Consider the following 72,089-nt stretch of genomic DNA (forward strand, 5'->3'; position numbering starts at 1 on the left):
CTGTCTGTCTCTTTCATCCACCACATCTCACAGTTGGTACAATCACTTTCTCATACAGAACTTTTAACATTCACTCCTAACCCTCAATTCTTTTACCATTCTCTCACTCCCCATAACACTACATTCACTCTGACGTACATCTGCTTCCACTCCACCATTTTCAGCAACAACGCACCCCAAGTATTTAAACTGATCTACTTCAAGTAGGGTGTATGGGGCAAAAAGCAGGCGTAGTACGTTGGACTTGTTAGCAGCCGTACCCAGCAATGGGTGGCTACAAAAAACTGGTTTGCCACTGACTACCCAGCTCTCAGATGTGGCTCCAAGTAGATATAAGTACTATATCAATAAACAATCCAAATAGAATATTTTAAGAACAGGAACATCAATAAATTAGACCTCCCACCTATAACAATTTAAAAAAAAGGAATAAGAGAAATAAGGTAACCAGCATGCCTGAGTGTACCCTCAAGCAAGAGAACTCAATTCCAAGACAGTTGAAGGCCATGGTATAGAGGATATGGCACTACCGAAGACTTAGAGAACAAAGGTTTAATTTTGGAGTGCCCTTCTAGGAGAGCTACTTATCATAGCTAAAGTCTCTGTTCTACCCATACCAAGGGGAAAGTAGCCACTGAACAATCACATTGCAGTATCTAATCCCTTGAGTGAAGAATTGTTTAGTTTTTTCAATGTTGTCAGGTGGAAAGAATAGGCCAGACTATTCAGTGTATGTTGTCAGGTGGAAAGAATAGGCCAGACTATTCAGTGTATGTTGTCAGGTGGAAAGAATAGGCCAGACTATTCAGTGTGTGTTGTCAGGTGGAAAGAATAGGCCAGACTATTCAGTGTATGTGTAGGCAGACAAAATGAGCCGTAACCAGAGAGAAGGATGCAATGTACTACTGTCATGCCAGTCAGAGGACCCAATAACTCTCTAACGGTAGTATCTAAACAGGTACCTAGTGCCCTGGCCAACCTACTACTTATGTATAAACTCTTCACTGCTTGAAAGGCAAGGTCTCTATCAATCCTGTCACCAGACGCTCGTGTACAAAAAGTTAAAATGCAAAGGTAAACAAATGATAAAGTAATTTACAACTTAAAAACTCCGACATGGTCACAACAACGTAGGCAGTGTATACGCTGACAACTGTAAAAGTTTAGTTTAAAACTTTACCAGAGATCAAGACTCAGGTTGTCTAATAATAACAATGTGATAGCACTTGTGAAAAATGAGGAGGAGATAGTGTGATAATCTAAAAACTTGTCAAACAGACGTGAGAAAAAAAACCCAAAAATTTAAACAATTCTTGGCTAAGCAAGACAAAAACCAAGACCTGTGACTTAGCATTGGTAAACAACACCTAAAACAAATTAAACTAACGTAACTCGAAAGTTAAGAAAAATTATATTTTAATTATAAAATAAATTTTTGAATATACTTACCCGGTGAATATATAATAGCTGCTGCTCCAGCGGCTCGACAGAAAACACACACAAAAACTCGCGAGCGATCGCTATGAAGGTTGCGGGTGTGCCCACCAGCGCCAACTATCGGCCAGATACCGCATATACATGTAAACAGACCCAATTTTTCTCATCCCGCTAAGTCTCTTTCGGGGAGGAAGGGGGGGCCTTTAATTTATATATTCACCGGGTAAGTATATTCAAAAATTTATTTTATAATTAAAATATCATTTTTAAATATTTAACTTAGCCGGTGAATATATAATAACTGATTCACACCCATGGTGGTGGGTAGAGACCAGAGTTAATTAAGTTTACAGCGTATATGCTTAGAGTTTTTGACAGTTATATCATAACAATACCCAAATATATAAAGGTACCTGGTAAGGAAGTTGACTTAGACGATTACTCTGCCTTATTAGTCTGTCTTCCTCACGAAGCCCAGCGATCCTCTTAGGATGCTGAAAGATTCCCAGGAGCTGAAGTATTAAGGGCTGCAACCCATACAACAGGACCTCATCAAACCCCTAATCTGGGCGCTCTCAAGAAATGACTTTGACCACCCGCCAAATCAACCAGGATGCGAAAGGCTTCTTAGCCTTCCGTACAACCCAAAAAACAATATTAAAAACATTTCAAGAGACAGATTAAAAAGGATATTGGAATTAGGGTAATGTAGTGGTAGAACCCTCACCCACTACTGCACTCGCTGCAACGAATGGACCCAGTGTGTAGCAGTCCTCGTAAAGAGTCTGGACATCTTTTAAGTAAAATGACGCGAACACTGACTTGCTTCTCCAAAAAGTCGCGTCCATAATACTTTGCAGAGATTTATTTTGCTTGAAGGCCACGGAGGTTGCTATAGCTCTAACTTCGTGCGTCTTAACCTTAAGCAAACATCGGTCTTTCTCATTCAAGTGAGAATGAGCTTCTCGTATTAAAAATCTGATGAAATATGACAAAGCATTCTTTGACATAGGCAATGATGGTTTCTTAACTGAGCACCATAATGCCTCAGATTTACCTCGTAATGACTTAGTACGAGCTAAAAAGAACTTAAGAGCTCTAACAGGACATAATACTCTTTCCAGTTCGTTGCCCACGATCTCTGATAAGCAAGAAATATCAAAAGATTTAGGCCAAGGACGAGAAGGCAGTTCATTTTTGGCCAGGAAACCAAGTTGAAGTGAACAAGTGGCTTTTTCTGTAGAAAAGCCGATGTTCTTACTGAAGGCATGAAGTTCACTGACCCTTTTAGCCGAAGCCAAGCACACTAGGAAAAGTGTCTTGAGGGTGAGATCCTTCAGGGAGGCTGAATGTAATGGCTCAAACCTCTCTGACATGAGGAACCTTAGGACCACGTCTAAGTTCCATCCAGGAGTTGCCAAACGACGTTCCTTAGAGGTCTCGAAAGACTTAAGGAGATCTTGGAGATCTTTATTGTTGGAAAGATCTAAGCCTCTATGTCGAAAGACCGAAGCCAACATGCTCCTGTAGCCCTTAATCGTGGGAGCTGAAAGGGAGCGAACCTTTCTCAGATGTAAAAGAAAATCTGCGATTTGGGCTACAGAGGTACTGGACGAGGACACAGATGCTGACTTGCACCAGTCTCGAAAGACTTCCCACTTCGACTGGTATACTCTAATGGTAGAAGCTCTCCTCGCTCTTGCAATCGCACTGGCTGCCTTCTTCGAAAAGCCTCGAGCTCTTGAGTCTTTCGATAGTCTGAAGGAAGTCAAACGAAGAGCGGGGAGGCTTTGATGGACATTCTTTACGTGGGGCTGACGTAACAGATCTACCCTTAGAGGAAGACTTCTTGGAAAGTCTACCAGCCATATAAGTACCTCGGTGAACCACTCTCTCGTGGGCCAGAGGGTAGCAACCACCAACGTCAACCTTGTCCCTTCGTGAGAGGCGAACTTCTGCAGTACCTTGTTGACTATCTTGAATGGTGGGAATGCATATAAGTCCAGAAGAGACCAATCCAGTAGAAACGCGTCTATGTGGATTGCTTCTGTATCTAGGACTGGAGAGCAATAGATTGGTAACCTTTTGGTCAACGAGGAGGCAAAGAGGTCTATGGTGGGTTGACCCCAAGTAGCCCAAAGACTCTTGCCCACGTCCTTGTGGAGGGTCCATTCCGTGGGTATCACCTGACCCCTCCGACTGAGACAGTCTGCCAAGACGTTCAAGTCCCCCTGGATGAATCTCGTCAACAGGGAGATGCCTCGATTTCTTGACCATAAGAGAAGGTCCCTTGCGATCTCGAGCAGCGTGAAGGAGTGTGTGCCTCCTTGCTTGGAGATGTACGCCAAAGCTGTGGTGTTGTCTGAGTTGACCTCTACCACTTAGTTTCGAAGAAGCTTTCGAATATCATCAAGGCCAAGTGGACTGCTAATAGCTCCTTGCTGTTGATGTGCATGCTCTTCTGACTTGAGGTCCACAGACCCGAGCATTCCCGACCGTCAAGGGTCGCACCCCAACCCAAATCCGACGCGTCTGAGAACAACACGTGGTTTGGGTTCTTGACTGCTAGGGATAGTCCCTCTCTCAGACTGATATTGCTGTCCCACCATTTCAGGCATGCCTTTACTGGTTCGGAGACTGGGAATGATACCCTCTCTAACGTCTTGTCCTAGTTCCAGTGAGAGGCTAGATGGAACCGGAGAGGCAGAGGGTGTAGTCTCTCTAGTGAGACAAACTGCTCCAGGGATGAGAGAGTCCCTACGAGACTGTTCCAACTCCTGACTGAACAAACGTTTTCTTTTCAGCATTAGTTGGACTTCGAGCAGGGCTTGTTCTATTCGGTGGCAGACGGAAAAGCCCGAAAAAACTGGACTGCGAATCTCCATCCCCAAATATAGAATAATCTGGGATGGGATCAGTTGGGACTTTTAGGTTGACCAAAAGTCCCAACTCCCTGGCCAGACTCAACGTCCAATGTAGATCCTGCAGACAGCGAAGACTGGACGATGCTCTGAGAAGCCAGTCGTCCAAGTACAGGGAGGCTCGGATCCCCGATAGATGGAGGGATTTTGCCACATTCCTCATGAGCCTCGTAAACACGAGAGGAGCAGGACTGAGGCCAAAGCACAGGGCTCGAAACTGGTACCCCACATTCCTGTAAACAAACCTCAGAAACGGTTGGGAATCCGGGTGTATAGGAATGTGGAAGTATGCCTCCTGAAGGTCGAGAGAGACCATCCAGTCGCCTTCCATTACTGCTGTCAAGACAGCCTGGTAGACTTCATCGTGAAGTTTGTCTTGACAATGAACACATTGAGCGCACTTGCCTCTTACGTACTCCTGCAGTGAACATGGCTGCCAGATCATTGGAGCCATCCCTGAGGGACTTGTTCCTGCAGAGAACGTGGCTGTCAGATCATTGGAGCCATCCCTGAAAGCCTTGTTTATGCATGACAAAATTGTACAGCAAAACTTCAAACGCTCGAAAAAACTCCTAACAGGAGATGGTCTAGCTCTGAAGTCGACCATAAAATCTTAGAGCGTCTCATGGCCAGGCGCCAGGGAGAGTCTATGAGGTTTGAGAAGTCTATCTGGGCATAGGCAGGAACTCCCAAGCCGAGAACTTCTCCCGTGTCATATCAGACTCTCGCTCTATAAGCCAGCTTAAAAGTAGGGAAAGCAAAGGCTGTCTCCCCCAAACTCCTTCTGGTGATAAACCAGTCGCCTAGCAAACGTAAAGCTCTCTTAGAAGAGCGAGAGAGCACTAGCTTAGAAAACAACGGCTTCGAAGTAGCTAGGCCTAGTGTAAACTCTGACGTTTAGGCGAACGAGGAGCAGCAGTTACAAAAAGATCCGGACAAAGATCCTTAAAAATCAGCATGATTTATTTAAAGTCCATAGAGGGCTGAGCAGCTTTAGGCTCCTCTCCGTCTGACAGAGTCCTCAAGGGAATATCAGTAGGAGGGGGAACAGCAACTTCCTCATCTGAAGGAACCTTGTCCGACAATAGCCGAGTCTCAAGCAAGGGAGAGACCTGCCGTGGTGGCAATGCTTGACAAACAGAGTCCACACGCAAAGGAGCAACAGTAGCAGTCAAGGACGCTATGTCATGTAACTGCTTAAAGAACTGACCAGCAACAACCAACAGGTGCGGGAGGACGCTCGACGTCAACTCGAGACTGCCTTGACTGCCTAGACTGAGCAGTCAAAACAACTCTTGACTGCGGTGCTTGACGCTCAACGTCAAAACAAGTCAACTTCGCTGGTTGGCGAACGTCCTGAACGTCAACAAGAGCATGCGGCAGCGGCTGAACGTCCACAAGCGGCTGAAAGTCAACACTGGACTGCATCGAGTGAGGCTCTACAAAACGTGACTGACGTGACTTTGTAACGTCAACGTCAACAGGACGAGCAAAGGTTCGTTTGGGCGGCTGATGGCCAGGATCTGGATCAGCTAAGCGGCGAGGATCATCGTGAACCTGCTCAGCAGAATAGTCCTTCATAAGAGAGGCAAGCTTATTCTGCATGTCTTGCCGTACAACCCATTTAGGATCAACGGGAATGGTTGCGGTAAGAGACGAGGGTAACGTCTGTGACTGCAAAACCTTGCCTACAAAAAGACTCTCGGAGCCTGTGTTACGCTTTTGTTTAGGCGGCGAGCAGTCTTCCGATGACTGCATAGGGTCAGAGCTGTCCTAATAGTTAAAACCAGGACGCTGGACCTGTCCTGAAAGGACTGACTTTCGCTTAAAGGGCCTCGAAACCTTGTTCCACGGTTTCTTATGCGAAAAGCCTTCGGATGACGAGGAGAAAATCGTCTCGCTCGTCTTATGGTAGGGGCGGTGTTGATGAGACACGCCTGAAACCATAGAGGGAACGTCTGTTCGCTGATCAAGTCCTCTCGAACCCATAAGTCGTACGACATTACTTCTCCCCTGGGCTTGGGAGCTTGCAAGAGGTCTCGGACTAGGCGAACGACAGGCACGAACAGACGAACCCTCGGTCGCAACACTGATAACACTTTGCGCAATTATCACTTTATCACTACGATTTTCTGTTTTGCACTTATTTCACTGAAATCGAATTTTTTAAACAATTCACATTAGGTATGAATAAAACCGATTTCTACCTGAAGCACGCAATTCTACCCTCATCAAAAGGTTATAATTGCGAAATCAGTCGTATAATGTAAGCACATTAATACAAGCAAAAAACAGTAAACATATTTTAAGATAAAAAGATCAGTGGCTGGGAAGGAGACTAAACACTAGTTCATTCAAAACTACGTTTTCAATCTCTCACCGTACAGTGCCTTGGGACGAGAATAAAAACTAAAAACGTTTTATCCTTTCTCCCCGTACAGAGACTAGGGACGAGAGTAAAACTCGAGAACGTTACTCGCTTGGGACGAGAATAAAGATCGGAACGTTCTCTCTCCTCTCTCTCTCTCGGTCTCTATCTCTCTCTCTCTTGATTTCGCACCGAAGAGAAGAACCCACTTACCTTTCGTCAATAAACAGGTTATCTGACCAAAGGAAAAAACTGAAAGGTTTTTCAATTAAAAAGTTCCTTTAAAATAGTATTTAAAACATTTAAGCTTTGAAAGAAGAATGAACAAAACGTCAGAATCGATTTACTCTTTCTGCAAAGTGAAACCGTGATACTCTCTCTCTCTATCGTAACGATAGAGCGCAAACTGCGTAGCATAATTAAACTAAACGTTAGTTCATCTTTGAAACAGTACGAAGACTATTCAAAGAAAATCTTTCATAAAATATCTACTAAAAAAAATTCATTTAATAAGTTTTAAATCATTTGCTCTGTAAAAGTTATTTACGATTGAAAGGGCTCAACGTTGTTTAACTTCGGTTTCCAAGTTAGGACCGCCTACTCTCAGGAAAGGTCGCATATAAACAAATCATTAAAATTTATCTTGATGTTTATTATAAATGGAAAGCTAATCGAAGAGGCCTAATAAAGGCGGTCGAGATATAAAATATATAGAGGAAAATCTATAATTAATTTATAACGTGATAAGATAATTGCTAAAAGCCTAAAACACACTTCCGTACTAAGGGAAGGGTCGGCCATTTAAAAGTCAAAGAAAGTCCAAAAAACAATCCAAAGTCATCAAAAATTAAATCTATTCAAAAACGAGTTCAAGATTTAAGTTGAAGATAAAATACCTGCACTGCAAAAGCTCAAACCAAAAGGAAGTACTTCACCAAATATGTTGAGAAAACTCCAGGTTATACAGCGAGTATTGATACGTCTTGTCGTTAAGGCCGACAGAGAAAAAATTGGGTCTGTTTACATGTATATGCGGTATCTGGCCGATAGTTGGCGCTGGTGGGCACACCCGCAACCTTCATAGCGATCGCTCGCGAGTTTTTGTGTGTGTTTTCTGTCGAGCCGCTGGAGCAGCAGCTATTATATATTCACCGGCTAAGTTAAATATTTAAAAAAGAAGTCTTATGGGTAAACCTATTTCCATGTGGTCTAAAACAACCGCTAAGTGACTTAGTAGGGAGTGACCAAAACTAAAAAGTAAACAGAACACACACATGAACAAATTTGGTAATTTACATTAACTCTACTGCTAAAAATAACAAATAACATTGGAAGTTAACCTACTGTACTTGAAGGTCAACTGTACAGTACAGTACTTGACTCGAAAGTGAGGATACTTAACCGTCTGGTTCTGAGTCTGTGCAGAAAATGAATGTCTTTGTGCATTCACCAATTCAAGAGATAGAGTGCACACTAGCAATCAGGCTTCTTCGGGTCCGTTACCAATGTTGGTTCTCGGCAATGTGTCAAAACATAATTCAGCCTACAAGGTGATGTGATGGATTCGATAGGGCCTCAATCAGATCTTCCTTTTACTTAAGTCTGTGCTGTGCACATTGATACACTGGTCCTACAGCAGGGAGGACAAATATTCCTTTGGTACCTTATTGTCTCAATGGATTTCCTATTCTATCATTCGTACGAAAGTTCTTGGAGACCACAAAGCACATTAACTGTAAATGAATGAATGAATGATTCGAAATTCTCTGGCAACCCAACATCGAAGGTCATTGACGCTGATACCGGCTATAGACTAAAAGAATATTCAATTAAAACCAGAAAAGTAAATATGATCTAAGAGTTAAAAAGCATTCAGAAGACCTGCTTCTGAATTAAATTTAAAAATGCCACTAGCATTGTATGACAAATCATGTCCAAGAATCTTGGCAAGGATGAACCTGCCATCTTCACCGCGAGCCTCAAACAGATACTGTATCTATTTCTTTCTGTGCTATAAGTGGGGCATTCAATCAACAAATGCCTCAATGTTATGGGTATCAAGCAATATGGTTGGTGTTGGCCAGCCAGCAGAAACTCATGTGTCAACAGTGTGTGACCAATGCGGAGACGACAAAGAGTAGTCTCCCATTTTAAGGGCATCATGTTATATATCCAAGGGGATATAACATTTGCAATTTCTCTCATCTTATTTTCAGTTAAACTATCTCAATGATTTTGCCAAAAACTATAAATAAAATTCTTAATTGCTGGTGAAGAATCATTACAGAGAATGGGATACCTTCTTAGTAGCAACTCGTCTACTGCATTCTTTGCCAGTTCATCTGCCTCTTCATTTCCAGACACACCTACGTGTGCCGGAACTCGAATGGTTATACCTTCCAGGCCAATAATTAAATACAACTCTAAAATCTTTCAAACTAAAGTGTTACTGGAATTAAAAGCTTCTAAATCTTGAAGGAAACTTCTTGCATCACTAAAAAAGGTAAAATTGCCCTATTTTCTCAATAGCGTATAGTATGCCACATAGTTTGGCAGGAAATATGGAAAATATTGGAGGAAGCACACCTCTACAGTTAAAATAACTACTATATACTTCAAATCCTACGCCAGCTTCAGATTTGGAGCCATCGGTATATATAAAAGTAGATTCCCTATGTTCTTCAACATGTTCCATAAAAAGAGACCTAGCTTCTAACTGTCATGTTCTTTACAACAATGAAATATTTACAAAAAGATATCTCTGGTAATTTCCACGGAGGGGTTGATGCATTAACTAAAAATGTGGCCAAAATTTTCTTTCTGGGTCTTAGTTTGATACATCTTTCAATTTACAACGAAATTTCAGACAATATTTAATTTCATTATAACAGGCTCCAGTGGAGTTCCCTGCATACAAGTTTCTCAGCAGGTTAGGTTCACCGTGTCTACCCTGATCTGTTCCTAGCTAGTGTAAAAATTTCTTTGGATCAACAGCTTTGTTAAAATATCTTTGGTCACTGCAACCTCACCATCCTTGTGAGCTAAGGATGGGGGGTTTGGGGGACCCTTAGGTCTCCCTGCAGTCATTACCTGGCCCTCTTTAGTCCTAGCTTGGGTGGAGAGGGGGCCTGGGTGCTGATCATATGTAATTCAGTCTCTAGGCCATTGTCCTGCTTTATAAGGCAATATCACTGTCCCTTGCCTCTGCCATTCATGAGCAGGCTTTAAACCTTTAAACTATTCAGTAAGGAATATAAAACTGCTACAATGTATTTGTTAACATTATTTTCTAATGTATGAAATAGTCTTACTTTGAAAGCAATAATGTAAATATGAGTAATTTTGCTTTGCTTCTTTTGAAGTATTCCGTTAAAGATATATATATCTTAATGTACAACTAACTAGTGTGTAATATTTTCCTACCATTTTCTTAATCCCTCTCATCTTACTAATAGTGTACTCTACACAGTAGAGAAATCCCATGATCCTACCAAAATTGACAGGTCCAATGCTGGTGCAGATACATTCAAAATTTGACCAGGTAACAATGAATGCCAATCCTACGTTATGATAACCCAGAAAATCCATGCCTGTGCACTCAAATCAAATCAATACAAATCACCAGTCATGCACTGACTGTAATACACTTAAAAGTCTTAAACTTGACTACAATTACCTACATCTTGACCAGCCAGTTAAGAATCTCCAATTTTGACAGAAACAACACACCCGTCTCTCAGGAGCCAGTGATTGATGCTACAAAAATCATATGAAACTCCAAAACTAATGCTTCCATCACCAGAATGAAGTGCCATACCAGTTTAGAGAACTAGTCACATGGCTGAAGACTAATTCATCGTTCAGCTTTTCTCCACCTACAATATTATGCCCACCCTAGTAATCAGGAAGAAAACACACCCAAAACCTTCCAAGCCAATCACAGCATGTTAAGTACCTTGACTGGACAGGTTGCCTTATTTTTTCAATTTGTACACAATACCGTATGGTCTTTGCTCATTACACCCTTCTGGGGAGAAAAAATTGCACTTATGGGTATATTGAGGAAAAGTACAACATATTTCAAGACTAACTATCTAATTTGTGGAGTCTTCTTCAAAAGGTGAAAATTTCATAATCTAACATTAGGTTTGCTATTCTACATAACTAGCCATTTACTAAACATAGAAGTTTGGAGATGGTACAGGATCAATTGCAGCACATTCCTTATGTCTACATGTGCAGGATCTAACATTTTTTAGGCTTCATGCAATTGGTTTAACAGTACTGGATAAAAATATTAGGAACTAAATGTTTCTAATACACTGCAATAGAGAAAATTACACATTTGCAGTGAAGGTTTCCAATACGTATATGCACAAAGCACTAAAGCATAAATGGATAAATCGAGGTTTGTTTTGTTAAAATGGAAAATTCTACTCTAAGTGAAGATTTAAAATTATCACTATGTGAAATCATATCCCTGGCAAACAATGTTCCTCCCAGTTAGTCCCAACAACAAAAACAACAATAGCCTCTTAGAACTTTAAAGAATAAGGAAAAACTAACTTGGGGATTTTAAATACTTCGTAAAAATTATCCTTCCATCCCTTCTAATTGTGATTTCCTTGAACCTTCCTGTAAAAGGATAGAACAAGGAATCCAAAGTGACATAAAAACCAAAAAAATATTCTCCCCTGCTCTAGGGCGTGTATCAAAGTGCAATGCACGGCCTCAGTGTATATTAGAAGCCCTCGAATTTAGGCACTATAGAATTACACAGCATCTCCAATGCTGAAAGTCTGGCTATTGATAACACATCACAGCCACAAGAACTGGACACAGTGTCACATTCCCTTGCCTCTGCCATTCATAAGTGACCTTTTAAACCTGCATGTCAACTTGCACCCAGTCTCCACATTCTGTTCCGTCACCAACAAAGTAACGGACACCTTGTTTCTGTTAAGTAACAAGAATCATGTTGTGATTAGTTATTCACAATTTGTAATAATAGCATTATCATAAGGTCTGAATTTAAGCGCAAGTTTGCCAGCGATAGTTTTTTGTTTATTTAATTTGTATGGCATAATTGGCTTTCACTCACAGCTTTCTTGACAACAGAGCTGTTTACGTTATTTCATAGCACCTTCCCAGTGTTAAAATTTGATTACCACAACAATTCCTTGCCATAATATTTTTATCAGTCATAGCCTGGCAACTTCCCTTTTTCATAACTTTAGTCCAACTTATGAAGGTTTCATTTGCCGTAATTACCAGCACATTTCATCTTTTCATGCCGGTTATCATATCTAGCATGGAAATGTGTATATACAGTAATGACCATGAAAGTAAATGGGTTTTAGTCTAGCCTTATGGCTGACCTATAATTATGGGTAGGCTAGGATAGCATGCTGTGAATAATTTAGGAGAGATCGAGTCTCCATCAGAATTTTCTCACCATCTTCATGTACTATAGTTTTTAGATTGCTCTAATTCCTATGTAGATATCTTCAAGTTTTCCAATATTAGATTCATCTATTCCTGGTCTTTGAGGGGCTTTCTCAACTGCTGGAAGTTTTGACAAAATCAAAAGCTCTCTCATTGTCTATAAATGCCATAAATAGTGGTTTGTCACACACTGTTAATTTTTCCATATTATACAATACATACATACATACATACCCATAAATATATATATATATATATATATATATATATATATATATATATATATATATATTAATATAATCTCAGGATCGTTTGGTCGGCTTTCATTTGGCTGTACTATTGCAATGTACAATGTACACACAGGAAAGAAAGAAAATAATTGGAAAGTAAAAGATTAGAACATAAATACAGTAGATGTTAGAAAAAAATTATCGAATTGCATATATGGAAAATCTCAAAATATAGTACAATACAGGTACAGTATTTGAAATAATAATTTGTAAAACTATGAACTAAAACCACCATTTACTGTATCTGAATTTATTGTTTAAAAATTCAATCCTGTAAAACAAACCAAATTCAAATTTCCAAAGGGAAAAATTATAAAAAAGCACTTTAGATTAACATCCTGCCTCTCAGTTTAACTATAACTACGTACATGTTATATTAAATGAATATCTGAACTATCAACTAACACTAAATATTCTGACCGAAGTATTTTTTTCTGTAAAAAGCTAATTACTTTGTTTCTATTGAAGTCTTACAATTCCAAAAAATTTACCCAGTATTGGATTCCACAAGAAAAGATGAAATCTAAATCAAAACCCAATCTAATAAACTACAGGAAACCCAGCCTATTTCACATTCAAAATAAACCCAACATTGACTGTCTCCAACAAGTATGCTTCTACAGAAAAAAGTGACCATACTACATATTCAACTTCTCTAAAGACAAAAAATAAAAATTACATCAACAATTTCACGAATGTTCAAAGATATTTTAAAATACTTCAGTCAAAATCAGATTTTGTAGGAATATTTAATGACTATATTGTTCTACATCTTTTAAAGCACTGCATCTCACTTACAAAGAAACAACTGAAAGCAGGCTTATATAGGGACAATACAAAGCTCTCTTATGTAAGCACAAACCTTCAACAAATATCAAAATAACCTTCTAAATGAGTTAGTCCTTTTAATTGGTGACAACTGAGCTGTCCACAAAAATTTAAGAAAACTTGTGACTTTATAAAAGAAGATTCACAAATGTTCAACATTTGTGCTGAATAAACAAACAATCTTTGATAAAAGGTTACAGACTGGTGAAAGCTACCCAAAATAACATCATGCTGATACTTCACACAAGGTAACTAGCAAAACTGGTTACAGGTAATATGAGAAACATTGTGATATTCGCATTAGTGTAGATATCAACAGAAAATTTTATCAATAAACCAGAATCCTTTCATAAGACCAATGTGAAATAACATTGTATACTTCACATACAGAACATTACAGAGTACAGTACTGTCAAAATTCTAGCTGAAAGCCATTCAAAGTAATTTACCTCGAGTAGAAAAGAGCACACTCAAGACTTCCAACTAATTTCCTTTTTGAAAATAAAAGGTGAATTTTGCTTTAAATTCTATTTGTTACAGGTTTAACACCAGTTAATGTCTCTTCTAACTAAGGATTAATTAAATTCACTTGGAAGTAGGCAACTAAAAATATTTCAAGTGAAAATTTATCCATATTTTAAGTGAAAATCTATCAATTCCTCCTGAGACTAAGCAAGCCTATTGATTTTAGACTTTAGGCCATAAAAAAACTCAACTGTATAGTATAGCATAAAGGTCACTATATAATGCTCTCAAAAAAATTGGTTTCTCCAAACTACAAGAACATTAAAAAACCCTTGGCACATTAAAACAATCCTCTGTTTTACACTTTGAAGAAAACTACAAATGAGTTGAACCTCTTGAACAGAACAGAATGTGAAGGCCATTAAAGGTTGCAACTGAAGTTACTTGATCAGGGTATCTCGTGTCACCCATGAAGGTAAAATTTGTGGACCTATCAAAAATTGATTTTCATATGATAGAAACACAAAAGTATAAAAGGGCTTGTGAAAGTCAGCCTAAAAACACGACTTCTCTCATAGGCTTATAAAGTAACAAAATAGCTATTAAAATACCTGAACACTTCTGCATCATGAGGGAAAAAAAACCACAGAACGGAAGTGCTATTTAGAAACCTTGAATAATCTAATTAAATCTCTTACTGTAATAATGAAATCATACAACAAAAAATCTAGCACACAAATAATCACCATTTTCAGTAATGATGACAAAAGATATACATCAAATGGTAGTGCTACAAGAAATTCAGAGACAAATGATTTATTTACCAGAAAAACTTGTATTAAGGGAATGTACATAAAAGAACACCCTTCAGTTTTTCAGAAAATGGTGAAAGTTACATACAGTACATACCGAGTAAAATATGACAATCGTGCAAAGCCTTATTTACCCCATTAGAAAAAAATTTAAAACCCTTCTTGCAACTATAAGTACAAACCACAGTAAAGTAATAACTGTAAAACACAGTACGGTATTTGAAAATTATCTTTTCAAACATAATACAAGATTTAAATACTGTATTGTTGGATAACTATGTAAACAATGTCTAACTTATACTGTATTGTGTATAATTATGTAAACAATGTCTAACTTAACTACAAATACAATAAGGCACTGACATTAATAAAAAAAAAAAAAAAGCAGAAAAATACAAACCACATATGAAATGTTAAAAATCAAGAAAAATTTATAATTACAGATTTTCAGAGAAATTGAAAATCTAGCATTCCGTTCATTTATAATTAAGAATATAAGCTTTGCTGGAGAAAAAAAAAAAAGGTAAATTCCTTATAAGAAAATTGCACCTAACAATATGTAGCTAAGCCATTATATATATGACCACAGGAGAAAATTCCATTCCTTAAATCATACTACACTAAAACTTGCAAAATACTAAAAATTATTGACTGCAACCTTTTAACTCAAAATTACTAGTATTTAAAAAAAAGAAAGAAAAAAAAACTGTACAAGGACAGCAACTTGGCAGCATTCTGCCTTTCTGATACATTTGAAAACCTGCAGCACAGTATTTAGCATATTTGCCACTGCAATATAATATACATAAAAAGTAATTCTGATTCTTGCTTGTTGCAGACCCAAATGCAAAATGTCTAGCTACCCATATGAAGAACAAGAATTAAAGAGGAATTATAAGTTCTGTGCTTGCACACATTACAAAAAATCTCCATACTCTCAGCTCACATTAAAAATCACTGAATCCAATGCATCTACCAGGTATATTGAGAGGAATTGGGAAATGCCAAGGGGGAAAATTTATGATTCTCAAACATATTAGGAATGCCACTGTTACCTGGAATATTTTCATAATTATGAGCTTCTCCACTTCCTGTAACCCTGAACCCTTCAATTTCATAGACAGTAGCATTATGAAGTGGGATAGACACACTGTGTGAATTATCACTCAAGCTGCGACTTCCCCAATCTCCACTTCCATAAACCTTGAATTGGCTGGTTGCATTACAGGGATTTTCTAACACATTCGTAGACATAGCCGAGTACTGCTGTTGTGTGCTATGAGTGCTTATCATCATTTCCTGGGATGTGTCTGGCCTTGTATATTCAGGAGACTCAAAATGCAATGTATCATCTCCAATCATTTGTTTACCATTCTTGTCTAGAACATTTCTCCCTCTTTCTGCTGCCTGTCCTTGAAGCTGTGATGAGTAATTGTAATAGTGATAATTGATAAATTGAGAATAACAACCATGGCTATACTCATTGGTTAACTGAGGCATTGGCCACTCAATATCTGAAACCCTAGTTGTCTGTAAATTATCCTTAATTGTCATTGCATCAGGTTCAAAATTGCCAGTTTCATATACCCTACAACTTCTGCTGTTGCCACCTTGAAATATATCAGTTCCCATTTCAGAATCTGTGTAATTCACAATAAACTTCCCGCTTTCATCATCCAAGTAATCACTCTGACTGACATTATTATTCCTGGCAATTTCTTCTCCATCCTCAGCAGTTACAGGTAACATGTAATCATGGTTGCCTTCTGTAAAGCTAAGCTGAAACATTGATGGTATTGCTTTCATCAATGTATCATTAGCTTCCTCAGCTTCTTTATCACATGTAGTACTTGAATCATTTGCATCTTTGAGAATTATAGAATTACTATAAGGAATATCATTGTGGTGTAAAAGGCTATTTTCGTTAGGATCCTCATTCTTGCAACATGTCTGACAGTTGCCACTACCTGGGAGGCATCCACATTTCCCTAATGGAATTGCTGGCAACCCATTACATTCACTTGATTTTTCATGCAAATCAAGAAAGTATCCACAAAAGCACTCTAAATTGCACCGTGAACATGTGTTTCGCATTATATGCCTAGCAAGATCACCTGGTCTACAAAAGACTGTCATACATCCTGCACAAGAATAACTTTTATTCTGAATTACTGCTTTCTCCAATTTTACATGCTGTTCCCACATAGCTTTATCCGTGAACTTTTTCAGACAAAAGAGGCATTTATAGCTGGAAGAACAGGAATTTTTATTCATATGCTTTTTAAAAAAGACTAAACGTACATAGCTCTTTCCACATCGGTAACACTTGTATGGTTTTATAGGCAGGTTCTTTATCAAAGGTGATGTAGATGTAGTACCTAGATTTTCAACATTATACCTATTTGCATCCACTTTCCCCATCAACTTGAGAGCTTCATTATCATACTTTGGCAAAGTATTTTTTTTTGTTTCTGTAAGTAGATTGGAGTGAATTTTCTTTAACTGGTCCCTCATAAAAGATGCCTCATTACTCTTACTTCCAAGTTTAAGCAGATGGTCAGTGGCTGTTTTACATTGCTTTGTAGTAATCAAGGACTGATCAGTTTCTAACACTTTCTGTGGTATGTTTTTTTTAGAAGAAAGCGATTTTGAGCCAAATACTTTCTTGCCACCACCTGAACACAACTGCATCAAACTATGGCGCTTCAATGAATAAGCATGTTTAAACTTCCGGAGGCATTTCGCACATTGATGTTCAACAGAAGATACTTGAAATACACTACTTTCAGTCATCTGTTTCTGAGAACTGATTTGCATTTTGGATTTCACAGGAAATTCCATAGCACCATCTGGCCTACTATATTTTCTGGAAGTACAGTCCTCTTGAAGAAATGAGGGAGTTGTGTTATCAACTGGGTTTTTAAAATCTATTTTTTCAGAGTCATCCAGAGGAGGCATCAAATTATTACCATGTGCATTTTCTTCACTTTTATGATGTGCTTCCATTACTCTTTTGTCACAATTCCTCACATGCTCAACAGTAATATTCCTAGAACTTTTTATTACCTGCCTGGAAGGAACAGCTTCAATAGTTTCTTCAGGGTGTTTGATATGCAGTGAATCAATAAGAAAAGAAACATTTTTATATGCTTCTTTTGGTCTTTCATTCCCAACTTTTATGCAAGGTTTGACTTTGCCCAATAAATTCTTCCCAGGTAGGCCCGACTTCTTAGGACCCAAGTCAAGTGGTTTCCCAACTTTATCGGGAGTCTCGGAAACCTCCCCTACATTTGGAGCTACATTAAAAGCATTTTTTTCATATTGGTTTTGTAAATCTTGATTCAATTTCATATTTGGCATTATCTTGATGCATTTAGTCTTTAGTTGAGGTAAGCAATCTTGAGGTGTTACTTCATCCACACATCTTTTCTTCTTTGAATTCTCAACACCTTTGGTTTCTGAAATACTCATTTCCTCCAGCAAGTCTGCCTTTGAACACATACATGGAGCATGTGCAGATATCCTAAAATGTCTGTTTAAGGATGTTTTATGCTTATAAGTCTTATTGCATACCTTACATATAAACAATGACATAACCTTATCCAGTCTACAACTTTCTTTTGTGATGTTTATTTCGTTCATTTTCTTTGGTAAGCCATTTGTCGGTGTATTCTTCTCTTCTATGGATAATTTACTGCTTATAAAATCTTTTCTTACTTTTTTCTTGTTCATTTGCTCATGAGCATGCAATGGTATCTTTGAATCCTTCACATAATTTTCTTTGGTCAAAGTTAATTTCTCTAAATTTCTCCTAGGATGAGAAGTACTTTGAATTGGTAAAATTTCAATCTCTCTTTTCTGACAAGTATTTTTAACAGGTAAAATCTTATATTCTCTTTTAGGTTGAGAAATACTTGCCTTAGGTAATTTATCAGATTCAATAACACTGGATTCATTTTTAAAAATAAACTTAATGTTTTCAGTGGCAGCATTAAAATGGAAACGTTTCAATTTCTTTATGCGTGAACTTGCTTTAACAACTTTGTGTTTGGTTTTGGTAGAAACCAAGCTAGTAAAATGCATGGCACTCCTTTCAAATTCAAAATCCTCTCCATCTACACAACGACTTTTAGGGTCTTTGTTTGTTTTTGTATTTGCTCCATCAAACACTCCAGAGCTACTTGCTATAGAGAGGGAAGTTTTTTTACACACTTTTTTAGGTCTTGAAGCATTGGGCTTTAAATCTCTTTTAGTACCATCAGAAACCTGTGATTTCAAATGATCATGGCTTATGACTTTCTTTTTTGAAACTTTGCATATTTTCTTAGACTCTGTTATCATTTTAGATGAGATGGGTTTAAATATTCTATTAATAAGCACAGTCTTCTTAATCTTACATTTTCTGGATCCCTTAGAATCTGAGAACTTAACTTTGCTTATACTTTTACTTTGAACCATGAAAGATCTTGACCTATTTTCACTTCTCTGAAGAATTACACCTCCATGAACAGCTTTCTGATGTGTCCTGAGAAACACAATTAGTTTAAAGCTCTTTCCACACACTTGGCATTTATATGGCCTCTTGCTGGTGTGGAAGGCCATGTGGTATCGTAGTCTATATAATCGTCCAAATCCTCTTCCACAAACATTGCAGACATAAGGCTTTTCGTCAGTGTGAACCCATGCATGACTCCATAAATTTGTGTAACAGGTGAAGGCCTTCTTGCATATCTGACATTTATAAGAACCTACCTTTCCCTCATTATCTGTAGATTCACTAACATTGTATGGCAGTTGTATTGGCTTCTCATCACTAACTCCTAAAAGATGCTCAGAGTAATGGGTGTGATACTTTGCCCGAGTTAAAAAAACTTTACTACAGACTTTGCACTTCAGTGCTTCGTCTGGGTGACATAATACAATATGGTGACACAAGAGATCATTTCTTCCAAAAGTCTTCTGACAATGGGAACAACTTTTCTCACCCTCTAATTCGGTTTTAGGAAACACCTGAAAATCTGTGCTATTTTCCAGCACTTCCTGGTCTGAATAATCTTCCACTTTCAAGTACTCATCCAATTCTTCTTTGATAGGTTCAATATGACATCTTAGGTGGCTAGATAACTTGGATTTTCGTGAAAATGACTTCTTACAAATTTCACAACTGTATCCTTCTTCTGGCTTCATCTTTGCAGTATAGCATTAAAACCTACATTTCAAAACTTGAGCAAATATATATCCAGGTTACCTGTGAAAAAAATCAACATTTGTATATTAATTCTTAGCAAACCTTTGTGTAAGCCCCCTACAACATCATTTTTACAAATAGTACTGTACCCTTTAGTATTACAGAATATCCATACACTACACTACACTACTTTTGGCATTTGGGTTCTGAGAAGACACTATTTAGACTTGTACCATTAACCAAAATGCTAATACCCATTACTTGAAATATCACAGATCTAACGACAGACTGAAGTAGAACCAGCAACTACTGTATTTGTTCTTCCCCGAAGTAATCCCAGTACAATACAATTATGATTGAAAGATGAAGATTCCACGTGCCACTTGCCATTCCTCAGCCTTCCCACCTTACCTTCCTCAACTCCGATGCTTATGCGATCATGTCCCTGTCCTTAGCTTCTTTCAAATTTTGTCAAGATTTTTATTTTACAAAGTAAATTATAATAAAAATTCCCTCACTGCAACAAAAATGACAAATTTGGAAACAATATATGTTTTTCCTAATGATACAAACCTGTAGCTATTTATAGGTGATATTACTGAAAGACGAGCCATTAGATTTTTAGCGAGGGTTAATCACCCACCTGCTAGTTGGTCAGGGAGGGGGGGTTTAGTATCTAACCCACTTACTCGCACACCTAGGCTGCGATCCCACTTTGCCTGGAGGTACGACTTCAAGAGGGACAGGTGCTGGCGGGCCAATCTGTATAAAAACCTACAGGTTTCTATCATTAGGAAAAAAACAAATTACTTTTAAATGTAATTTTTCCTGTCACTAAACACAAACCAACACTATTTATAGGGGATGACATGACAAATTCGTAGATAATTTGTATTTTTCCTAACAATACAAACCTTAGCTATTTATTAAGGGTATTACTTTCGGCGTAGCTGAAATGACGAGCCATTAGTTTAGCGAGGGTTAACTACCCACACCGCTAGTTAGCGGGGGCAGGGGGGTAGCGTGCTACCGCTCCCACACCTGTGATTTACCTCTCTTTGCTTGGAGGAAGGACTTCAAGGGGGATAGGGCTGGCGGGCAGGTTTGTGTAAATAGCAAAATTTTGTATCGTTAGGAAAAATACATTATCTTCGAATTTGTCATGTGTTGCATAACTGTAATACAAACCACGCTATTTATTAAGGGTGACTCACCCATTAGGAAGGGTAGACATCCCTGCAAATCTGGCTTTTGGCTTTACCCGGGGGCTCCTTATCAGAGTTTGTCAGTACTCAAATATAAAGAGTCCCTGCACCTCACTAAAACCTTGCTACACAAGGTCAGCGGCCTACGCAAGCTGTGTGTTGAGATATATAGAAGTGTGACCGTCCCGGTAAAGTTATTCAGTCTTTAGAAGGAAAAACTGTTGTAACCAAGACTTTCCCAATACCACCTCGCTAGGGTATGGGGACGCAACAGTATTAGTTTTAATACTAGGTACACAAGGGTGCATGGTTTACCTGCAGTGGTTTGAGGTCAGCTTGTGCAGAGAACCAAGGATGCGGCTTTCTCCAAGAGAGGGGAGGATGAAGCAAAGAATACGAGCCAGTCAAACCTTTTCATTCATGCAGACTAAACCCAGGTAACAATGCTCTCAACCTTCTTCTACTTGTCCAACAGGGAGCTTGAGGTCTTAAACCAGCTGTTGCGCAGCCACCACAGGACAGATAGAAAATGTATAGTCTCTCCTGTGGGTCACCTCTTGCAGGTAGTGGGATGTGAAAGTAGTTTGACATTTCCACACCCCAACCTGAAGAACCTGCATCACAGAAGTTTTTCTAAACATCATGAGTTCTAGGGTCACGTCAAGGAAGAGGGTCTGGATTCAGTGCATGGTCTATGTCCTTGCAAATCTATGCTGATAGTGTGTTCTTGGTGACCCTCCTCTTGGTCCTTCCTGTGCTGACGAAGAGTGCAGGCACACAAGGACGGGTTGCGGCTGTTTTCTTAAGATACAGCCTCAAACTCCTCACTGGGCAGAGTAAAAGATGAAGAGGGTCATCTTTAACAGAACGAAGACTTGAAATCCAGAAGGAGTCGAATAGTGGATCCGCAACTCCCGGGTTCTGAGTCTTAGCAATAAACTCAGGGACAAATCTGAATGTTACCTCTCCCCATCCACTTGAATGGGCGATGTATCAGAGACCATGAAGTTCACCAACTCGTTTGGCCGAAGCCAAACCTAGCAGGAACACCGTCTTCCAAGTTAGGTAGCGATCTGTTGCCTGGCGTAATGGTTCATAGGGAGGTCTCTTAAGAGACCTGAGAACTCGAACCACGTTCCATGGGGGAGGTCTCACTTCAGACTGAGGACAGGCAAGTTCATAACTCCATATGAGTAAGGAAAGTTCTACCGATGAAGAAATGTCCATTCCTTTCAGTCTAAAGGCGAGGCTTAAGGCAGAGTGATAGCCTTTTACCGCCGAGACTGACAGGCACATTTCTTCACCCAAATATATGAGGAACTCCGCTATTGCTGGAATAGTGGCATCGAGGGGAGAGATACCCCTTCCACGACACCAACCACAGAAGACTTTCCACTTTGCCTGGTAGACTGCTGCTGATGACTTTTGTAGGTGTCCAGACATCCCGATCGCAACTAGTTGCAAAAATCCTTTCTGAGAGAGGAGATGCTGGATAGTCTCCAGGCATAAGTCGTAGCGAAGCTATGGCTTTGTGGAATATGTTGGCATGTGGTTGTTTGCGTAGATAGTGTCGTGGAGGGAGTTCTCTTGGGGGCTCCGTTAGGAGTTGCAGAATTGCAGGTCCAGAAACCACTCTGTGTGATGCCATAGCGGAGCTGTGAGTCATTGAAAGGTTGACCGATATTCTGGCCTTGTTGAGTACCCTCCTCATCAGACAGAACGGGGGAAAGGCATAAACGTCGATGTTGTCCCACCGTTGTTGGAATGCATCTTGCCAGAGAGCCTTGGGATCTGGGACTGGAGAACAATACAACGGGAGCCTGAAGTTCTGGGCCGTTGCGAAGAGGTCCACTGTCAGAGAACTCCATAAAGTTAGGACTTTGTTGGCTACTAGATGATCCAAAGACCACTCGGTACTCACTATCTGAGATGCTCTGCTCAAGTTGTCGGCGAGCACATTTCTTGTGTCCGGAACGAAGCGTGCCGATAGTAGTATCGAGTGGATCTCGGCCCACCTAAGTATCTCTACTGCTAGATGGGATAGGTGCTGTGAAAAAGTACCTCCTTGCTTGTTGATGTAAGCCACTACTGTGGTGTTGTCGCTCATCACCACCACTGGGTGGCCTGCCAGGAATTGTTGGAACTGTTGAAGGGCCAGAAACACAGCCTTCATCTCCAGGAGGTTTATGTGGAGGTACTCTTCTGACTTTGACCAGAAGCTCGAGGTTGTGTGGTGCAGCACGTGGGGCTCCCACCCTTTTTTTTTTTGAAGTCTGAGAACAGCATCAAATCCGGGGGGAGGACGAGAAGATCTACTCCCTTTCGTAGATTCTCTTCTGCCACCCACCACTCAAGGTCCGTCAGTTTCGCTGATCCCATGGGGATCCGGATGTCCGGGGAATCGAGATTCTGATCCCACCGGACTTGAGTCGCCACTGGAGGGATCTCATCCTGAGGCAACCATTGGGAACTAGACGGGCCAGTGATGAAAGGTGACCGAGGAGACGTAACCACGTTTGGGCTAGAAGATCTTCTCGTCTGAGAAAAGGTTTCGCGACCTTTCTCAGCCTTGTTATCCTATCGTCTGATGGGTAGGCTTTGTGGGGATTGGTGTCTATAATCATGCCTAGGTATACCAGTCTCTGTGTAGGAAGCAGGGATGACTTCTCGAGATTTACCATGATCGCCGGCAAAGTCTCAGAAGTTTGTCTTGGTATTGAAGAAGGGTTGACACAGAGTCTGCTAGGATTAGCCAGTCGTCCAGATAGCGGAGGAGACAGATGCCAATCCTGTGTGCCCAAGATGACATAGGGGAAACACACTGGTGAAAACTTGAGGTGCTGTGGAAAGACCGAGGCACAGCACCTTGAACTGGTACTTCCTGTTGTCTAGGCTGAATCTTAAGTAATTCCTTGAAGACTGATGGACTGGGATCTGGAAGTACGTGTCCTTTAAGTCCTGTGTACACATGAAGTCCTGAGGTCTTACCGCTAGTCTGACCGTGTCAGCCATCTCCATGCTGAATGGAGTTTGTTTGACAAACTTGTTCAGGGCTGAGAGGTTGATGACTGGTCTCCAGCCTCCAGACGCCTTTCTTACAAGAAAGAGTCGACTGAAGAAGCCTGGGGAGCCGACAAGGACCTCTTGGAGAGTGCCCTTCTTCAACAGGGTCTGGACTTCTGCCAGAAGGTCCTGCCCCTTTGCCAATCCCATGGCAAAGGAGTCTATTGACACTGGATTCCTGGTCAGGGGAGGGAGAGATGTTATGGATCACGGAGATTGTCCAGGAATCGGCCCCGAGTTGCTTCCACCTGTCTGAGCAACTTTGTAGGCATGCCCCACTGGTGGAAACACAGGGGGAGTGCCTATCCTAGCGTTTGCGGCCTCGGCTTCTCCTTCTAGGATCCTTCTGGGTGCCGAAGACACGGTCTAAGACAGTGTCTTTGCCCTTCCGAAGGGGTATCTCTGGGTCGGAAAACCCGTTGAGAACCCTAATAAGAGTCAGGACCTGCCAGAATACATGCTCTGACTCTTTTTGCTCTCCTGACATTGGACTTGCAGCGAAGTCTCCATCTTCAATCCCCGAGAGCTCTTCCCAGGGTGTGTCGCGGACATCGCTAGAGTGGCTGGCTGTCTCCGTCTTGGTAGTCATGGTAGAGGACTTTGGCAGGGTCTTGGAGTCTTTGGACTCCTTCCGAGGAAGGAGGTAAGACTCCAACATCGAAGGCCTGGATGTTGTGTCCTTCCTGATCTCTGATGGTGGGGAACTCTCAGCGTGAAGGGAAGTTTCCACCCACGGTGGATTGGAGGAGGGCCTTTCCTCACACGACTCCTTTGGTAAAGGAGAGGTGGGAGAGTATCCCTGGGGAGATACCGGAGGGACTAGCCTTGATGGCCTGATCTGAGTCGGTTTCACCCTCGAGGAAGTGACCACATCGGAAACTCCTCTTTTCCTCTTCAAAATGGTTCCGTGTCGAGAGTCTAGAGCATTAGGCTGCTCTGAAGAGCAGCCAGACAGGGCAAGATTGAATGCCTGTGCTACAGCTCTGACTAGGGCACTGAACCAAATATGCTGACTGACCGAAGCACTGTCAGACAGATCCCTTTAAGGGAAAGGAACCGAAGGTGCCCTATGAAGAGTTACCGTAATAGGCGAGTCCGCCTAGAAGGCGGCAATTTCACGATCCTGAACCCCTCTGCTGAAGCCTGTTCCCCTTTTCCCGAAGGGTGCGCTGAAATGCGTTTGCGAGGAGAGGAATGAGGCGATGATGACCTGGCCGGGTGTAGTTCCTGTGCACGCGCGTTTGCGTGCTGACCAAAGGCAAGGCAATCTACACAAACGTGCGCGGGAGAATATTGGCCGCGCACGGGAGCGTGTTGACGCGTGTACGCAGGCAGAACTTGGAGCGCAGGCGAGAGCAGGCGCATGGCTGAGCGTTGGCTTGCACGCGCAAACGAGTGGTGGCGCGCTAGCTAGTGTTGGCGCGCATGCGTGGGCACGTGTTGGGCACGGTGAGTGGCGGACACGCATGTCCTGGTGCATGCGCGCGAGAGACCTGGCGCGCAGAAGTGTGCTGGATTGCGCGTGATGGCGTATGCGTGCTGGAGCTCGCTGACATTCCAGAGAGCACTGGTACACAGGAGATCGTGGGCACATAAGTGTGTAAGAGAGCACTGGCGCGTAGGAGATCGTGGGTGCGCAGGAGAGCGCTGGCGCATAGGGGACCGTGGGCGAACGGCGCGCAGGAGAGAGCTGGCGTGTAGGCGCATGTTGCAGTTGCCGTCTATAAGGGCAAGCAGGTGAAGGGGAGCGCCGAAGCGTTGTAGAGCGCTGACAAGCAGGCTGGTGTTGATGAGCTGCTGGTGAGCGCTGATGTCCTGGAGGTTGGCGAGATGAAGGGTGATGGCGCGCAGCTGCGCACTTCGGTAGGGCCTCAAGAGGCTTTACCGGGAACAGGAACAGTGATGGAAGGTCGGCAGGTCTGATGGGTGGTAGGTCAGGAACTGGGATGTGCCTTTTGGGAGGGCAAGCATCCACCGATGGAGATCGCGAACGATCTGCAGAGAGGTCCAGGACCGAAGTCGGAGGACTAGTAGCAGGTCCAGTGACGGTCGAAGGTCGAGGGCCAGATGACTGCAGCGGAGGCTCCTCTGCAGGTGAAGGCTGCGACGACGAAGCAGAAGAGCTAAAGAGGCGCCTTCTCACCGATGGTGAAGGGAAACCTCTAAGGAAAAGTGGAGCGCAAGCTTTCCGACGAAGGCGCCCTCTAAGGGGCCGTTGGATCAGCAAGCTGACCGTATGCCGCAGAGTCCCCCGAAGAGGGGTCTACCCGAGGGAGATTGATTGATTTAAAGTTTTCAGGCATCCCGACATCTAGGGTCATTGACGCCAGTAACATTTAATTTATGTATACAAAAATAAAAAATAAAAACAAAATAAAACCGCGAGGGAGAGAAACACTCGCAGGAGACACAGACGTTGAACTTAAGTCTCCATCTCGAAAGATGATCAAGAAAGGGGGAAACTATGTCGGCAGCAACTGCTGGAGAGTCTGGAGGGGCAGAGGATGAGATCATAGATGACACCTCTGAAACCACAACATCCATAAGAGCTAGAGGATCTACCTCTGACAGCGACGATGACGGCTGCACAGTAGCACCCTTGCGGACAATCTGCAGCAATGCGTCCTTGGAGGGGGGGGAGGGGGGGACCCGACCCCAATGACGACCAAACCTGTAATAAAGGAGTTAGTGACAAGGCCTTCCCTGGGGGGAGAGGTGGGGTCACTTTGCTAGGGGAAGCAACACCATCTCTCGAGGACCGGGGTTGGCCAACATTAAATTGGTCTACGCTACTACTCGACGGTCTTTCGTAAGAGACCGGACGAGTAGGAGCTTCGGAGGAGGGTCGGGAGACGGAGGAGGGTCGGGAGACGGAAGAGGCCTTGGGTTTTCCTCCCTTCGAAGGAGCCTTCAAAGGAGAAATATCCCACTTAGATTTCTTCTGCCGTCACCTAAACTTCTCCCACTGGGAGGAAGACCACTCCCTACACTCATTACACTTATCACTATCACACCGTTGACCTCTGCAGGTGGGACAAAGGGTTTGGGGATCTGTCCACAGCCGACATAAATGTTCCACAGGGCCGACCGGTGAGTCCAGGGCAGGTGCGCATGGTTGCAGAAGTCAACTCACAAAACCACACTAGAAAAAGGAAAAGCAAAAACATTAATGGCTGTCAAATAAAGGAGAAGGATGAAGACCAGCAACGTCCGTTCACCATCAGAGCCAAAAGCAAAGTGAGCTAAATCACAGGTGTGTGAGTGGGAGCAGTAGCAAACTGCCCTCCCCTACCCCCCACTAACTAGCAGTGTGGGTAGTTAACCCTCGCTTTACTTTAATAGCTCGACATTTCAGCTATGCCGAAAGTAATACCCCTAATAAATAGCATGCTTTGCATTCCAGTTATGGAACAAATAAAGTTTTACCATTATTAATCAATTCGCAAGTAAATTTTTCCCACCCAATAACACCCGGTTCCCAATGGGTGGCCCCATTACTATAAGATATATCAGAGTACTGTATATCTTTTTATTTGCAACAGAAATAAAGATCATAGAAAACGTGAGTTTTTCTAATATAACCCCATTTCTTTATTAGTAAAGCTTTAACAGTGTTGTTCTAAAATAATACTGGTAAATATGTTACTTTAACTACTAGTAACAGGAAGTAGGTTGACAAAGGCACCAGCCACCCGTTGAGATAGCACCACTCTAGTATTATGGCGTCTTTTGACAGGCAAGACAGTACTACATTGGATCCTTCTCTCTGGTTACAGTTCATTTTCCCTTTGCCTACACATACACCGAATAGTCTGGCCTATTCTCAAAAGATTCTCCTCTGTCCTCATACACCTGACAACAATGAGATTACCAAACAATTCTTCTTCCACCAAGGGGTTAAATTCAACACTAATTGTTCAGAGGCCACTTTCCTCTCGGTAAGGGTAGAAGAAACTCTTTGGCTATGGTAAGCAGCTCTTCTAGGAGAAGGACACTCCAAAATCAAATTTGGGTAGTGACATAGCCTCTGTACTGGTCTTTCTATGTCTTGGGTTAGAGTTCTTTTGCTTGAGGGTACACTCGGGCACACTATTCTGTTTAATGTCTCTTCCTCTTGATTTGTTAAGTTTATATAGCTTACATAGGCGATATTTATTTTGATGTTGTCATTCTTAAAAGTATTTTATTTTTCCTTTTTTCCTTTCCTCATTGGTCTATTTTTCCCTGTCGGAGCCCTTTGGTTTATAGCATCCTGCTTTTCCAACTAGGGTTGCAGCTTAACAAGTAATAATATAATAGTGAAACTGAAATTCGCATAAAAAATGGACGAGTCCTGGCAAGTTTGGTATTTTTCTCTATATATGTTTAATAGGGGCTGGGGCATAATAACTTACGTACCGGTCAATTAAAATGTGAAGTATGTTTTTCACTATAACTCCACTGTTTACATGAGACTGAAGGGGACTTATTGCGCACGCTCAGTTTCTATTACTGTAGTTAGGGGAGATTTCTCTGCATTTACAAAGACAAATCTGTCAGGTCGTTTATAAACCAATTAGCAGCTTACAAATACTGTACTCCTTAATAAGTTCCCAGGTGTTGTTCTACAACAGCTATTTTTTCCACATTCTCCTTCAGTTTCAACTTGACCACCATCACATCATGTAAAGACGTCTCCAAGAGAGAACTTACGGGAAGTACATCTATCTAATTCAAAATTTAGGGTAATTTCATTTATGTCAGCAATTGATTATGATGGTAATGCTCTCCATATGTAAGGCTATCATTACTCATGTAAAATCTAAAAATAACAGAAATAATGCCTCTGGCTTAACTTTAAGGTAAGGAATTATTTGTGATTTAATTTTTCATAATGTAGGGATTTATTTGCAATTTACTTCATCATAATGTAAGGATTTATTTAAGATTATTTTCAGTTTGTGACCAGGGGGCATCTGCCACCCATTGAGATACTACCGCTAGAGTTATGGGGTCTTTTGACTGGCCAGACAGTACTACATTGGATCCTCTCTGGTTACAGTTCATTTTCCCTTTGCCAACACACATTGAATAGTCTAGCCTTTTCTTTACATATTCTCCTCTGTCCTCATACATGTGACAACACTGAAATTACCAAACAATTCTTCCTCACTAAATGGATCACTGCACTGTAATCGGTCAGTGGCCACTTTCCTCTTTAGCTATGGTAAGTAGCTCTCCTAGGAGAAGGACACTCCAAAATCAAACCTTTGTTCTATAGTCTTGGGTAGTGCTATAGCCTCTGTACTATGGTCTTCCACTGTCTTGGGTTAGAGCTCTGTTTGAGTGTACACTCGAGCACACTATTCTACCTTATTTCTCTTCCTCTTGTGTTGGTAAAGTTTTTACAGTTTATATAGGAAATATTTATTTTAATGTTACTCTTCTTGAAAAATTTCATTTTCTATTTATCCTTTCCTCACTGGGCTACTTACCGTTGGAGCCCTTGGGCTTAGCCTATAGCATCCTGCTTTTCTAACTAAGGTTGTAGCTTAGCAAATAATAATAATAATAATAATAATAATTATAATAATAATAATAATAGAGGTTGTGGCATGGGAACTACTAGGTTAGGTTAGGACAGACATTCCCTAGGGAAATAAGAGAGCATATGGATATGGAAGCACAAATAAAAAGAAAAATAACAGCAATGAATATTCCCAACTTAACAGAGGAAAAAGTTAAGAAAACTTTAAGAAAAAGGAAAAATAAAAAGGCAGCAGGTCCCGATGAAATAGAACCTGAATTGTATAAAACTTTAGCAAATGACAGCAAATGTTTGGAAATCATTACCAAGTGCCTACAAAATGAAACAAAGAGGAACATGCCTGAAAAGTGGCAAAAGTAAATAACAAAAATTATAAAAAAGGTTAAGAAACCCACAGTAAAAGATTTAAGATCGACTGCCCTTACAAATGGTTTATACAAAATATTTATGGATCATGAAAGATGAAATAGAAGAACACCTAGAGAAAAATATGGAGATGAAAGAAACACAAGCCGGGCTCACCAAAGGAGGAAGAGTAATAAATAACATTTATTTTACAATATTGTGTAGAAGAAGGTTACAAAAGGAAAGAAAATTTGGATGTAGTTTCAATACATTTCAAAAAAGCTCATGATTCCATAGAGGAAAAAAATAACAAATTATGAAAGAATATAGAATACATCCAAAAGTAATAGATGCATTGGAAGAAACCTACGTAGCAGACAAAACCTAAATAAACATAGGATATGAATTTGAAAAAGACATTGATGTAAAGAATGGGATAAAACATGGATGCACAGGGTCAATTACTCTATTTAAACTAGTTACATATAAAATAATAAATGAATTAGATATTAAAGGAAAAGGCTTTGAAAACGAAATAAAGATTTGGGAACAATTCTTTGCAGATGACGGCCTAATTGTAGCCATAAGTATAGTAGATGCTGAAACAAACATACTGTATTATTAGTAGAAGTATGTAAAGAATATGGGTTAGAAATAAAACAAAAGTCATATACTTATATATATGTAAGAAAAACCGAAAAAATAGAGGGTATTAAAATAACAGAAAGCATAAAATACTTAGGAATAGAGATAGAAGGGAAAAGACACATGTTTAAAAAAACAAAGAAAATGATGGAAAAGGCAGAAAAGCTAGCCAACTTGACCTACTCAATTATTGCAATAAGCTGCCACAAAAAATTAATTGGTAAAACTTATTGGAAGAATGTAGCCTTAACGGAACTACTATATGGCACAGTAGTAATCAACCTGACAGCCAGTGAAATAAAAAGATTACAACAAATTGAAAATGGATACGGCAAAAAAATTTTGGGAGCACCACCATATGCAGCAGTAGCAACTCTACAGGGACAATGTCCGAAATGAAGACTAGGATAGCAGGAGGAAGGCTAAGGCTTGTGAAAGGGATAGAAGGGAGAAATGATTTGTTGAAGAAAATTCTGGAAGAAATGAAAGAAAATGGAAATAAGATGGATGAAAGAGACTAGGAAATGGATGAGATATGGAAATGAACGATATGACAAATTCGGAGATAATTTGTATTTTTTCCTAACCATACAAACCTTAGCTATTTACATAGGGTTTACTTACGGAGTAGCTGAAAGGACGAGCCATTAGAATTTAACGAGGGTGTATTACCCCCGCGCTAGTTAGCAGGGGGGTAGGGGAGTGGTAGCTAGCTACCCCTCCCCCCCTCTCACACACCGATGAACTGCTTCACTTCACTTAGAGGTAGGACTTGCCTTGGGGGACAGGGCTGGCAGGCAAATATGTGTAAATAGCTAAGGTTTGTATAGTTAGGAAAAATACAAATTATCTCCGAATTTGTCATTTGTTCCGTAACCGAAATACAAACCACGCTATTTACATAGGGTGACTTACCCTTAGGTAGGGTGGAAAGTCCCCAGCCTTACTGGCTTTGGCTTACCCGGGGACTCAGAATCCGAGAGAGCAGCACTCGAGAAAAAGTCCCTGCACCTCACAAGTTCTTGCTACGCAAGAAACGTGCGGCCTACATAAGCTTGTGTGTGGAGGGAAGAAGTGTGACTTGTCCTAGGAAGTCGACCTGAAGTCCTTTAGCTGGAATTCTAGGCTAGGACGTTTCCAAAACCACCTCGTCAGGGTATGGGGGATGCGGCAGTATCAACTCAATACTAGGAACACAAGGAAGCATGGTTTACCTGCAGAGGTTTGAGGTCAACTATGCAGAGAACCCAGGATGCTGCTTTCCCCAAAAGAGGGGAGGATGAAGAAAGAAGTAAGGGCCAGACATACTTTTTTCATTCATGCAGTCTAAAACCAGATAACAATGCCCTCAACCTTCTGCTACCTGTCCAATAAGGAGCCTGAGGTTAGACCAGCTGTTGTGTAGCAACACAGGGCCGATAGACGTATCGAGGCTCCAGTGGGTCACGTCCTGCAGGTAGTGGGCTGTGAAGGTCGTTAGAAGCTTCCAGACTCCAGCTTGTAGCACCTGCGTCACAGTAGTTTTTCTTGAAGGCCAGGGACGTTGCGATGTCTCTGACATCATGTGCCCTAAGGCGACGTGACGGAGGATGATCTGGATTCAGGACGTGATGGATGACCCTTTGAGTCCAGGCTGAAAAGGCATTCTTGATGACCCTCCTCTCCATCCTCCCTGTGCTCCCAAACAGGGCTTGCACGCGAGGACGAACTGCAGCTGTTCTTCAAGATAACCCTTCCGACTCCTTACTTAGCCTAGAAGAAGGTCTGGGTCATCTGTTACAGAACAGTCTCTCAAAATCCTGAAGGAGTCGACCGAAGGTCGGGGACTCCCAGATTTTGAGTCTAGTAACCAACTCAGGGACGAACCTGAACGTTACCTCCACCTATCCTCTTGCGTGGGCGACGCCGTACGAGAGACAATGACGTTCGCTGACAAGCTTGGCCGAGGCCAGAGCGAGCAGGGGCACCGTCTTCCAAGACCGGTGACAATCAGAAGCCTGGCGTAATGGTTCGCAAGATCTCTTAAGAGCCCGAACTATGTTCCAGGAGAAGGTCTCACTTCCGACTGGGGCAGCTAAGTTCGTAGTTACGTATGAGCGAAGAAAGATCCAGCGAGGAGGAAATGTCTATTCCTTTCAGCCTGAAGGCCAGGCTAAAGGCTGAGCGATAGGCTTCCACCGCCGAGAGCGACAGGAGCATCTCCTCCCGCTGATAGACAATGACTCCGCTATTGCTGGAATAGTGGCATCAAGGGGGAGAGGTACCTCTCCCACAACACCAACCACAGAAGATTCTCCACTTCGCTTGGTAGACCCCTGCGGATGACTTTCGCAGGTGTCGAGACATCCACTCCGCAACTTGTTGCGGAACGCCTCTCTCTGTGAGGGGATGCTGGATGGTCTCCAGGCGTGAAGCCGAAGCGATGCTACGGCTTGTGGTAGATGTCGCAGTGTGGTTGTTTGAGTAGCTCGTGTCGTGAGGGTAGCTCTCTCAGGAGTTACTCCTCTATGTAAATGTGTTTGTGGTAGCTCAAGTCCCACTGATTACCGCCCAATTTCCATAACTCCCATATTATCTAAAGTTTTTGAACGTCTTCTGGCAAAACGTCTTAATAGGTTTGCTGAAGGTAATCATCTATTCCCTAGTTTGCAATTTGGTTTTCGGAAAGGCCTTGGAGCATGTGATGCCCTTCTTACAATCTCCAATGCAGTACAGAAATCCCTTGATTGTGGTCGGGAAGTTCGTATGATTGGCCTTGATTTTAGTGCTGCCTTTGACCGTGTTAATCATGAGGCCCTTGTTTTCAAACTGAAACAGTTGGGAGTGGGTGGGTCGTTTCTTAGCATTATTATTGATTTTTTAAGTAGTAGATCTCAAAGAGTTGTTGTTGATGGGCACCATAGTGAGTATAGGAATGTGATATCCGGTGTTCCACAGGGTAGTGTTCTTGGCCCATTACTTTTCATACTATATACACATGACATGTGGTTTGGCCTAGAAAATAAGCTTGTTGCATATGCAGATGATGCTACTCTCTTTGCATCAATTCCATCCCCTGAATGTAGATCTGGGGTTGGTGAATCCCTTAATAGAGATTTAGCTAAAATTAGTGCATGGTGCAAATTATGGGGTATGAAGTTGAATCCTAACAAAACTCAAAGTATGATTGTAAGTAGGTCAAGGACGGTGGCTCCTCAACATCCGGATCTCAGTATTGATAATGTTTCTTTAAATTTGTATGACTCTTTCAAAATTTTAGGCGTGATTCTTGACAGTAAATTTACTTTTGAGAAACATATAAGGTCTGTGTCTTCTTCAATTGCACAAAAAATTGGCTTATTGAGAAAGTCTTGTTAAGATATTCGGTGTTCAATCTATTCTGAAGAAATGTTTTAATTCTTTTATTCTACCTTGTTTTGAGTATTGTTCTCCTGTCTGGTCTTCAGCTGCTGATTCTCATCTTAATTTGTTGGACAGAAACTTACGGTCTATTAAATTTCTTATTCCTGATCTAGATATTAATCTCTGGCACCGTCGATCAATTAGTTCATTATGCATGTTGCATAAGATTTTTCATAACTCTGACCATCCTTTACATTCAGATCTCCCTGGACAATTCTATCCTGTTCGTAATACTAGGCAGGCAGTTAATTCTAATAGCCAGGCCTTCTCCATCATAAGACTCAATACTACGCAGTACTCTAGAAGTTTTATTCCAGCTGTTACCAAGTTGTGGAATGATCTTCCTAATCGGGTTGTTGAATCAGTAGAAGTTCAAAAGTTCAAAGTTGGAGCAAATGCTTTTTTGTTGACCAGGCGGACATGAGTCTTTTTATAGTTTATATATGACATATTTGTTGTTGACGTTGTTAATAGTTTATATATGATATATCTCTTTTGACATTACTTTTTTTTAGAATGATTTATTGTTAATTTGTTCTCTTCAGTTATTTATTTCCTTATTTCCTTTCCTCACTGGGCTATTTTCCCTGTTGGAGCCCCTGGGCTTATAGCATCTTGCTTTTCCAATTAGGGTTGTAGCTTGGATAGTAATAATAATAATAATAAAATGCAGAAGTTCCGGGAACCACTCTGCATGATGCCGCAGTAGAGCTATCAGTCATCGATAGGTTGACCGATAGTCTGGTCTTGTTGATCCCCCTTCTCAACAGACAGAACGGTGGGAAGATGTAGACGTCGATGTTGTCCCACCGTGTAGAAAGGCATCTTGCCTTGGGGTCTGGGAGTAGTACAGCGGCAGCTTGAAATTCAAGGCTGTCGCAAACAGGTCCACATGGTCCGGACCTGTTGACTACCAAGGGGGGCCGAAGACCACTCGGTACTCTCTATCTGTGAAGTCCTGCTCAGACTGTCATGAGCACATTCCTTGTCCGGAATGAAACGAGCCGATAGGGTATGAGTGGACTTCGGTTCATCTCAGTATCTCCACTGTAGGATGAGAAAGTCGACATGAAAAGGTACCTCCCTGCTTGCTGAAACAAAAGGCACTACCACGGAGTTGACGTCCACGGAGTGACTCGCCAGGGGCTGTTGGAAGTGTTGAGGGGCTAGACTACGGCCTTCATTCCTAGCAGATTGAAGTGGAGGTACCCTTCTGGTTCTGACCATAGGCCTGATTCAGAACATGGATCCCCCACCTTGTTTTGACGAGTCCGAGAACAGCATCAAATGAGGGGAAAGGGCGAGAAGATCCATTCCCCTGCAAAGGTTTCCATAGGTCAGCTATCACTGCAGGTCCATTCGTTCCGCAGGTCCCAAAGGGACCAGAATGTCCGGGGAATCCTAAGTTAAGTCCAGCGATGACGATTTCCCACGGCGCCCGCCGAAGGGAGAATGAAGGACCAAGGGAGAGATCGCGACCCATGAAAAGTCACCGTAGTGGCCTGAGACCACACGGAGAAGTTGTCGTACAATGAGTGGACTCCCCCCCCCCCGCACACACACACAGCACAAACACTGAAAAGGAAACTTACTGCATTTCTATACTCAAATATAAACATAAACATAAGAATGTTTACATATATATTAAGTATAAGAAAAGAAAGTAATTAGTAAGACAAAGCATTAATGGCTGCCATGCGAGGACGGGACAGAGACGTCTGTTCATTGTCCGAGCCAAAAGTGAAGTGAAGCAGTTCACCGGTGTGAGGGGGGGAGGAGTAGCTAGCTACCACTCCCCTATCCCCCTGCTAACTAGCGCGGGGGTAATACACCCTCGTTAAATTCTAATGGCTCGTCCTTCCAGCTACGCCGAAAGTAAACCCTATGTAAATAGTGTGGGTTGTATTTCGGTTACGGAACAAATAACCTTTAGGAGAATGGGAAGAGAAGACCTCAAGGCCATGATTAGAGAAATAGATGGTAAAAAGTGGAGGGATGAGATAAAAGAAAAAAATAAGTTTTGAAATATACAAACATGAAAAAGGTCAAATAGGAGAAGAAATGTTGTTTAACAACAAACCTGATTCCGTCTTCATGTATAGAGCTAGGGCCAACATGAAGCAGGAGGAAGGGTAGAATGTACGCTATGAGGGGCAGATACTGAAGACCTCTTGGCCCATTTCATTCTTGACTGTCCAGACCTCAGCGACAAGAAAAGGAAAATAATAGAATTACAGCAGCCATACAAAGAAGAAAAGATAATAAGAAACGTGCTGTTTAAAATAGGAAGGAATAAAAAAAGATGAATATATATCAGATTATTATTATTATTAATTGCTAAGCTACAACCCTAGTTGGGAAAGCAGAATGCTGAAGCCCATGGGCCCCACCAGGGAAAATAGCCCAGTGAGGAAAGGAAACAAGGAAAATTAAAATAATTCAAGGACAGTAACAACATTGAAATAAATAATTCCTATATAAACAATAAAAACTTTAACAAAACAAGAGGAAGAGAAATTAGATAGAATAGTGTGCCCATGTGTACCCTCAAGCAAGAGAACTCTAACCCAAAACAGTGGAAGACCATGGTACAGAGGCTATGGCACTACCCAAGACTAGAGAACAATGGTTTGATTTTGGCGTGTCCTTCTAGAAGAGCTGCTTGCCATAGCTAAAGTCTCTCTTCTACCCTTACCAAGAGGAAAAGTAGCTACTGAGCAATTGCAGTGCAGTAGTTAACCCCTTGGGTGAAGAAGAATTGTTTGGTAATCTCAGTGTTGTCATGTGTATGAGAACAGAGGAGAATCTTTAAAGAATAAGCCAGACTATTCGGTGTATGTGTAGGCAAAGGGAAAGAACCGTAAGTAGAGAGAAGGATCCAATGTAGTAGTCTGGCCAGTCAAAGGACCCCATAACTAGCGATAGTATCTCAACAGGAGGCTGGTGCCCAGGCCAACCTACTACCTAAGAAAAAAAATGACAAATTCGTAGATAATTTGTATTTTTCCTAACTATACAAACCTTAGCTATTTTAATATGGGGGGGTTATTACTTCGGCATAGCTGAAATGACGAGCCATTAGAACTTTAACGAGGGTTTACTACCCTCCCCCCACACAACCTGTGAATACTTCACTTTGCTTAGAGGTAGGACTTCACGGGGGACAGGGGTGGCGGGCAAGTTTGATTGAATAGCTAAGGTTTGTATAGTTAGGGAAAATACAAATTATCTACGAATTTGTCATTTGATCCGTAACTGAAATACAAACCATGCTATTTAATATAGCTGACTCACCCCTTAGGAAGGGTGGTAAGTCCCTGCCATACTGGCTTTGGCTTTGCCCAGGGACTCAATATTTGAGTAAGTACTCAAGAAATAAGGAGTCCCTGCGCCTCGCTAGCATTGCTGTGCAACTGCTGCGGCCTACATAAGCTGTGTGTGACGGTGAGAAGTGTGACTCGTCCTAGGAAGTTGACCTGGAGTTCTTCAGATGGAATTCTAGGGTAGGACTCTCCCAATACCACCTCGTCAGGGTATGGGGACGTGACAGTATTAACCTTAATTCTAGGAACACAAGGATGCATGGTTTACCTGCAGTGGTTTGAGGTCAGCTGTGCAGAGAACCCAGGAGGCTGCTTTCTCCAAAGGAGGAGAGGATGAAGAAAAGAATAAGGGCCAGACAAACCTTTTCATTCATGCAGACTAAAACCGGGTAACAATGCCCTAAACCTTCTGCTACCTGTCCATTAAGGAGCCTGAGGTTAGACCAGCTGTTGTGCAGCCACCACAGGGCCGATAGAGAATGTATCGAGTCTCCTGTGTGTCACGTCTTGCAGGTAGTGGGCTGTGAAGGTCGTCTGACGCTTCCACACCCCAGCTTGCAAGACCTGCGTCAGAGAAATTTCTCTTGAAGGCCAGAGACGTAGCTATGCCCCTGACATCATGTGCTCTAGGGCGACGTGACGGAGGAGGGTCAGGATTCAAGGATAGGTGTATTACCTTGCGAATCTAGGCCGAGATGGTATTCCTAGTGACCCTCCTCTTCGTTTTCCCAGTGCTCATAAACAAGGCTTGCACCTAGGGACGAACTGCAGCTGTTCTTTTAAGATATAACCTTAGACTCCTTACTGGGCACAGCAGGAGATGGTCTGGGTCATCCGTTACAGAACTAAGACTTGAAACCTGGAAAGAGTCGAACCTAGCGTCCGGCACTCCCAGATTCTTAGTCTTAGCAACAAACTCAGGGACGGCCCTGAACGTTACCTTACCTTACCTTCCCCCATCCCCTTGAATGGGCAATGTCGTATGAGAGACCATGAAGTTTGCCGACTCGTTTGACCGAAGCCAAAGCTAGCAGGAACACCGTCTTCCAAGTAAGGTGGCAATCTGAAGCCTGGCGTAATGGTTCGTATGGAGGTCTCTTCAGAGACCTGAGAACTCGAACCACGTTCCATGGAGGTGGTCTCACTTCCGACTGGGCAGGTAAAGTTCATAACTCCGTATGAGAAGGGAAAGTTCCAGCGAGGAGGAAATGTCCATTCCTTTAAGCCTAAAGGCAAGACTTAAGGCTGAGCGATAGCCTTTCACTGCCGAGACTGAAAGGCCCATTTCCTCCCACAAATACACGAGGAACTCCGCTATTGCTGGAAAAGTGGCATCGAGGGGAGATACCCCTTCCACGACACCAACCACAGAAAACTCGCCACTTCGCCTGGTAGACCCCTGCGGATGACTTGCGCAGGTAACCAGACATCCTGTTCGCAACTTGTTGCGAAAATCCTCTCTCAGCGAGGTGATGCTGGATGTCTCCAGGCGTGAAGTCGAAGCGAAGCTACGGCTTTGTGGAAGATGTTGGCGTGTGGTTGTTTGAGTAGCTCGTGAAGTGGAGGGAGTTCTCTCGGGAGCTCCGCAAGGAGTTGCAGAAGGTCCGGAAACCACTCTGCGTGAGGCCATAGCGGAGCTATCAGGGTCATCGATAGATTGACCGATATTCTGGTCTTGTTGAGCACCCTCCTCATCAGACAGAACGGGGGAAAGGCGTATACATCGATGTTGTCCCACCGTTGTTGGAAGGCATCTTGCCAGAGAGCCTTGGCATCCGGGACTGGGGAGCAGTACAGCGGGAGCTTGAAGTTCAGCGCTGTAGCGAACAGATCCACAGTCAGGGAACCCCACAAAGTCAGGACTTTGTTGGCTACTTGATGATCCAAAAACCATTCGGTACTCACTATCTGCGTCGCTCTGCTCAGACGGTCGGCGAGCACATTTCTTGTGTCCGGAACGAAGCGTGCCGATAGTAGTATCGAGTGGATCTCGTCCCACTTAAGTATCTCTACTGCAAGATGGGATAGCTGTTCTGAAAAGGTACCTCCCTGCTTGTTGATATAAGCCACCACTGTGGTGTTGTCGCTCATCACTACCACAGAGTGGCCTGCCAGGACCTGATGGAACTTCTGAAGTGCCAGGAATACAGCCTTCATTTCTAGCAAGTTTATGTGGATGTACTTTTCTGATTCTGACCACAGGCCTGAGGTCCTGTGATTCAGAACGTGGGCCCCCCACCCTTTCTTTGATGCGTCCGAAAACAACATCAAACCCGGAAGAAAGGACGAGAAGATCCACTCCCTTTCGTAGGTTCTCGTCTGCCATCCACCATTGAAGGTCCGTCTGTTCCGTAGGACCCATAAGGATCATGACGTCCGGGGAATCGTGTCCTTGATTCCACCGAGACTTGAGTCACCACTGGAGAGATCTCATTTTTAGGCGACCATTGGGAACCAGACGGGCTAGGGAAGAGAGGTGGCCGAGGAGACGTAACCACGCTTGGGCTGGAAGTTCTTCTCGTTTAAGGAAAGGCCTTGCGACCTTCCTCAGCCTTGCTCTCCTGTTGTCTGATGGGAAGGCTTTGTGGAGATTGGTGTCTATGACCATGCCTAGATATACCAGTTTCTGAGAGGGCTGCAGAGAGGACTTCGAGATTTACCATGATACCTAGATCCTGGCAAAGTTCGAGAAGCTTGTCTCGGTGGCACAGAAGGGTTGCCTCCGAGTCTGCTAGGATCAGCCAGTCGTCCCGAAGCACAGCACCTTGAACTGGTAGATCTTGTTGTCTAGGCAAAATCTTAAGTACTTCCTTGAAGACGGGTGGACTGGGATCTGGAAGTACGCGTCCTTCAGGTCCAGTGTACACATGAAGTCTTGTGGTCTCACTGTAAGTCTGACCGTGTCTGCCATCTCCATGCTGAACGGTGTCTGTTTGACAAACTCGTTCAGAGTCGACTGTAGAAGCCTGGGGACCCGTCTACCACCTCTTGGAGAGCGTCCTCCTTCAACATGATCTCGACTTCTACCCGGAGGGCTTGCCCCCTTACCGATCCCATGGTAAGGGAGCTCAATGACACTGGCTTCGCTGTCAGGGGAGGTAGAGATGTTGTGAAGGGGACGCGATATCCCTGACCGATCACGGAAATTGTCCAGGTATCTGCCCCGAGTTGCTGCCACCTTGTCGCGCAACTTTGTAGGCATCCCCCCACTGGTGGACATGCAGGGGGGACGGCCAATTCTAGCGTTTACGGCCTCGGCCGCTCCCTCTAGGACTTTTACCTCCCCTGGAGGACTTTCTGCCCTTCCTGTCCTTGACAAGAAAGGGCTTAAGACACCTTTGGCTTTGCTGTTGTCATCTTCTTCACATTCTTAGCTGGACGGAGCTGTTGGGTTGCTGGAGGTTTGTAGGGGCCTCGATGTCGGGGCCCTATGGAGGAGAGTCCTGGTTGGACTTCCTCCACCTCTCAGCAGCTAACTCCATGTCCTTAGGCTCAAACAAACTCTTCCCGAGTACGGAAGAATATCTGAGCCTGCAAACGTCGGAACTGGGTACCTTCTGGTGAAATCATTCAGCCACTGCGTCCCGTCGTTTCAGGATCGTATCGGCCCACAAGCTCGAGACTTGGTGGGCCAGAAACTCGATGGTCCACGTGCCTGAGAGTAAGAATGTCTCCAGTGCCTTCCTGGTGCTTGCCTTGGACAGATCCTCAGACCGCACCAGGATGCCCAGAGACCCCAGCCAGATGTCAAGCCACGAGGTTGCCTTCATGGCACACTTCGCCACCTTCTCCTGGCTTAGGATCTCAGTAGCAGAATACGAAACATGCCGGTTGGAGTCTCTCTCAAGAGGGACTCCCCCAGTGAGTTCTTCCACAGAATGGTGAACAGGAAGACCCAAACAAGTCTCCTCTAAGATCTCGAAATACCTCCTCTGGTGGACTCGAGGAGGAGGGAGGAGCTTGTTACCGGCGCTGGATCTGTTGGAGGCGGCAAGCTCAGAGCTGGCCTTCGACTTTGTCTCTGGCACTCTTCATCCCTTGTGACCAGGGCAAAGCTGCACTGGCCCTAGAGGGTTTCTGGATGCTATAGACTTGGTCCAAGACCATGTCCTTACCCTAACGAGGAGGAATCTCTGGGTCCGGAAACCCGTTGAGATTTCTCATGAGGGTCAGAACTTGCCAGAACGCATGTTCTGACTCTTGTAGCTCTATTCCAGAAGGGCTAGCAGCAAAGTCTCCCGTCCCCAGTGGCTCTTCCTGGGGGACTCGTGGACATTCTCCGAAGGTCTAGCTGGCTCCTGTCCGATCCTTGCCGAAGACTTAGGTAAAAGTCTTAAGAGTCCTTCGGCTCCCTCCTGGGAGGGATACAGGACTCTAGTAACGATGGATGCAGGCTCTTCTCTATCCCTGTGCGAGAAGACTTCTCAGGGAGAGGCGGAGTTTCCCCCATTTGTGCGATGGGGGAACGGACCGGCTCGTCCGACTCCCCCGAGGATGGGAAATCCTCATCTGCAGGGGAGGGAGAGAAAGTCTGGGGGGGAGAGGGAGCCTTGCGCAAAGATTTCCGAGGAGACAGCTTAGCCCTCGGAGAAGTCACCATGGAGGGGACTCCTCTCTTCCTCTTCAGGGGAGAAGAGGACGCCACTGTTTTGTGACCCAGTTCAGAGAACACAGGCTTAAAAGCCTGCATGAGAGCTCTGACTATGGTCCCAAAACAAGGGCTGCTGGCTGACAGTCGTGCTGTTAGACACTTCCTCTGGAGGGAAGGGGATCGTTCGATCCCTAGGAGGAGTCGACAAACGAGGTTTCGCCTAAAACGAAGCTGAAGAAAAAGTCCATAGACCTGTCCGGATACCTCCCCTCCTCCGGCGAGCGCTCTGTTCTGCGCTTGCGGGGGGAACAAGACTATGACCTGTCCACCTGAAGCCCTGTGGGATCGCGCTGGGGATCTGGACGCAAATCGCACTGGTGGCCGCGCGATGACCCCTACCATGGATCGCGCGCGGTAGGAATTTCGCGCTTGGGTGCGCGCGGGTGATGGCGAGGGCGTGCGGCACGCAGGAGCTGGAACGTGGTGTGGCGGGGTTGAAGGTTGGATGGGCACTTGCGCGTGAGCAATCATTTGATCGCGCGTGCGCGGGCACGCAGGAACCTGCTGAAGAGCCCGTGTGGGCGAGACCGTTGGGCACGCGTGCGCAGGAGAAATGTCTCTAGCGCGTGGGCGTGGATCGTGCGTATCTGGAAGCACGGGGCGAGGACGCGATTGTGCAGCCTCGTGATAGCGCTAAGGTGAATTTGCGTGCTGGCGCGCAGGTGGTGCAGGAACTGTCCTGAGGAGATCGTGGGCGCGCATCAGGATTAGGAGTGCGCTGCTGCGATGGGAGCGCAGGGCGCACAACAGGGTTCGGGCGCAGAGGAGTGCGCAGTTTGGATGGAAAGTGCAGGGGTACCTGTGAGTGCACGTGCGCTAACTTAGGTACCTCCTGGACTGCGCGCTGGAACGTAGGGGTGAGCTGGCGCGCTGGAACGTAGGGTTGAGCTGGCGCGCCGGTGAGCGCTTGCGCGCTGTATCAGGAACAACTGCGACTGCACGCTAAACTCCAGAAGTGCGCTGAGGCACTACTGGAGAGCGCTTGAGCGCTGTAGCAGGAACAGATGAGCGCTTGCGCGCAGGTGAGCGCTGGCTCGCTATAGCAGGAACTGCAAGTGGGCGCTGGCGCGCAGGGGAACCCTGGGGAGTAGGAACAGGAACAGGTGCTCGGTGTGGCGCTAAGTCAGGAACAGTAGCCGTGATCGCGCGCAGGGGTACCTGGCGCTTAAGGGACTGAGGCGCAGTTTTGCACTGAAGTCCCTTATGCCCCAAAGGGACCGGAGCCTGTGCAATGACGCGGTTAGAAGGCGCATATAGCGCATCAGCAGCCTTGAAGGGTGACGGCAGGTCAGCAAGTCTGGGGGGCAACAGGTCAGGGGGTCCCGAAGGACGACCTTCCACCGAAGGAGATCGCAAACGATCTCCAGAGAGGTCTAAGGTGGTAGCTGGCAGGATCGGTGAACGGCAAGTCTCCTCCGCAGAGGTCTGCCGGGATGACGAGCCGAAGAGGCGCCTCTTAACTCCCTTGTGAGGAGAAGGAAGTCCTCTACGGCGAAGGGGAGGACGAGCCTTCCGCCTTATACGCCCTCTAGGGGCCGTGGGATCAGCAAGCTGACCATCATAAGTCCCTCTGCAGAGGAGTGTCTGTAAATGAACTCCCCCGAGGGGAAGAATCACCACCAGGAGAGACCGTAGGACTAAGTTCTACCCTCGAAGGGTGTACAGAGGGGGAAGCACCTCAGCAACAACAGGAGCAGGAGTTTGATCAGACACACCGGAGGCCTCCGTTATAACTACGTCGACGATAGACAGAGGATCTATGTCTGCTGTCGTTGGCGATTGCTTACCAGCTGCTCCCAGTTTGATCATGTCAAACAGGGCTTCCTAGGAGGGCGAACCCTGAAGCCCCAAGGAAGCCCAAAGCTGTAACAAATCATCATTATTCACAGAGAAATCAATATCCTCCTCCGGGGGAGAAGGGGCAGCTGCCTCGCTATGGGAGGCAACTACCTCTCCGGCACCCCGGGATAGGTCAACAGAACTACAGCCTACGCTACCCCTCGACGGCCTCTCAGAAGAGACCGATCGAGTGGGAACTTAGGAGGAGGTTTGGGCAACGGAAGAAGAGGCCTTGGAATTTTCTCTCTTCAAAGAAGCCTTTGAAGAAGAAATATCCCTTTTGGACCTCTTCTCCCGGCGCCGGGCAAACCTCTCCCACTGGGAGGTAGACCACTCCCTACACGCACCGCATACATTACCACTATCACACTGTTGGCTCCTACAATGAGGACACAAGGTGTGAGGATCTGTGTCGACCGCCGACATAAAAGTCCCACAAGGGCGGTCAGGTAATCCAGGACACTTACGCATTACTATTAATAAAGGCCAACTTCACACTCTCTAGAAAAAGAATCCAAAAACAGATCAATGGCAGTCAAGTGAGGGTGAGAGCAGACATGTCTGTTCATCACCCGAGCCAAAAGCAAAAGTGAAGTATTCACAGGTGTGTGTGAGGGGGGGTGGGGGGGTGGTAGCACGCTACCCCTCCCCCTCTAACTAGCGGTGGGGTAGTAAACCCTCGTTAAAATTCTAATGGCTCGTCATTTCAGCTACGCCGAAGTAATAACATCCCATATTAAGTAGTGTGGTTTGTATTTCAGTCACGGAACAAAAAGAAAATAAAAGAATTAGAATAAAGAAGAAAGCTAAGGAGGTGCCGAGGGAAAAGCGAATCCCTCCGCCCAACAACTGAACTGAACTGGTGGGTTTGTTGAGTTCTGTACCCTTCTACAAATCTCAATAGTTGAATAATCACGTTTTGGCCTGTTTTCAGCCACTTATATGAACCATATACTTTTCCAACTGGTTATCTTGAACTTATTTTGCATTTTTTACTATTGTTGCTGCAAATTACTCGTTCAAGACATTTCCCCACAAATAAGAAAAAAAAAATGGTTTCCCACTGGGGTCCCCCATAATTGTCTTTAAATAAGGAGGTCCAAAAACTCATGAACGGGTGGTTTGCCCCACTAATAGAAGTAAAAAAATGCATAAAATGTTATTTTTATTAGTAAAATAAATTTTTGAATATACTTACCCGATAATCATGTAGCTGTCAACTCCGTTGCCCGACAGAATTCTACGGGAGGGATACGCCAGCTATCACTATACTAGAAGGGGGTGTACTCACCAGCGCCACCTGTGGCCAGGTACTACAGTACTTCTTGTTGACACCTCCTCAATTTTTCCTCGGTCCACTGGTTCTCTATGGGGAGGAAGGGAGGGTCAATTAAATCATGATTATCGGGTAAGTATATTCAAAAATTTATTTTACTAATAAAAATAACATTTTTCAATATTAAACTTACCCGATAATCATGTAGCTGATTCACACCCAGGGGGGTGGGTGAAAACCAATGTACATGACTAAAGGATAGCTAAGTATCCCGTATTTCATATAATCAGTTATCTCAAAATAACAATGAAATAATAAGTACCTGGTAAGGAAGTCGACTTGAACCGTTACTCTGCCTTTATTAAGTTCGTCTTCCTTACTGAGCGCAGCGTTCCTCTTAGGAGGCTGAATCAACTCTTAAGGTGCTAAAGTATATAGGGCTGCAACCCCTACTATAGGACCTCTACACAACCTCTAACCCAGGCGCTTCTCAAGAATGAATTGACCACCCGCCAAATCAAAAGGATGCGGAAGGCTTCTTAGCCTACCGTAACAACCATAAAAACAACAATAAAAGCATTCAAGAGAAAGGTTAAAAAAGGTTATGGGATTAAGGGAATGTAGTGGCTGAGCCCTCACCTACTACTGCACTCGCTGCTACGAATGGTCCCAGGGTGTAGCAGTTCTCGTAAAGAGACTGGACATCTTTAAGATAAAATGATGCAAACACTGACTTGCTCCTCCAATAAGTTGCATCCATTATGCTCTGCAGAGAACGGTTCTTATTAAAGGCCATCGAAGTGGCTACGGCTCTCACTTCGTGGGTCCTTACCTTCAGCAAAGCAAGGTCTTCCTCCTTCATGTGAGAATGGGCTTCTCTAATCAGAAGCCTTATATAATACGAAACCCCGTTTTTGGACATGGGCATCGAAGGTTTCTTGATTGCACACCATAAGGCTTCTGACTGTCCTCGAATAGGCTTTGACCTATTAAGATAATATTTCAGAGCTCTGACAGGGCAAAGAACTCTTTCTAGCTCGTTACCTACCATGTTGGAAAGGCTAGGAATTTCAAACGATCTAGGCCAAGGACGTGAAGGAAGTTCATTCTTAGCTAAAAATCCGAGCTGTAAAGAACATGTCGCAGATTCGGAAGTGAACCCAATGTTCTTGCTGAAGGCATGAACCTCACTGACTCTTTTAGCTGTTGCAAGGCAGACGAGGAAAAGAGTCTTGAGGGTAAGGTCCTTGAAGGAAGCTGACTGGAGAGGTTCGAACCTAGGAGACATAAGGAACCTTAAGACTACGTCTAGATTCCAGCCTGGAGTGGGTAAACGACGTTCTTTAGAAGTCTCAAAAGACTTAAGGATGTCTTGAAGGTCCTTGTTGGAAGAAAGGTCCAAACCTCTGTGGCGGAGAACTGAAGCCAACATACTCCTGTACCCTTTAATCGTAGGAGCTGAAAGGGATCTCTCATTCCTTAGATGTAATAGGAAGTCAGCTATTTGGGTTACAGAGGTATTGGTAGAGGAAACTGCATTGGCTCTACACCAGCTCCGGAAGACTTCCCACTTGGATTGGTAGACTCTACGAGTGGATACCCTCCTTGCTCTGGCAATCGCACTGGCTGCCTCCTTCGAAAAGCCTCTAGCTCTAGCGAATCTTTCGACAGTCTGAAGGCAGTCAGCCGAAGAGCGTGGAGGTTTGGGTGCAACCTGTCTACGTGAGGTTGACGTAGAAGGTCCACTCTTAGAGGGAGAGTCCTGGGGATGTCGACCAGCCATTGTAGTACCTCTGTGAACCATTCTCTTGCAGGCCAAAGGGGAGCAACCAGCGTCAGCCGTGTCCCTTCGTGCGAGATGAACTTCTGGATGACTTTGTTTATGATCTTGAACGGTGGGAATGCGTAAAGGTCGAGATGGGACCAATTCAGCAGAAAAGCATCTACATGAACTGCTGCTGGGTCTGGAACTGGGGAACAGTACAAAGGAAGCCTTTTGGTCATGGAGGTGGCAAACAGATCTATTGTCGGCTGACCCCACAAGGTCCAAAGTCTGTTGCACACGCTCTTGTGAAGGGTCCATTCCGTGGGGATGACCTGATCTCTTCTGCTTAGGCGATCTGCTGAGACGTTCATGTTGCCCTGAATGAACCTCGTAACTAGGGTGAGGTTTAGACTTCTTGACCAAATGAGGAGGTCCCTTGCTATCTCGTATAGGCTCCTCGAATGGGTCCCTCCCTGCTTGGAGATGTAAGCCAAGGCTGTGGTGTTGTCGGAGTTCACCTCCACCACCTTGCCTAGCAGGAGGGACTTGAAGTTCAATAGGGCCAAATGAACTGCCAGTAGCTCCTTGCAGTTGATGTGGAGCGTTTCCTGTTCCTTGTTCCACGTTCCCGAGCATTCCTGACCGTTCAAGGTCGCGCCCCAGCCCGAGTCTGATGCATCCGAGAAGAGATGAAGATTGGGGGTCTGAATCGCTAACGAAAGGCCCTCCCTGAGAAGGAGGTTGGTCTTCCACCACAAGAGAGTGGTCTTCATCTCTTTGGTGACCGGGATAGAGACTGCTTCGAGCGTCAAATCCTTGTCCCAATGAGCTGCTAGATGGAATTGGAGAGGGCGGAGGTGGAGTCTCCCTAGCTCGACGAACAGGGCTAACGATGAAAGGGTCCCTGTGAGACTCATCCACTGTCTCACCGAGCAACTGCTCCTCTCCAGCATGCTCCGGATGCAATCTAGGGCTTGGCTTATCCTTGGGGCCGATGGAAAAGCCCGAAAATCCTGACTCCGAATCTCCATTCCCAGGTACACAATGGATTGGGAGGGAATGAGCTGGGACTTTTCTAAATTGACTAACAGACCCAGTTCCTTGATCAAGTCTAAAGTCCAGTTGAGACTCTCCAGACAGCGACGACTCGTGGAGGCTCTCAACAGCCAGTCGTCTAAGTAAAGGGAGGCTCTGATGTCCGATAAGTGGAGGAATTTTGCAATATTCCTCATCAGATGCGTAAACACCATAGGAGCTGTGCTTAGGCCAAAACACAGGGCTTGGAATTGGTACACAACCTTTCCGAAAACGAATCTCAGGAAAGGTTGGGAGTCTGGATGAATAGGAACGTGAAAGTAAGCATCTTTCAGATCCAACGAGACCATCCAGTCCTCCTGCCTGACCGCTGCTAGGACCGACTTCGTCGTCTCCATCGTGAACATCTGCTTGGTGACATAAGCATTGAGCGCGCTGACGTCCAGCACCGGTCTCCAACCTCCTGTCTTCTTGGCCACCAGAAAGAGACGGTTGTAGAAGCCCAGGGATTGATGGTCCCGGACTATAACCACTGCCTTCTTCTGTAACAGGAGCGACACCTCCTGGTGCAACGCTAGCCTCTTGTCCTTTTCCTTGTAGTTGGGAGAGAGGTTGATGGGAGAAGTGGTCAGAGGGGGTTTGCGGCAGAATGGTATCCTGTAACCCTCCCTCAGCCACCTGACAGACTGGGCGTCTGCACCTCTCTTTTCCCAAGCTTGCCAGAAGATCTTGAGTCTGGCTCCTACTGCTGTCTGGAGAGGAGGAGAGTCAGTGTTTGCCTTTTGAAGTCTTGGAACCTTTCCTAGACTTGCTCCTGGAAGAGTCTGGACGGGAGCTTCCTCGGCTGGGGGCTCTACCACGAAAGGGCGGAATAAACCTCGTAGCAGGAGTATCAGCCACTGGGGTGAGATAAGTCCTGGGGACTGAGGGAGCACCCTTAGTCTTACGAGCTGAAGAGGCCACAAGATCATGAGTGTCCTTTTGAATCTGGGCCGCAGACAAGTCCTTGACAAGCTCTTCGGGAAACAAGAACTTAGAGAGCGGAGCGAAAAGGAGTTGAGACCTTTGACAAGGTGTGATGCTGGAAGAAAGGAAGGTACAAAGTTGCTCCCTTTTCTTAAGAACTCCTGACACAAACATTGAAGCAAGCTCGCCAGATCCATCCCTAATAGCTTTATCCATGCAGGACATTAAAAGCATGGCCGAGTCCTTGTCCGCAGGGGAGGTCTTCTTGCTAAGGGCCCCCAGGCACCAGTCAAGAAAATTGAACATCTCAAAGGCACGAAATACACCCTTTAGGAAGTGGTCTAGATCGGAGAAGGTCCAGCAAACCTTAGAGCGCCTCATTGCTGTTCTACGAGGAGAGTCGACCAAACTTGAGAAGTCAGCCTGGGCAGAGGCAGGTACTCCCAAGCCTGGTTCCTCTCCTGTGGCATACCATACGCCCGCTTTAGAAGTGAGCTTAGTCGGTGGGAACATAAAGGAAGTCTTCCCTAGTTGCTGCTTAGACTGCAACCACTCCCCTAAAATTCTTAAAGCTCTCTTAGAGGACCTTGCAAAGACGAGCTTAGTATATGTTGACTTGACAGGCTGCATGCCCAGCGAAAACTCAGATGGCGGAGAGCGGGGGGTAGCAGAGACAAAATGGTCCGGGTATACCTCTCTGAAAAGAGCCAGGACCTTACGAAAGTCAATAGGTGGAGGAGAAGACTTGGATTCTTCTACGTCTGATGAGGGATCCAGGTGCGCAGCTTCCTCATCAGAAACCTCATCACCAGAGTGTAGCGAAGTGAGAGGTAAGGGAACAGTGGTATGCTGAACAGCAGAATCTGAACAAGCGGGTGCAAAAACGCTTGTGGTTTCATCCTCAAGTCTCTGTTGATGAGTTAAAACCTGAGGTTCAGGCTGCAAAGGCTGGTCAAAAAGAGTAGCGGAAGGTAGGCGCATGGGTTGAGGAGGCTGACTCCTGGCATGAGTGTCTTGACTCAAGAGTTGCGCTTGCTGTAAGGGTTGCGGATGCGCAGTAGCAGGTTCCTGAGGAACGAGTTGAGGTTCCTGAGGTGTGAGCTGCGAGAGTTGAGGTAGCGGCTGCGCAGAACGCAGTTCTTGTCTCGCGAGTTGAGGTTCCTGAGGCGCAAGGCTAAGGTGTTGAGGCTCTCGCCTTGAGGAGGGTTGAGGTCGCTGCAGCGAGAGCTGAGGTGTCTGCCTCATGGGTGGAAGAGGTTGTCGTACCTCAAGAGAGTGTTGCCTCACTGGTGGAACCGCAAGCGGAAGCGGAGGAAGTAAGGCATAAGCTTCCTGTTCCCATTGCTGAGGTTGCCTTAAGGAAGGCGGAGGTTGCTGCACACCGCTGGAAACTGGCCACTCAGTACGTGGTAAGGTATCCTGAGGAGCCTCAACATCGTACGCCTGGCAGACTGGACTGCGGTTAGGCGGAGCGATCGCAGGAGGAGGTGTAACCTTCTCAGCCTGACACTCACGCATTAAGACCGCAAGCTGAGACTGCATGGACTGCAGTAAAGTCAACTTGGGGTCGGCAGACACTAAGGTCTGCTGAGGCAAAGCCTTAACAGAAGATGAGGTCTGTTGCGGCAGCACCTTACCCCTCTTAGGAGGTGTGCAGTCACCTGATGACTGCGGAGAGTCAGAGCTAATCCAATGACTGCAGCCAGGTTGTAGAGCTCTTGAGGTCTGGACTTTGCGTTTGAGAGGTCTTGAGACCTGAGTCCAGCGTTTTCTCCCTGACAATTCTTCAGCAGACGAGTAAAAGACGGGCTCAATCGTCTGCGGGTGGGAGTGACGGTCTCTGTAAGACACGCCCGCAACCACCGAGGATACTTCTGTGCGCCGATCAAGGCCTGCCGAACCCTTTTGCCCTTCGACATTGCTTCTCCCCTGGGCTTGGGAGCTTGCAAGAGGTCCCGGACTGGGAGGACGACTGGCACGCACAGAAGTACCCTCACGCACCACACTGACACTAGCACTTGGCACTGCACTGACACTAGCACTTGTCACAGCACTGGCACTATTACCTCCCACTGCACTTTTGACCTTAAGTTCCTTGACTTCGGCCATAAGAGACTTGTGATCACTAACCACCGACTCCACTTTGTCACCTAAAGCCTGAATGGCACGCAAAACAACAGACATATCAGGTTGAGGGCAAATAGTAGGTTCGGGGGTAGCCACTACAGGGGGAGGAAAAGGTAGGGGATCATGAGGTGAGGAAAAAAGTGAAGAGCGAGAAGAACTCCTCCTAACTCTCTCTCTCTCTAACTTGGTTGAATATTTCAGGAATCGGACAAATTCAAGTTCCGAAAGTCCGGCGCATTCCTCACATCGATCTTCCAACTGACAGGGTCTTTCCCTACAGTCAGAACAAGCGGTGTGAGGATCTACCGAGGCCTTCGGAATACGCCTATTACAAGACCTACATCGTCTATGGGGTGGGGCTTGTGAAATGTCAGACATCTTGAATCAAAGAGTTAGCCAAGGGGGATTCCAAATCAAGCAAAAAGATCGTTAACCATTAATCAGAACTAAATAAAAGCTATCTAAGCTAATATAGAAGTTTTCCAGTATAGCGACAGCCGAAATCTGAGAGAAATACTTCACCAAAAGCCGTGAACAATACTCCAAGATCATAAGCGTATCCCAGAACGTCTTGCCGGAAGCACGACAGAGGAAAAATTGAGGAGGTGTCAACAAGAAGTACTGTAGTACCTGGCCACAGGTGGCGCTGGTGAGTACACCCCCTTCTAGTATAGTGATAGCTGGCGTATCCCTCCCGTAGAATTCTGTCGGGCAACGGAGTTGACAGCTACATGATTATCGGGTAAGTTTAATATTGAAAATCACAAGATGTTGAGTATTTGGCTAGGAAATTTAGGTATTATTGTAGTGTATTACAGGGCAACGTAACCTAGGAAAAAAACTACTTTTTCTTATAGAAAAAATTACGCTATCTTCGAAAATGACACTCGTTCCCGTCGCAAATGAATAGTTTCAGAAATATATACATATATATCTATATCCTACGATAATGGGGACCCCAGTGGGAACTCGGGGTTTTGGGTGGGGAAAACATACTGGGGAAACGATATATAATCGTAAAACAAGCCTTTTCTTCTCAATACATTACGTTCTTGAATGTATAATAATCGGAGGAAAATACAAAACAGTATAGCTGGATAAACTTTGGAAGCACTGCTGCAAAGACTATGTCTCATGAAAAAATACAGTAACCAGTGCTGCCAATGTGTAATGTAGATCAATGTTAACGTATCATGCTAACATTAGCAGTGTTTTTCATTTAATTTTTCTCATTCTACTTGCCCGTTGTAGACGCTCTTGAACGTACGTTTGTACATAGCAGGTTTTGACTTTCTGCGCAAAAACCCCGCCTCCCTGCGCAGAGACTTTTCCTCCACCAATGGGATTTCTTCTTCTCTAATCGTGATTTGTAAGTATTCGTCTCTCTACCAACTCTGTTCAAGTCTATTACTTCTATTAGTTATGTAATACCCTCGTACACATTACGTTTGACCCCAGTATTACTCGTTTTATTATCAGATACATCATAAAATTACCTCCTTTTATATACCCATCAAATATTATTTATCATACATTTCATTTTATCTTCACATATTACTTTTATACATTTTGTTATTACCTTGTCACTCCCAGATTTCACATAAAAACTTTCTCTGGGGAAGTTTCCCATTCTGTTCATTCATGTTTACTCTCTAGACTCCGTTGCTTTTCCGTTAACTTATCACGAACCCATACGTATGTAAAGTTTGCACAGGGGGGGTTAATATTTCCCTACCCCCGCCTTCCAACAAGCCCTTTTCCGTGGAAACCTTTGCCCAAGTCAGGTCTTTGTTAGTTCAAGTGTCGTCTTTTGCGTGTTTTACGATCTAAGTATTAGAAAATTGTAACGGCTTCAGTAATCCATACTTGAAAGTATTTTGGTGTATTCCATTGTTGATAATTTTCTTAAATCACGTAATGTAATGTACAGTACCAACTTTTACAGTGTTCCAAGTGCAGTACTAATCTAAGGCAAAACAGTTAAGACACCACAGACTCAGTCACAACACCCCCGTGACCCCTAAGTTACGGCGTCAAGGTCATAAAAGTAAGTAATTAATTTTTCTAACTTTAATGTGTTAGTTTTATTATATTTTGTTAGAGTGCGAAGCTCAGCATTACCAATTGCCAATGCATACGAGGGTGGTTTTATTTTCCTGTGATTGTAAGTGAGGAACAAAAACCATTACATTTAAAATTGGTATTGTTGGCGTAACATTGCTAATGTTAGCGTGTGCAGCTCAAAATTACCGCTTGCCAGTACATACGAGCTTGATGTTTTATTTTCATGCGAGCGAAGCGAGCTAATGGCGAAACAAGAACCATTGTATAATGTTATCGTAACAGTACTAACGTTACCGTAATGCGAGTGAAGTGATATAACAAAGGTCATTATATTGGGTTTGAGACCTGGGAACTTCTAGGTTAGGTTAGGTGGGTTTGTTAGGTTCTGTACCCTTTTAGTACTTTTTTATATATTGTATAAAGGGTATATGGAAAAATTCTTTAAAATACACACGATAATAATACCGTATCATTGCTAACGTCAGTAATTCCACTGTAACGTTGGTAACGCTGTGTATCACCGTAACGTTGGTAACGTTGTCTACCGTTGCTAATGTTACCGTTCGCAGTACATACGTGAGTTAAGTGACACCAAATTTGAACAAGTCATTATATTTAAGTATTTTTACAATATATATATAATAAGACATTATATTTAATAATTTTAACAGAAAATATGTTTTCCTATAGTAAATAACGTGATTTAACCGCTTTTCACATTCCTTTCATCCGTATTAACAGCAACCAATTCAGGGACTTAAAGTTAGTCGAATTAGTTGATCTGATTGTTTGAGGTTGAAATGAAGGTAAAATTCGGTTAAATCATGTTATTTACTATAAGAAAACATATACTTTGTCCGAAATCACAACCTGTAATACAATACAACTTTACCAAAATTTAAGGGGGCTGGTTTAGTATGTGGCCTACCTTTCATATTCTGGTTTAGAATGTGGATTTCCGGTAATTTTGTATTGTATTACAGGGGGAGATTTCGAACAGAAAATATATGTTTTCAAATAGAGTCCTTTCAATACACGTCATCAAACTTCCGGTCTGCCATCTTGGAGGGCAAACAAAGACGCGTTCAGTGAATAGCTATGGTTGAACTGTTGAATATTTAGCCATTTCATCACATTCACATTCACACAATGCCCAGTTTTTGCGCTATTGCTGGCTGTGGGAATCGAGGACGAAGAGATGACAAGAGTTTCTACCGCATACCGGCAGTTATTCAGAATCAGGACAAAGATACAGAGGAGTTATCCAAGTGCAGACGTGACTTGTGGTTGACCAGAATATCACGGGCTGATCTACGTGAATCCTCACTACCCTACGCACGTATTTGTTCTGATCATTTCATATCAGGTCAGTCTCGGCTAGGCCCTAAAAGTATCCTTATTCCTGTGTAAACATGCTATATCCGATCGCATAGGTGACTTGACAAGTATCATCGTCAGTTCAGTGTGTAGTGTGTGGGGGAGGGGGCATCTCAATTTTTAAACATCAAAAGGGGCATCTCAGATTTTCAAAACAAAAATTAAAAGCGCCCATATTGGCTATATTAACAAAGGCTACTTACCTAGGTCTCTATTTCGTCAAGGTGCTCATGTCTATATATAATTAAGTGTATATTTATATTTATTTTAATTTGTGTATTAAATTGTGCAGACATACAGGCCTATGTGATGAATAAACATTGATTATAAATAATAATATCTGAAAGCTGGTTTAACCCGAAGGGGTCTTCAGCTTATATATGAAACATTGAAAAAAATAATTAAACTTGCGCATTTAATTGCAAGGAGGCAAAACGATCATCCAAGAGCATTACAATAGAGTTTGTCCATCATGTGTTTATATGTATATAAGAAATTATAGCATTTGTAACCAAACACAAACACAATGTTTAGGCATGAACTGATAAAGATTTGACATAATGCAAAACTTTTACATACATTTTGACAATCACAAATTATAATAAACAAGGTTAGGCTAAATGATCAATATTAGCTTTATAATTATAAACACTCTCTTCATTGGCCCAGTGTTTATCTAATTTTGGACTTAAAAGCATTAAAGGGAAAAACAACGAATTCTGGAAGCAGATTATTCAATGGAAATGTATGCCCACTCATGTTCTGGGTTGGCCGACAGTACCAAGTAGTTCACTATATCATTGTATGAAATACTGGGAAAATCCTCAATATTTTGACTGAATGAATTCTGCATCTGGTATGGATCTAGGCCATCAATTAGATCGAGTTTCTGCTTGTAAAAATGCTTATCATCACCCGACAATTGTTTGACAAAGTCGCTCTCATTGTCCATATTCGCTGTAGCAGCTGCCATGTTTTCGCTTTGTATGTCCTCCAGTATGGCCGCCGGCGATTCCCAGTGACGTCATTGAAAGGACTCTATAGTAAATAACGTGATTTAACCAAATTTGATGTTCATTTCAATCGGAAACAAACAGATCAACCAATTTGGCCAACTTTAAGTTGCCGAATTGGTTGTTGTTATTACGGATGAAATGAAGGTGAAAACCAGTTAGATCATGTTATTTCCTACAGGAAAACATATATTTGCTGTTAAAATGGTTAAATATAATCACTGTTGTCATATATGTTGTGTTAAAATATTTAAATATAAGCATTTCTTCAACGGTGTCACTTCTCTTAAAAGAATGTACTGCGAACAATAACATTAGCAACGTTACCAATAATACACAGTGCTACCAACGTGGACGTATGGTACACAGATTTACCAACAGCACGATGACATTACTAACGGTAGCAATGGTAGATATTTCCATACGTATCTTAAATAATTGCTACATATAAGTTTTACTCAATATGTAAAAAGTACAAAAAGGGCACAGAACCTAACAAACCCACCTAACCTATCCTAGTAGTATGACAGGTCAAAAACTTCAGGTATTTACTGAGAACGGTAAAATTCTCCACTTACCTTTACGAACAATACGCTGAAACTTACGGGTCATGGGAGTCTTCCATGGGGGTAGACGACTTTTTCTCAAAAATTTACCTTTATAGGGAGTAACGGTATAACCACAACGACGTTTCTTTTGGGTTTTAGGTATGGTGGATTTGGTATTGCAATAAAACACGTGAATATCTTTCCTGTAAGATAGGGGGGAACGACACTTGGGGCACTGCAAGCGTTGAGGAATTACATTGTGTGATTTCAGGAAAATATCAACATTGGCAGAAATCATAAAAATCACCATGGAATTTAGCAAATGCTACGGAATACTGCAGCCGTTACAAGTATCTATAATTTCCTCCATCGTTAAATACGAAAAAATAAATTCACTCAAAATGGCGGACACCTGACTAGTTCAAAGGTTACAAAGGAAAAGGGCTTCGTGGAAGAGGAAAGAACAGACCACTTAAAGAGACAAAGGAAGGGGCTAGGGAAATATCAGTTGTCAACCCCCTTGTGTAAACTTTGAATACGTATCGGTTCCCGATTTGTTAACAGAAAAATAAGGGAGTCTAAAGGATAAACATAAATAAACTGGGTAGGGAAAAACAATCCAGGGAAAGTATTTATGAGAAACTGAGGAGTGAAAAGGAAATAAAAACAATATAGGAAGGTAAAATGGAATGAATGATAAATAATATTGAAAGGAAATATAAAATGAGATGGTTTTACCATGAATGAACTGGATAGGGAAACTAGTCCAGAGGAAGAATTTATGTGAAACCGGGTAGTGAAAAGGAAATAACAAAAGAAATAAACCCAATTTAGGAAGATAAAATAGAATGAATGATAAATATTGAATGGGAATATAAAATGAGATGATTTTAAAAGGAATAGGATAGTACATGTAATAAAATGGGAAAAAGCTTCTGCGCAGTGGGGAGGGGTTTCTGCGCAGGGCGAAACTGGTATGCACGAACGAACGAACGTAAGGGTGCTAATGTTAGCATGGAATGTTAACATTTGATCTACATCGGACATTGGCAGCACTGGTTACTGTATTTTTTCATGAAACAATCTTTGCAACGGCACCTCCAAAGTTTATCCAGATATACTGTTTTGTAATTTCCTCCGATTTTTTTAATTTCAAGAACGTAATGTATAGAGAAGAAAAGGCTTGTTTTACGATTATATATTGATTCCCCAGTATGTTTTCCCCACCCAAAACCCCGGGTTCCCACTGGGGGTCCCCCATTATCGGAGGATATAGATGTATATATATTTCTGAAACTATTCACTTGCAACGGGAACGAGTGTCATTTTCGAAGAGCGTAATTTTTCCTATAAGAAAAACTTGTTGTTTTCCTAGGTTACATTGCCCGGTAATACACTACAATGAAACCGGATTTCCTGACTTGTTAGGTAAGGTAAGGGTAGGTTAAGTTAGGTTAGGTAAGGTAAGGGTAGGTTAAGTTAGGTTAGGTAAGGTAAGGTTAGGTTGGGTTGGGTAAGGTAAGGTTAGGCCACATACTAAAACAGAATTTCATAGGCTGTATTCGAACAGTAGGCCACACACTAAACCGGCACCAATTAAGTATCATATATGTATATCATACCTTTCATTCTTATTATAACAGGCCTAAATTCAATTTTACTATCCTAACCCTACAAGTAATCATTTCGGAACATAGCACAAAGATCAAGGATGCTCTAGCAATACAATCCTCATTAAATTCCAACTGTGTTCTTGGAAAGCAATAATTGCCATCACCACTGAAGGTAGCTTACCTACCTACGTCAGTGGTAGGCGCACTCACAGACTAAAAAATAGCTGTGGTAGTTTTGAGAGATGTAATCTATTCTATATTTCCATATGTAAGTGTAGAATGCGATAACAACGCCATTTCAACACTACAAAGCCTCTTGCTTGGAAATGTCCTTCAACCGGCACACTAGCTTGGTTTTCTTATTCAAATCACCCACCAATATTGTTAATTTAAATACCAATACTAACTGCGTAAACACCTGGGCCGTTACTTTAAATCAAAGGTCAGGTCATGCCATTAATGAAACATTTAAAAGATTATAGCGAATTACTTCCAGAAAGCCTACCCAACCGGTTGGCTAGACTACAACCATGTCTGACAGTTATTTTTTCACTTAGCCTTTTCACTGGCTTGGTATAAATCCCAACATTTGAAACTCCCTATTAACAATTGCAAATATAGTTTAAGTAATATACATACCAGAATTCTAATGTGCAAACTTAAAATTGGACACAAGTTAGCCGGTGTGACGACAGATTAACGACTTCCTCAATGCTGATCAAGAAGTGCCGGTGTTCGGATTCGGAATCTTAGTTCCGTTCCAATAATGTGGGTATTTCACATTTACAGAAAAGCATTTCTGATGTGGTTTACGATCACAATTTCCCATACATTGGGAAATTTGATTCAAATAAAATATAGTTCGTCAATAAACCGTAAGGTCTTGGGATTTTCAAATGCTGAGGGGAGTTAAAACTACTTTTAAAACATATAAAAGCCGCCATTTTCATTCATAACATGAGACACTTTATTGCGTTTGATATAAAACAAAGATTTTTTTATTGTCTTGATATAAAACAGATTTTTTATTTTATTGTCTTAAAAGAGCAAAAACGTAAGTAACTTTAAATAAACTATATTCCATTGTCTTGTCATTTACAGCCTTTATTATTGTCATTCCTTCTATTGTTAAGGTTTCTATTCTATGCCGCTCTATAATTTCTATATTTATCCATAAAAACTTATTTGCCATTTCTGAAAACTGTCCCCATTATACTGGAATAGTACTTATATTTTGTTTAATTTTGACATTTCACTAACTGGTAACTTCTATTATCTTCTCTGACTGCTACGATACCCAGTGAAGTGAATTAAAAGAATATTGTAGACTAGACGTCGGCCTATTTCGTATTCATTGTCAAATCCACATATTCGAAGCACTTAGAAAACAAGAGTGTTTTCATTGTAGCATCTTGTTTTTTCCAACTAGGGTTACAGCTTAGCTTACAATAATAATAATAATAACAATAATAATAATAATAATAATAATAATAATAATAATAATAATAATAATAATAATAATAATAATAATTTATTGTACTCATTCCATTTTCATTCCTAATTTATAATAACTCAGAAAAAAAGAGTAAGATTGGTTTAAATTACGGCATTGCATGAGAAAAGGTCGAGTAGGTGAATATGAACACATGGGGTCGAGTATTGTAAAAAAAAATAAATAAATAAAATAAAAAATAAAAATTATATAGTTGAACAAGGGCTACATGGAGTGTATGCTATAAGTAAAAGGAGCAAAGTATTATAAAATGCTGCTCATCCATTGAAATGGTATTACGATGGTATTGTTCTACTTGGTTTTCGACATTTAATCTATCTTTCAAACCACAGACCCCCTACTAATTAGCCTTAGTAACCTAGATAGATCTTTAAAATTTTGATTGGATTCCTGAATTAGGCTATATAAATTCCAAGTAGATACACATTTTGTAAATTTTTTGTGGCTCTACGGCAAGATGTAAGAATGGAGGGTCGCGGAGAATGAATTAGGACAAAGTGCAACGGGGCCGAAGGAATGCTGGTTAGATTGTTAAGGAGGGTCCATCGTGTACAGCGTGAAGTGCACTAACGGCACTTTCTCCTAACGATGTCCTGATTGACGAATGCCTTTGATTTGAATTGTTAATCAAGTGCAGATAGCCTAGATATGTAAAGGGTAATCCACACAAGGAGGAAAGCAAGTCGTATTAATTTGAAGTTGCCCAAAGAAGACTGATATGCAGCAGGAAAAAATACCAAGACCATGATCCTTCATAAATATGATAAATCAAAGGAATTAAATTTCCAGAATTTTCAAAGTTTACAACTTAGTGATGAGAATTTAAGGAAATGAGAGGAAAATGGACTTATGAACAAAAGTTTATACACTCCATTGAAAGATTCTCAAAATTTGCAAGAACCCCTATGTCCAGGAACTGATATGAATGATGGCGCTTTATTACACGAAAGCTGGTATATAATTAAGGTAACGGGATAAAGGATTACTCCTATAACAACTGAATTATACTGGCTACCTATTGAAGCCACAACAGATCACTTAAGTCTACAAAACGAGTTTGACAAATTTACTGGGATTTCATAATTGAGCCACAGTTTTCCGTAGTCCCAATAGGGCAATGATCTGGTTTATAGCTCGCCTAATTAAACTTGAAAGCCATAAGATTGTGTCTGATTAAAATCTGCCATATAATTTACAAATTCCTAACAATCTCCACCATAAACATTTCAACACAATCACCCGTAGCTGAGCGACGGTGCCTTCACTTCCGATACCTACCACTCCAAAACAGTGACCTGGGGACCCATCCATAATTCCATATACAGTTTGAACACGACCTGATCACGTGATCTTGACACACCTATTGACAATTCCCGAAATGTCAACAAATAATTCCCAGTTGCGTAACATTACATTCAAATGTATGATGGAAATTTAATTATGCGTAAATCACTGCTGGTAGAGCAGAAGGCTGGAATGATCACCAATAACAGATCATTCGGGCAACAAACCAACACATACTCCACGGCAAACGGCAAAGATACGTTTCAAACATTTACACTGAAAATTTGAAACTTATCGTTGCTGCCGATAAGCAAAATGAATGGATGAAGGTTATCCTTTCAGGGAAAAGTCCAAACACCAAATACATGTCCGCCAAGGTTGACACACGAAAATAAACAAGGATTCTCTCGAACGTACGGTTTCACCGTTTGACAGTTCTGTAAACATCATCGTCACTTTTGTACTTTCAGATATTTTTTTCTGTTGGGTGGAAACAAGACTTCATAACTGTGTAACTTGAAACAAGTAATCCGTTTATGATAATATGATTGGTAATTATATTCAATTTGAACGAGGACCCTGTTTTGTGTTTATTGTAACTATGAACTTGCTTGACAAGTTAACATTTTGCCTCAGTCGTAGTTTCCTTAAAGCGTCTCTCAACATTATTACTATATAATTGTACATTCAATCTATTTCAAACAAATTAAAAGTATTATGCTAACCTAAATATTTAACATTTTCACGTTTATTTGGTAATTAACTGAAGGAATTTCAGTCGTAACAACACATTCGTTCATCCATCACAGCAACAACAACAACCATGATAATCATCAAGTTCTATAACACTTTCGTCATGAAACTTAAATACAACTCTATTGAATTTTCAATTTCCTGATTGGCAACATGAACATATGGGTAACACTCCTGTCTGTAGCGTCGGGGCTGGAAATGATTTATTCAAACTACAAGTAAGCATATTTTGCTCCTCCAGACAGGGCCGTTTCTGGTTCATTAGGCGCCCCAGGCAAGAACTCGCTATGGCGCCCCCCTTTCCCCCAGGCAGGAAATAATAACAGAAACAATTTAGAACACAACTCGCATCTCAAGTTCCACAACAAAACAACATACTTTATTAATAAATCATCTTCACGTACATGTATACACAACAAGGAAAAGTATAGACTCAAAAGTATACAAACTATTTTTGTAAATTTTAATAGAATAACACCATTATACATTTTTATTGCAAATCATACCTAAGATAAATTGAAAAAGGTAATCTTGTCTATCTAAACCCACAGAACTCAATGCATATATGTTGAGGGCTATGCTAAAACTATTATATACAAGTTTTCTTCACTGATTTTTCATATTTAAAACCTTACTCTTCTTGACTTTCTTGCAGAAAAATCATCTACAGTGTCATCATACGAAATCTGTTTTGATATTTCTCTATTAATACTAATTATTGCCAGCCCATTTAGGCGCTCCTGTGACACAGTAGACCTTAAATATGTTTTAACGAGCTTAAGTTTAGAGAAGCTTCTCTCTGCAGATGCCACAGTCACAGGTGTAGTGACAGCAATTCTTAATGTCACCCACATGTTGGGATAGATCTCTTTCAGGCCTTTCTCCTCCAGAAAAACAAGAAGGTCTAATGTTGTCATATTTTGTTTTGGCCATTGTTTTGGAAATGACTGCATCTCTACAATCAGTTCATCATAATTTAAATCAGAATGATCCCCAGATGTGAGTGTATTACACAAATCTTTTGCCTGCTTTTCTAGCTCACTAGATGTCAGGTCAGAGAAGTTTATGAACACTGAATTTCTTTGCAACATCACTCATCATTTCAGTTCTCTCTCTCAGAGATTCAATGGCCATATCCATAACTACATTGAAAAATGTAATAGGTTCATCAGGGGCCTCATAGGAAAACTGCCTTTTAGTATTTCTGAGTCTTTTCTGCTTTAGAGCAGCTTCCCTTTTCATCTCCTCACATATCTCTTTGGCAGATGTCTGGGACATCAGCAAACCCAGTGTCTCTGTAGCTGACAAGGGAGGTTTCAGTTTTCTTGAGAATGTCAACAGCTACATCCAGATGCATGCATTGTGATTGCAGAAGTTTATTCACAGTCTGAACTTTTCTAAGGATATCATACCACACCACCGTACAAATGGAGAACCGGTATGATCCCACCTCTTCTGCTAAGGCTGTGCTTCAATTTTAATAGCTGGATCTGCAGTGCTTGCTGCCCATCTCTGAGTACATTCATAATATGATCTGTTAAACTCACCTGGTTCTTCTACTTGGGAAGAAGGCAGTGACACCGAGGCCTCCTCACACTCCTTTGTTTCAGCATTTACAGATTGCTGCCATGGCTTCACATATTTTTTCAATGCATCTGGACGAAAAGAAATTATAGAATATATGGTAATTATTATGCATTTAATATAATTTGATTTATAAACGTATAATTTATAAACATCTAAATTTTCATAGCACAAATATCACTGCATTGCAGCATGTAGGCCTATGCTTAGGGTCTACAAGTTACAATTTATCTCTTGAGAATCCTTGAAAATGGGCAAATGTCAATATTAACTAATATAGCACAAAATTAGATATTAGAGTAATCCAGGAAAACGTAACATTTAAAATAATAATAAAAATTAATAATAATCTTCTTCTCCGCTTTATCCCTATTTACTCGGGGTTGCCGTTTATAATGAGTCAGGGGTGCCAAAACGTGGAAATGACGTCATAATCATGGATTATTTTGACCTCGTTTATGACAGGAATCAAAGGAAAATAGCGCCTCCGGTTTTGACCGCGAAAAAGTGAAGGATGTCCTATCCATTACTATAGATCATTGGTTTATAAGGAATATAACTCCTGGATTTCATTCGAATTTTCAACTCAGAAATATCTCCAAAAAGTGAACTTTGTTTCTTATAAAAACTATAGGCTAGGATTATGCACACACAACACAGCTGCACACTTACCTCTACTTAGGGCTGGTTTTTCCTCTTTCTCCTTTTTTCTTTTCTTGTTTGCTGCACCTGACAGCTTGGACTGCCCCTTCATGATTGATAAAAGCTTGAATGCTTGACAGCTGCGTTGAAGACTTAAGAAGTAAAGATTGGAGTAAACACGATGCTTAGAACTTAACTAACGTGGCGTCGCGAGCAGGCGGCTGTCTTAGTTTTAAAGCTCCTTGATACTGACGACATCTACCTATCCAGTGTTGCCAACTTTTCCGAAACATTAAACACTGTTGCATCAAGTATTAACACTTCCATTATTCAATTATTTTCGTGTTTACACTTGTATTTATTTATTTGAATTATTCACGTAAAAATAATACTTCTCTCATTTATTTATATATTAATTTTTGGATGGCAATTTGGCGCCCCCCAAGCAAATGGCGCCCTAGGCGACCGCCTGTGTCGCCTGTGCCTAGAAACGGCCCTGCCTCCAGACTTCAGGTTTTAAAATCCCGTTTAGATGACTGATCACAATTTCTTAAGGTCTGTCCTTTATCATTTAATATCACTATACATATTCTCTTAATCACTCAGAAACCTCACACACTTTTGGTCCTCTGCTGTTGTAGATGAAGATGGCTATATGCCAGCACACACGCTTTTTCATTATAAACAGTAATTCAGAGATGATTAAGATGCTTGGTGTAGACCTCTGGTCCTGGTTTACACCTGGCTGCGCAAAACTAGGTTGGCCACTACATGACATGTCTTTTCTTGAAATTCGCCCCCTGTTCTTGGATACAGGAGACAAAGAAGAATGTAGAGAATTCCAAATTCCAGATCGAATGGTGCTAATATCTTGCTACATCGATTAACTCTCGACCTCGTAAGTTCCAATTTCCTTTTGGAGTGGGATGGCATCAAGTTAAGAAGGGAAACATTAATTTCTTCCCATATACTTGACACGAAGCTCTTATTGCTTTTCATACTGGTCGAAGTATTTTCATTCCTGAAATAATAATAATAATAATAATAATAATAATAATAATAATAATAATAATAATAATAATGATAATAATGATTATGATGATAATAATAGTAATAATAATAATCTGGCATTATAACATCAATGATCAATGATGGATGATAATATTAATAATGATAATAAATAAATAATAATAATAATTAATAACTATCTATCATCATAACATCAATGGTAATTGGTTAATAATAATAATAATAATAATAATAGTAATAATAATACTAATAATAATAATAGTCATCATCATCATCATCATCATGTACTATCACAACTGGGCTCCACAAGGCACTAGAAGAGTTGGGACACCCGGGCCTATATGGCTGAGGACTATTTATCGTAAGTAGATGATGATGAGTGGAGAAGTATAGAGACGCATGGCGAAATCTATCCGAGGGCCATTGCGCCAATAGGCGTAGGAGGAGATGATGATGATGAAGATCACAATCCATTCCTTTATTCACACACACCCTCTCTGTGAAGGAAGTCGAAGTCAGTGACGAACTGGCCACCGACCGTATGCTAGTTGTCCTCGTGCCAGCATTCCTGTTCCGTGTGACCTCCCTTCTGACAATACTTACAATATCTATTCTTTGTGATAATAACTTTCCCTAGATTTATGTCATTATAATTCCCCTTGTTTTGATCACTTTCTGGAAACATATTGGTCCTCTAGGAGGGATCGTTATTCTGATGGTATCTATTGCAATTTCTATTATTACTGTAATCTTTATTCCTATCTTTCCTATAGTTATTAAATTTCTTCAGATTTGTAACCGCCGAGAAGGTGACCTCCTCTAATTTGGTCTCCTTTTTCTGTATTTCTTCTTGAATATTACTTAAGATTCTCGTGATCTTCTGTCTAGGATCTAGTTCAATTTCCTTGAAGACTTTTCTCTCCTTTTCACCAAAAGCAGTATGTTATTATTATTATTATTATTATTATTATTATTATTATTATTATTATTATTATTATTATTATTATTATTATTATTACTTGCTAAGCTATAACCATAGTTGGAAAAGTAGGATGCTATAAGCCCAGGGACTCCAACAGGGAAAATAGCTCACTGTAGAAAGGAAACAAAGAAAAATAAAATATTTTAGGAAGAGTAACAGCAACAGAATAAATATTTCCTATATAAGCTATAAAAAAAATAAAACAAATACAAGAAGAAATTAGTTATAATAGTGTGCCTGAATGTACTCTCAAGCAAGAGAACTCTAACCCAAGACAGTCGAAGACCGTGGTACAGAGGCTATGGCACTAAGCAAGACTAGAGAACAATGGTTTGATTTTGGAGTGTCCTTCTCCTAGAAGAGCTGCTTACCATAGCTAAAGAATCTCTTCTACCCTTACCAAGAGGAAATTAGTCACTGAAAAATTACAGTGCAGACGTTAACCTCTTGAGAGAAGAACTGTTTGGTAATTTCATTGTATGAGAAAAGAGGAGAATGTGTAAAGAATAGGCCAGACTATTCTGTGTGTGTGTGTCGAGAAAGATGAAATGAGCCATAACCAGAGAAAGGGATTCATGTAGTACTGTTTGGCCAGTCAAAGGACCCACTAACTCTCTAGCGGTAGTATCTCAACGGGTGGCTGGTGCCTTGGCCAACCTACTACTTAGAAAAGAAGGATCCAATGTATGAATTCAGTAGGAATAATTTTTTTTTGTTGGGGGGGGGGGCCGATTTTTAATATCTTTTAATTTTCTATCTTTATTTTTGTTGGGATTATCTATTTTTTCGTATGTTCACAGCACTAATAAACCTAAATATATTCTTATTCCACCATTCCAGTACAATAGAATTTTCCTTAGGGGACACAGAATACTTAAAGATTTCAGTCTTGTTTCTTCTGCATCTGTCCTCCTGATAAAGGAACAGTACAAGTGAATCTTTATCAAGGAACAGCGCATTGCAAAAAACAAGTGTGACTTCTTCCCTCTGCTGAGTCCATCTTGTAGATTATTCCCTTTACATTTGGAATGCTGGAATCCACGTGCCATTGGCTGTCTGTCTCTCAATGCCTCTTACATAAAAACTTATTTCCTAAAAAAACTAAACAAAAACTATTTTCCTCAAAACTCAACGGAAACTTATATCAAATATACTTCCCACTACACACACACACACACACACACACACACACACACACACACACACACACATATATATATATATATATATATATATATATATATATATATATATATATATATATATATGGATTTTTCTATTGTTTATATTCATCATCTTTTCTAATTTTTGGATTTTTTATTTTTCTATATATTTTCAATTTATCTATTTTTTTCTGTTCACAGCATTACATATATTCTTGTTCCACTATTCCAGTATAATGGAATCTTCTTTGGGGGACACATCATTCTTCTTCTTTGTCTGCATCTTTTCCCACTTTTATGTGGGGTCGGTGTTTCTGGTCAGCGTTCTCCATCTACCTCTGTCCCACACTTCATCGCCGGTTAATCCCTTTGATCGAAGGTCATCCTCGATACAGTCCATCCACCATCTTTTCCCACTTTTATGTGGGGTCGATGTTTCTGGTCAGCTTTCTCCATCTACCTCTGTCCCACACTTCATCACGGGTTAATCCCTTTGATCGAAGGTCATCCTTGATACAGTCCATTCACCTTCGCTTTGGTCTCTCTCTCCTCGTTCCCTGTACCTCCATTTCCATCACTCTTCTCCCAATATACTTATCCTTTTCCTCCTCTTTACATCCAGTTTGTGGGGCATAGGCACACATGACATTGACTATTGTTGCTCCCAGTCCCAGCTTTAAACTCATAATTCTGTCATTTTTCCTGTTCACTCCAATCAAACTTTCCTTAAAATCTTTCGATAATATTATTCCTACACCATTTCTTCCTTCCACATTTGCTCCACTGTAATAAAATTTACAACCTTCGCCTAGTTCTCCTGCCTTATTTCCCTTCCACCTGGTCTCCTGCACACACAGCACTCCAATCTTCCTTTTCTCCATGAGGTCAACCAGCTCTCGCCCTTTTCCAGTCATTGTCCCCCTATTCAGAGTTGCTACTCCCATCCTCTCCTCAGATATTTTCCTCTGAGCTTGCCTCTTTAACCCAGTCCTCCAATGACTGGGTAGCCCTTGCCGATTTTTCGGAGGGATCAGGCGAGGTCCCAACGCGTCGCCTACGGGGAACGCCCTAGCATTACTTCTAATCTCACAATCTCCACTGGCCATATTAGTTTTGGCTAATTTTTCATGGCCGGATGCTTTTCCTGCCGCCAACCCTCCCCATTCACCCGGGCTTGGGACCGGCATCAAGCACCAAGTTGAGGCTGGCTTGCCACACCCCCACCCCTCAGTGGCTGGGTTTTGGGGGACACATCATCCTAAACGTTATGATTCTTTGTAATGAAAAAAATGTTCGAATGTTAAATTTGAAATACAGAAATAGTTTTTCACAAAATTTCCTTACCAATCTCGTAGACCCGAAGATCGTAAATCCATGTTGCCATTACTACTATTGCTACTACTAATACTATTACTACGTCTGTGGCTGCTACTACTACTAATAATAATATTGGAAATTAAACACAGGGGATGGAAAGAATAATTGATAGAGTGAAGGGAAATGAGTAGTAGTAGTATTTTGATAGTGAAGGGAAATGTGTAGTAGTAGTATTTGTATTAATTGATAAGCTACAACCCTAGTTGGAAAAGCAGGATGCTATAAGCTCAGGGGCGCCAACAGGGAAAATAGCCCAGTGAGGAAAGAAATCGAGAAAAAATAAAATATTTTAAGAACAGTACATCAAAATAAATATCTCCTATATAAACTATAAAAACTTTAACAAAACAAGAGGATGAGAAATCAGATATAATAGTGCGCCCGAATGCACCCTCAAGCAAGAGAACTCTAACCCAAGACAGTGGAAGACCATGTTACAGAGGCTATGGCACTACCTAAGACTTAGAGAACAATGGTTTGATTTTGGAGTGTCCTGTTAGAAGAGCTGTTTACCATAGCTAAAGAGTCTCTTCTACCCTTACCTAGAGGAAAGTGGCTACTGAAAAATGACAATGCAGTAGCCCCTTGGGTGAAGAAGAATTGTTGGGTAGTAGTAGTAGTAGTAGTAGTAGTAGTAGTAGTAGTAGTAGTAGTGGTAGTAGTAGTAGTAGCAGTAGTAGAGAGACCTAGCATACGATCAATGGCCAATTCTTCACCGCTGGCTTAAACTTCCTTTACAACGGGGGGGGGGGGGGGGGCTGAGGGTTGATAAAATCTTTGGATTGCGCTAGTAAAATTTATCTATGTGATCAACGTTCCACTATCACAGGTTCTTTGACAAGGAAATACTTGTCATACTTCATATACTGTATCAGAAGTACGGCACATTTGTAATATAGATTTGACGGACGAGGTATATATTATTTCAGAAATAGTACAAAATGTTTTAACACATTGCAATCAAATAGTAACATTTATACTAATGATATTTATAATTCTTACTATATGGTAATATATGTGACATGCATATTATGGTAACGATATATTTAGCTAATGTTTATTAGTACTAATCTTATTAAGCCAGTCACTAGTGGAGTCATATAATAGAAGTTATTGTTAGGTAAAGTGAAGAAATACTAGTGATTTTGCTTATCAGCTTATCATAATGGTAAGAGTAATATGAACAATTATAGTGATCCTAACAGTAAACGCAAGGTGACATTGAAATAATTGGAAAAGACTCTAATAACAAGAAAGAAAATATTGTCGTCATAGAAAGAAAATAAAAAACACAATTAAAGAAGGACCGACACCTTTAGACCTACCATAGAGATAATAATAATAATAATAATAATAATAATAATAATAATAATAATAATAATAATAATAATAATAATAATAATAATAATAATAATAATAATAATATCTCGGGAGGAGACCTTTAAAACAAAATTTATTAAAGGTAATTGCTGCCTCAGTGACGTTATTCTTATAAAGTACTTTTTCTATTGTTCATAACTGTGAAAAGGACGTACTTCATGAGAGAGGTAATGGAGACAATAATAATAATAATAATAATAATAATAATAATAATAATAATAATAATAATAATAATAATGTATTAAAAGATGATGATAATAACAATAACAATGTTGTATAAAATGACGGAAAACATCGATACATAAAAAAAATGAAATACAAAAAACTCTCCTTTCTTCCACCTTTCTCTTCTTTACGTAAGATATTCAGGACTGGAAAAAAACAATTAAGTGTACAATAGGCTCAAATATTTGTCTCACATCCAGGATCTAACCAAGGACCCTAAGTGAATCCTTTGAGGATCCCAAGTGAATCCTTTGAGGATCCCAAATGAATCCTTTGAGGATCAGATCAGACGTAGATCGTATTCTGATGGTTATTAAAATACTTTCGAGTATTTTCTTTGGAAACAATAAAGAGCAGCCAATTCCACTGCACTGGTTTAACAATGAATATTTACTACTTATTGATCTAATAGATTCTAGCTCGATTTAGTTGCACTGTGAAATGACCGGATAATTGTTAGGTTGAAAGAAGAGATTTTCTTTCTTATTAATTTTAGACTTCATAATTAGATGCAATTGCCAAGGACATAGGAAACATTGTATGTATGTATGCATGTATGTATGTATATATGTATGTACAGCATATATATATATATATATATATATATATATATATATATATATATATATATATATATATATATATATATATATATATATATATATATATATCATATATATCATATATAAATATACAGTATATACACGTACACACATAAATATATGTATATATATATACATGCATATATATATATATATATATATATATATATATATATATATATATATATATATATATACATATACTGTTTAAACTTTCAGTCTGACACATATTTTCTTCACAACGTTTTGTGTAAACCGGTGAAACCTGGAAAGATCATTTTTTGAAATGATATCAAGACGTCTTATTTAGGAATGTGGAATATTTTCCATCGAGTACCAGTAGAAACGAGTTCTGCTTCGTCACTTTAATCTGATTGTCTTCCGGTCACGTATGATTGATGTATACCTCACGAATTTGATTTAGATAATTCAAATTAAATCATATAATTTTACTTATCTATATAAGATTAGAAATGAGCACCTGCTATCATTATAATTTATGAAAAATATCGTAATAATGTGAAGAAAAGGAACTTCGTATGTTATGCAAACTCAATCGTTATCAAGAAAGTAATCAAGAAAGTACGTAGATGAATAATAAGTAAAAAGTTAACAAAATATAGCATGATATCTTCTAGATATTAATCTTGGAGTTAGTAAACAATTACATAGCGCCAGTTATACAAAAACCAAGCAACGTTGAAAAAAACTAATATACTATTCGTCTTCTTATCAACATAACGACCTAAAATGAAACACATTGAAAATGGAGAATCTCTAAATAGCGCTGGACAGGGGACACTTTTCCCATAGTTATTCATAATGGGTGTCATTTGAGAGTTGCAGCAGGGCGAAATTACAGTAATTTCATGAGATGTATGAAGATGCATGTTTTGTAAGAGTACATCCCATGTTAAATGAATGTTGTTTTAATGTAGCAATGATGTTACGTTAACACACAGGGAAAAGACTATTTCACACACTTAAAACATCATGGGCCAGATGTTTGCTCTCTCTCTCTCTCTCTCTCTCTCTCTCTCTCTCTCTCTCTCTCATATATATATATATATATATATATATATTCAAATAGAATAATATGATACAAAAGGTACTTTCATATCTTAGCGTATTTATGTTCCTGTATTTTGAAGTAAATATGATAGATTTTGTCCTAAGCAGGACCAGTCTCTTCTGACCTTATCCGGTGCATTTCATATGAGGTTAAGTACTTATTTAAATAAGACATTATCACATGACTGGAAGTAGCTGAGCGCACACCATGTGCTTTAAAGGTCGATGACGTTAATTGTTCATTCGTATGAATGCTTGCTTAAATGCTAATGATGAATTTGTTTGATAATCGATGTAAAATAGCTGGTAAAATATGGCTTAAATATAAGCGAGCCGTATGGATACTCTTTCACAAATAAACACACCCAAAGCAAGCTGAAGTCTTGCTGAACATATAATGCTTAAAGAATTGCTTACAACACCCATCTGGTATGCATAAATGAATCATGTTTCTCCCTCTCTCTCTCTCTCTTCCACCACTTTATCAAGGTTTTTCTTTAGCCTTCGAGAAAAGATCTCTCTCTCTCTCTCTCTCTCTCTCTCTCTCTCTCTCTCTCTCTCTCTCTCTCTCTCTCTCTCTCTCAAAAAGGGTTAATCTCAAGTACAGTGTATGTTGCTCATCTTAGTATGTGCATGCAAGCAGAACGGGAGCTGCGCAGCCATGCTCCGAGATTGCAAATTGCTTGATCAAGTTCTTTTGTCAAACGATAACGACCGATCAGTCTAATCACGTAATCGCCAGCGGTTATTTGCGGTCGTGTCTGCCCATTAAGGAACATTAAAACTACTGCTTTTCGAGTTCCCAGAGCAGTTACAATTATCGTTGCAATTATCAGGGCTCGTGAATAGAGACAGGCAATACACAGTGAAATCCATCGTTGTCAATTGCCATCAATTTATTGATCTTGGTTTCTCTTAAATATCGGTTTTAGAAGAATCGTAAATA

At 41.7% G+C, this 72,089-nt stretch overlaps 2 protein-coding genes across 3 annotated transcripts; both read right to left on the reverse strand.

Annotated features, from left to right (window-relative positions):
• Positions 1-15,259: 15,259 nt before the first annotated feature.
• On the reverse strand, positions 15,260-58,406 carry LOC137621558 (zinc finger protein 91-like). 2 transcript variants are annotated; one of them, XM_068351950.1, is made up of 2 exons: positions 58,178-58,406; positions 15,260-19,814 (listed from the first exon to the last, which is right to left on the reverse strand). In XM_068351950.1, exon 2 carries the CDS (start codon positions 19,751-19,753, stop codon positions 15,539-15,541), a length of 4,215 nt encoding a protein of 1,404 aa, XP_068208051.1. In that variant the 5' UTR covers positions 19,754-19,814; positions 58,178-58,406; the 3' UTR covers positions 15,260-15,538. The 2 variants fall into 2 exon arrangements, with proteins under 2 accessions (XP_068208051.1, XP_068208052.1); XM_068351951.1 differs by lacking the exon at positions 58,178-58,406 and adding an exon at positions 20,328-20,346.
• Positions 58,407-61,711: 3,305 nt separating this feature from the next.
• Positions 61,712-62,179, reverse strand: LOC137621791 (zinc finger MYM-type protein 1-like). The gene has a single exon (XM_068352299.1). The coding sequence runs from the start codon at positions 62,177-62,179 to the stop codon at positions 61,712-61,714; it is 468 nt and encodes a 155-aa protein (XP_068208400.1).
• Positions 62,180-72,089: the final 9,910 nt, after the last annotated feature.

This window comes from Palaemon carinicauda, chromosome 28 (genome assembly GCF_036898095.1).
Source record: "Palaemon carinicauda isolate YSFRI2023 chromosome 28, ASM3689809v2, whole genome shotgun sequence".
NCBI classification, from domain to species: Eukaryota; Metazoa; Arthropoda; class Malacostraca; order Decapoda; family Palaemonidae; genus Palaemon; species Palaemon carinicauda.

Excerpts from the sequence above, each read along its gene's own strand:
- LOC137621558 (XM_068351950.1), bottom strand. The coding sequence starts at position 19,753 with ATGAAGCCAGAAGAAGGATACAGTTGTGAAATTTGTAAGAAGTCATTT.
- LOC137621791 (XM_068352299.1), bottom strand. The coding sequence starts at position 62,179 with ATGTTGCAAAGAAATTCAGTGTTCATAAACTTCTCTGACCTGACATCT.